Source organism: Colobus angolensis, unplaced genomic scaffold (assembly GCF_000951035.1).
Source record: "Colobus angolensis palliatus isolate OR3802 unplaced genomic scaffold, Cang.pa_1.0 Scaffold123, whole genome shotgun sequence".
Taxonomy (NCBI): domain Eukaryota; kingdom Metazoa; phylum Chordata; class Mammalia; order Primates; family Cercopithecidae; genus Colobus; species Colobus angolensis.
The window spans coordinates 8,101,240-8,173,328 of record NW_012113475.1 but is presented as its reverse complement, the minus strand read 5'-3'; positions in this window follow the sequence as shown (position 1 = coordinate 8,173,328).

Sequence of the window (72,089 nt, the reverse complement as noted above, 5' to 3'; positions counted from 1 at the left end):
CAAAGAAATCAGAATATAAATTCAAGATTCAGATGAGAAATGTACAAAGAGAGAGTTATTTTAAAGAAAAACCAAACAGGATTTCTGGAAATGAAGAAATTATGGAAGTAATTACAAAATACAGTTGAAAACTTCAAGAATTGGCTAGACCAAGGAGAAGAAAGAATCTCAGAATATGAAGATAGGTCTTTTGAATTAATCCTGTGAAATAAAAGCAAAGAAAAAAGAATTTTGAACATCAGAAAAGCCTGCTCATAGCAGGAGACTATGTGAAATATCTGAACCTATGAGTTTATAGGTACTCCTGAGGGAGAAAAAAAATGAAAAAGTCTGGAAAAACTATTTGAGAAAATAGATAAGGAAAATTCCCCTAGTCTAGTAAAAGAGCTAGACATACAGATACAAGAGGCTCAAAGACTTCTAAAAAATACATTGCAAGAAGGATCTCATCAAGACAGTCATCATACTGTCTGAGGTCAACAAAAAGGAAAAAAAAAAAATCTTAAAATCAGCAAGGTGAAAGCATCTCATTATCTATAAAATATTCCCATCAAATTAATGTGGGCTTCTCAGCAGCAATTTTACAAGCCTGAAGAGATTGGGAAATTGTTTTCAAAGTGCTTAATGAAAAAGAAAAAAAACAAAAACTGTCAAACCCAAATTTTGTATCCTGTCAGAATAAGCTTCATAAATGAAGGGAAAAGAAAACTTTACTCAGGTAAGCACATGCTGAGGGAATTTGTTAGCACTTGACTGACCCTACAAGAATTGTTCACGGGAATTCTAAACATGGAAATGAAAAGTCAATACTTACCAACACAAATACACACATACATGTAAAACTAGCAGGCATTATAAGACAAATAAATAAGACTACAAAGCAACTAGATAACAATTAATATTAAGACAGAAACGAAACCTCACATATATCAATATTAACCTTGAATGTAAATTGATTAAGTGCCCCACTTAAAATGGCAGAATGGATTGAAAAAAAAAACAAAAAAACGCAACATGATCCAACCAGATGATGCTTAGGAGAAATCTACCTAAATGGTAAAGACACTTATAGACTGCAGATAAAGGGGTTGAAAAAAATATTCCATGCCAATGAAAACCAAAAGTGAGCAAGGGTAGCTATATTTATGTCAGATAAAACAAATTTTAAATCAATAAACGTAAAAAAGATAAAGAAGGTCACTATATAATGATAAACGGATCAATTCAAAAAGAATACATACTTGTTTCAGATAAAACAGACTTCAGTAGCAGTAAAAAAGACAAAGGTCACTATATAATGATAAAAGAATCAGTTTAACAAGAAGTTATATTTATATCTGATAAAAATAGATTTCTAATCAATGAAAGTAAAAAGAGACAAAGAAGGTTACTGTATAATGATAAAAGGATCAATTCAACAAGGTATTAAAATCTTGAATTTCACACAAGAACTGGTACCAATCCTACTGAAACTGTTCTAACAAATAGAGGATAAAGGAATCCTACTTAACTTATTCTAGGAAGCCAGTATCACCCCAATACCAAGTCCAAGCAAGGACACAACAAAAAAAGAAAAGTACAGATCAATGTCCCTGATGAACATAGATTCAAATATCCTCAAGAAAATACTGGCAAAACTAATCTAACAGTACACTGAAAAGTTAATACATCACAATCAGGAAGATTTTATTCTAGGGATGCAAGGGTGTTTCAACATACACAAGTCAATAAACATGGTTCATTACATAAGCAGAATTAAAAACAAAAATCATATGATCATTGCAATAAATGTAGAAAAAGCATTTGACAAAATTCAGCATCTCTTCAAGATAAAACTTCCCAAAAAGTTAACTAGTTGTAGAAGAAACATATACGAATATAATAAAAGCCATATGAGACAAACTCATAGCCAACATCACACCGAGTAAAGTTAAAGCTTTTTTTTCTAATAAGTGGAACAAGACAAACATGCCCACTCTCACCACTCCTACTCAACAGAGTACTGTAAGTCCTGGCCAGAAGAATCAGGCAAAAAACAGAAAGACATAGCAACAAATTAGAAAGGAGAAAATTAAATTATGTCTGTTTGCTGATGATATAATTTTGTACCTAGAAGTTCCTAAAGAGTCCTCCAAAAGACTCCTAGATTTAATAAATGAATTCATTAAGTTTCAGGATAAAAAATCAACATACACCATTAAATGCATCATACACCAATCATAATGGTTATTATTAAAAAGTCTAAATATAACAAATGTTGGCATGAATGTGGAGAAAAGGGAACAGTAGTTCACTGTTGGTGGGAATGGAAGTTAGTACAACCTTTATGGTAAACAGTATGGCAATCTTTCTAAGAACTAAAAATGGAACTAACATTCGACCAAGCAACCCCACCACTGGGTATCTATCCAAAAGAAATAAAGTTATATCAAAATATATCTACACTCATATGTTTCATCGCAACACTATTCACAACAGCAAAGTCACAAAATCAACCTAAGTGTCCATCAATGGAAGACTCAATAAAAAAAAAGTGGTATTTATAATGAAATACAACTCAGTCATAAAAAAAAAGAGCATGAGATCATATCTTTTTGCAGCAATAATGATGGTAGTCATTATCTTAATTGGAATAACTCAGAAAGAGAGAGTCAAGTAATGCATCTTCTCACTTGTAAGTGGAAGCTAAATAATGTGTACATATGGACAGAGGGAGCAAAAAAGTAGACATTGGAGAATCAAAGGTGGGAAGGTGAGAGGAAGTTGAGAGATGAGAAATTACCTAATAGGCACAATGTACACTATCCAGGTAATGGTTACACAAAAAGCCCAGACTCCCATCACTACCCAAAATATGTATGTAACAAAGCAGCACTTATACCCCCAAATCTATTTTAAAAACAAACAAACAAACAAACAAATGATAAGAAAGCCAAGCACAGTGGCTCATGCCTGTAATCCCAACACTTTGGGAGGTCAAGGTAGGTGGATTGCTTGAGCCCAAGGGTTTGAGATGAGCCTCAGTAACAAAGTGAGACTCTCTGTCTAAAACCTTTTTTTCAAAGATTAAAAAAAGATAAGAAAAAAATGCAAAGATGTACCAAGTTAATAATCTTCATGTATTAAAAGGCGATCAAGGTATGCAAAGGTATTAAAAAGGTAATCATTATAAACAGTCATTTTTCATCAACATTCTTTATACCAAACACTTGCTTTGTGATTTAAAAATGCATCATAGATGTTCCTTTCAGTCAACAATTATACATTTAATTCAATATTTTAAAAATCAGCACAATATTCCAAATAATATTTATCTCACAATTTGTTCAACATTTTCCTCCCTTGAATTAATGGAAATCAATGATGAAATTTGAAGGAACTGAAATTGTATATTAAAAGCTGGTTTTCAAGAAAGCACAATAAAAGAACCTCTAAGCAGCCCTGATGAAGGTCAAAAGACAGAGTAATAATATAATTGGGAATGAGGCAAAAGATAGAGTTAAAGTTTAAAATGATTGTGAAAATATTATTGCAAAAATTTTCAGAATCACAAAGAAACTGATGATACTGCAAAGAGCTATTGAATCAAAATCTACCTCTGTGAAGTGAAACACATCAAGAACCATACAAGGATCAGAAAACAAATTTAATGACCTACCATTTAAATTTGCAAGGAATCCATGTGGCTTTAGAGTTAAGCTGACCCTAACTCTTAACAAAGTGATAATTCCATTGTCATTTAAATTAGTTCAGAATAATAAAACATATGAAAATTTACAATGCATTTTATGATGATAGCATAACCTAAATACAATCACCTGATTCAGCAGAAAAGACTATGACAATACATAGTAGATGTGTAAATAATCTAAGAAAATACTGGAATTTCATATTGTGTTTTTAGCATTTAGTTCCTCTTTGTCCTGAAGAAATTTGCATTGAATGGAATATACCGACATGAAAAAGTCTATTTTCAGCTCTTATGTCTTCACAGAATGCCACCGTTTTTGGAATCTAACATAAATTTTAAAAACAACTATATGTTTTGCAGCTACATAGAAAATACAGAAGCACTAATTACTTCTGCACAAAGGGATCATTTCAGGTAGCAAAAAAGTAAAAGTTTTATATTTTTTCTTACAATTTTCCCCCAGTTGATGAACCCTGTTAATATCTGATACAATTGCAAACTCAAGGACTTAGGATTTTATGTCAAATTTTATGTAAAAAATGTGATTAAATTTTCTTATATAAAAAAAAGCACCTGCTAAACTTGATGTATAATGAAACTCAGACAGAAATTAGTAAATGATAAAAAACTAAGGTGAGAAGATTTGAAACTGCAGAAAGACCAAGACAGATATTAAATTTTTACTCAATACTGTTGGAGTACTTTAATACTAAAGCCACTCGGCTTGTTAATTATTTTGTGGTAATTGTTTTACAGATGATTGTGATTTAGGTAACTTTAGTAAATTATAGCTTAATCCTAATTACTGATTATTTTTTAAATGGAAGCTTAAATAGATATGCAGTCTTACTTTGAAATTTTATTATAATATTCTATCAACTCTAACATCAGTTAAATATTTCTAAAGCATATATTTAATAAAGCTAATGACTTTTGCTTTCCCAGTCAGTTTACTTAAAGTATTACATTAGCAATTGTTTTAATTTTTCTTAGGACTCTCTTTTTTATGTTAGCATATATGTATGTATTTTATTTCATTTGATCTATTTAATTGATACTATTGTTGAAAACCCCAGGATCCTTGTGGCTTTGACACATTTTAATATTTAGAAGAGATAAAGATAAATTATTTTTATTATTCTCTGTTCATTATTTTTGTTTGTGGCTTATTGGGTTTTATATCAAAAATATATTTAAGTTATAAAATTCATATTTATTGTATTCTATATCCCAAAGCTATTTGCATAATATAAATTGCTAAATAAGTTGTGAAATCAACAAGTTAAGAATGATACCTTTAATATTGTTTAAATGACTAAAGTAAAATCAGCTTTTACCTTATGATAAAATGTATAATTCCCCAGTAAATATGATTTAAATGCAATTCATATTCTTAACTCTACCAGTGACATTGAATATTAAGACTCTAGAGCTTATAATAAAGGCACTTCAGTCATATTGATTACTTATAATGAGTCTCTTAAATTAATGGGTCACCTGCTGGTTCAGAAGCTAGTACAGATCTCTAAGTGGGTAAAAATGAGTGGTATTAAGTTGATTTATAGGTCGTGAAATCAATGATAAAAACAATTATGGTAACAAAGCTTTCAGCAAAATTATTTAACAAATACAAGCAAACATTAAAATTATGAATATTTCTATAATGACTAGGTTACTACATCATTTAGTGCTTGGTACCTGTGTTCATTAATAGCCATTTCATTCATAAAGATATGCTTTTTTTAATATATTTTCATTACTGCTTCATTTTGTAATAGGTGAAGTGTCAATAACCTGGCTTATTTAAATATAAGACAATGCACTGACTTAAAAGCATGTGCACAACTGATTCATTTGCAGGTTTTTACCTAGTAATAACTCCAAAACCAATAATAAAAATATAGCTTATAGAATTCCTTCATTTGATTCCTTCATTTGGATACCTACTCAGTTCAAGTCAGTGCTCAAAGTCATTGAATAGAGTGGTGAACAAGACAAGCAAGATGGAAAAAAAGTTTCAACAGTTATAGACCAGATGTTTTCAGGTAATCATAAGTCATATAAAATTCCATTTGGATGGCTATAAACAGTTTTCAAATCATTTTCATGTACATTAATGTCATTAATATTCACAATAATGTTGAGTGAACAATATTATTATAAAGTTATATCTGGAATTGTGGAATACAAAGGGGTAGAACCCTGACTTAAGACATGGAGAGGGGAGAAAATAAATTTGAACATTTAACCTTAACTATAGAATGGAAAAAACAACTGAAACATATAAAAATAAACCCACTTTATAAAAGCCTTACTTCTCATCCTCCAAATAAGCTGAGTAGAAGTATTTTTAACAGAAAAATATTTTAATATCAGCTATATAATTTAAGCAATTTTCTTCTATGCCTTACACTTTGTACACTAAATGTGATAAACCATTATTTGTGTTAGTTTCAATCAAAATACTTGTAGGAACTTCAATAACAAAATATATTGTCATCTTTATTTTTAACACATGTACTTAGAGTTTTATCTCAAGAACTTGATTTTCTACTAGAAAGCATGATATCTTGTAATTTTCCTGCCCTCAGAGTTTGAGTTTAAGGATCCCTGAAAAATCTACTCCACATGAATTACCCAAATGTGTATATATATAAATTGCCCCAAAATATTCAGTTGTTATTTAACATATATATAGTTGCTCCAAAATATTAAGTTGTTATTTACACACATGTTAATTGCCCCAAACTACTCAGTTGTTATCTAACATATATATGTTTTTAAATACATGTGTTATGTTTTTTAAATATATGTGTTTTTATATATGTTAATAACATATATTTAATTAATACATATATAAATTATGTTATTTAATATATGTTTAATAACATATACATGTTAAATAACAACTGAGTAGTTTGATGCAATTAATCATCTCTCAAGAAAGTAGTTTTTAATACATATGATGAAAAGGTCAGTTACGTTCTACAAATACCAGTAAATATTTATTTATTTAATTTATTTATTTTATTTTATAAGCTCCAATTATTGAGAGCATTGACAACCCTTCACTGAAACATGTGTCTATGTGAGGTCTCCCAACATGTTCTCTTTTGTAGGAGTACTCTGTATAAAGGTAAAGTCATCAGGAATGTATATAGTATATGACAAATGTTTCATTATTTAGGATGTAATTTCCTGAAATGTCTAAATCTTGCTTTAAAAAAATAAAACAGTATGATATAGCATACCACAGTCTCACACTCACACACACACACACACACACAGAGTTTCCTTTTGAATGTCAAAAAATATCAGGAATTTTTAATATCATGATTGATGAGCTCTTATACACTTAGTCTGCAAACCTTAAATGATGGAATATAGATTCAAAAATGCTGTAATAATTCAAAGTGTATGGCTTTCTTTCTTTACCCATCCAGGATCCAGAGCCGAGAACACTGGTATGATGCGAAGATTTGTGACCAGCCAATTCAAGCTTGAAAACGTATCTCTATCACTAACAGGATATTACATTCCTGATATTTTTACTTCTCTTAGCCTCTGTTTACTCGTCTGTAAAACTGGAGTGTGATTCAAGAAGGGTGTAAGAAAATTTACTGGGGATGATAGTCTTTTCAATAAATTGTTATAGAACCACTGGATATCCATTGCAAAAGAATTAAATCAGACCCCTGCTTCATACCATATGCAAAAATTAATTCAAAGTATTCATAGATTTAAACGTAAGAACTAACACTATAAAACTCTTAGAAGAAAACATAGGGGTGAATCATAGTGACCTTAGATAGGTCATTATTTCTTAGATACAATAGCAAGTTCACAAGCAACAAATAAAGACATAAACTGAACTTCATTACAATGAAAAAAATGTGTGTTACAAAGGATGTCATCAGTGAAGTGAAAAGATGACCTACAAATAGGGAGGAAATTTTTGCAAATTATATAACTGATGAGGAACTTGTATCCAGAATATATAATGAACATTTACAACTCAATAATAAAGAGATTATTTAATTTTTTTAATGGCCAAAAAAATAGATTTTCCTCCAACGAAGGTACATAAATAGCCAGTAAGCACATAAGGTGTTCATTTGTGAAATGCAAATCAAAACAACAATGAGCTATTGCTTCATACCTAGTAGGATGGATATACTAGAAAAGACAGAAAATAACAAATGTTGATGAGGTTGTGGATAAATTGAAACTCTTATGCACTACTGATGAGAATATGAATTCATGCTGCCCCTATGAAAAACACTTCAAAAGGTGCTCAATATCTAAACAGAGTTACCATATCACTGAGCAATTCTACTCCTAGGTATATACCAAGAAAATTGAAGATTTATGTTCATGTAAAAACTTGTGCACAAATACTTATATCAGCATCATAAATAATAGTCAAAAAGTGGAAACGGCCCAGATCTCCATCACTGATAAATGGATAACAAATTATTTTATATTTATACAATGAAATATTATTTAGCCATAAATGTATCAGAAATTAAGTACTGATACATTCTACAACATGGATAAACCTTGTAAATATCATGCTAAGTAAAAGAAGCCAAACACAGAAGAATAAATATTGTATAACTCCATTTATATGAAATGTCCAAAAAGTAGATTAATGGTTGCCAGTACCTGGGGCAAGGCAGATGTGGGAAATGAATGTTAAGTGTGGATGATGATAACTTTCTAAAATTAGGTGGGGGACATGGCTGCACAATCCTGTGACTATACTAAAAATGCTGAATCATATACTTTAAGGAATGAAATTCATGGTTTGTGAATTATATCTCAATAAGGTGTTCTTAAACACGGGACTGTAGATACTTAACCCTTGAGATGTTCCATATACTTTTAAGTACATATATATGTGAAATAACTATGATGTCATGCCTGGTAGTCAGAAACTATTCAGTAATGGGTTTTTAAAAAATATATTATTACATTAATAATATTTGAGATTATGGGGGATTTTTATTTCTATCATTATGTTAATACTACTTGAGACGTGACACTGACAAATGTATTTGACTTTTAGAAATGTATACACATTATCTGAAAGAAAAGGATGGTGTCTGTTTCTACTTTTTCTCATTTTCTTTATGGCCTAAATAAAAACACTTAAGCAAATGCATATTATTGATATGCTGTACCACATTATGTAAAGAATCCCTTTTGGCTAATCATTCTAATTTCAGAGATTCATGAAAGCATGGTGACAAAAATTTCAAGAAAATGTTTTCAGAGGGTACTACATAAAAATGTTTGTTTACATTCATTTTCAAATTAAGCCTTTTAGAAAATATATTTCTCTTTGCAATCTCTAAGAAATATTAAAATATCGTATATGCTTATCCATTATACAGAACATAGAAATGGCTTATCTGATTGATCAGTAACTTAAGACTGAAATCTGTATTAAGAAAAGAAAAGTTTTGGGAAGAGACACAAGTTCCACTCTTTTTCATAATTCTAACAATTAAATTTATATAAAGGCAAGGTGACATTATATTTAATATTAATTCAAATCTTTGTTATTGAGTACACATACCAAATGTGTTAATGTTAGTACAGTGATAATAGTTTTGTTTCAATTGGGTTTTCTTTTTTCCTTTTGCCTATCAATCTCTTTACTTCTCATTGCAACGGAAAACTAATATACTACGATGGTAGATATTAGCATACTCAACCTGTAATTCCAGTTTTCTTCCTGGTATATAGAAATTAACAGTGTCCACATTACTTCTCTTGGCAAATTAAATATGACTACAAATAAATGTAAATATGACTAGAAAGAAATATAAATATGGCTACATTAAGAGACCTTGAATAGCATGTTCCCTTCTCTCTGCCACAGTGACCAGGCATATTTCAGACAGAGGAAGCTTCATCAACCTGTGTCCCATTTTGTGGAAAGCCTGAGATAAATGTATAGTCAAAATGAGAAATGTATATCTGTATATTTATTTGTTTTGATTCATTGATATTCATGATTGGTTTTTATCACAAGATAACTTAGTCTTTCCTGCTTAATACCATAGCTTAAGGTCTTTAGAAAAGCCTCAGATACTAGTATTTTACTTAACATTTAAACACTGTGTTAAATAAATATTCAACACCAACATATGCACTCTTATACATATTCTTACAATATATTCACATAAATTATGCATGATTTGGAAAGTTTAGAGGTACTTTTAAGTTAAACCCTTAGTTTGGAGGAGCATATTAATAAGTTGTGTGATATGAAATGATGTTCTTTATACAATGTGTTTATGAGGAAATGTGTTATTCAGTATAAAAATGTATATTCATTATTTGGAATACAGATTTCTTCACACATTTGTTTCATCACACCTAGATATAGTTTACAAAACTGGAAAAAAGTTGACTAGTTTAAAATAAATAAAACTCACTATTAATAAATGCTATTTTCTCTACTAGATAAAGCAAATTACACCAGTGATTTTTTTCAGTCAGATAACAACCACAGTCGCTTGATTTTTTTTCTTTACACATATCATATTCATATCCCAGAACATGCAGACACAATTTCTATCACAATTTAACTAAATTAACATCTCAGTTATCTTCCTCCTCTTCTTGAGTCTTGTCTCCAACTTTTTTTTTTTTTTTTCAAAAATTGGACTTTCACTATTCCAGGCTCCATTAAATTTAAACATAAATCTCTGTTGACTCTAAGATCATTTTAAACTCTTTACCCCAGTGCCACTCTGTGTGGCTCCATACTGAGTCTTCAAAGTTCTATTCCAGGGATATCTACTAAAAGTTTCCTCCAATCCTGTCAGCCTGGGGCACTCACCATCTTCAAATATGCCTGGTTCATTTGAACTTCTCATTCATACTCTGTTTCCTCCTTCTTACTCATTTTCCTGAATGTTATCCATTGAAGTACTTACTATTTATACAGTAAATTATTATGTGTATGTGTGTATTAGTCAGGGTTCTCTAGAAGGACAGAATAAATAGGATATATATATCCTATTAGTATTACATATATGTATGTATATATATATATAAATATATATATGTAAATGGGAATATATTAACTATTAACTTACACAATCACAAGGCCCTACAGTAGTCCATCTGCAGGTTGAGGAGCAAGGGGAGCCAGTCCAAGTCCCAAAACTGAAGAACTTAGAGTCCAATATTTGAGAGTAGGGAACATCCAGCACATGAAAAAGATGTAGGCTGGGAAGCTAGGCCAGTCTCGTCTTTTCAAATTTTTCTGCCTGCTTTATATTCACTGGAAGCTGATTAGATGGTACCCACCAACCAGATTAAGGATGGGTCTGCCTTTCCCAGCCCACCGACTCAAACGTTAGTCTCCTTTGGCAACACCCTCACAGACACATCCAGGATCAATACTTTGCATCCTTTAATCCAATCAAGTTGACATTCAATATTAACCATCACAAGTCCACCCCTTGTCAACTTGAACTCATACACATCTCCAGAGATCATAAATAATCTTCAAATAAACACAACAATAAGGTCATAATTATGCCTAACATAATACAACTATCCTTCATACAACCAGAAACACACCAATCCCCAGCCCAAATATGATTACATAAAGTTAACAATACTTAAATGTTGATATGAAGTCAATAAATCTTACGTCACATGATAAAGGAAAAGGAAATAAAATCAAGATATTTTCTTAGTACAAATGTATACATACACAGACATGTTTTTAACAAAAGAAGGAGGAAACACTCATGATAGTTACAGTCCTCGTTTCTGCAGTTGATCACATGGTCATAACTGGTATTGATGATTACCTTCTTCTACTACCCACTCTCTATTCCCTTTCCCTTCAGAAAGCACCTCAGCAGGTTGTGGTTTTTTCCTGGTGAGGCGACCCAAACCTTCATTCCTGAGGGGTCTGGACAATTTGCAGTCCTGCCTGGATTGTTGTAGTTTCCCATTGACCTTAACCACAGGGTATGGTAATACTAAGAGATGCCCTAATGGACCTCCTGTATTCCATGCGTACTCTTCCTTACCTACATTATGGAGTAGTAGACTGATTTCATCTTGATAGTCCAGGTCAATCACCCCAGCCAACACTGTAATTCCCTTTTTAACCTGTTGACTTAAAGGTAAGAGGAGCCCAAAGTGTCCAGGTGGCAATCTTAACTTTCAGTTGAATGGAATCATTGTTGTGTCTCCTGGTGGCAGCATTCCTCCCTCTGGAATTAAGAACTCTAGGCCAGCAGAACATACTGTAATGGGAACAGGAAGCAAAAATTTTTTTCTTGGATCACTACGGGTGATGGTGAGTGGTGCCACTTCCACTTCCACCCTTTGATTCCTGGACCCATGAATCCTGGCTATGGAAGAAACAGGACCATACATTGGACACTGATTCAGAGCATACGCAGCCTTCTGTAGAAGTTTACCCCAGCCCTGAAAAGTATTGTCACCTAGTTGGCATTGTAATTGTGACTTCAAAAGGCCATTCCATCATTTTATCATTACAGTTGTTTCAGGATGATGGGGAACATAGTAAGAGCAGTGAATTCCATGAGCATGAGCTCACTGCTGCACTCCTTTAGCCATAAAGTGAGTGCTTTGGTCAGAAGCAATGCTGGGTGGAATAGCAAGACGGTGGATAGGGCATTCCGTAAGTCCATGGATGGTAGTCTTGGCAGGAGCATTGCATGCAGGAGAGGCAAACTCATATCTGGAGTAAGAGTCTATTCCAGTGAGGACAAGCCTCTGCCCTTTCCATGATGGAAGAGATCCAATATAATAAAACTGCCACAAGGTATCTGGCTGATCACCTCAAGAAATGGTGCCATACTGAGCATTCAGTGTTGGTCTCTGCTGCTGGCAAATTAGATACTCAGCAGTGGCCAGAGTCAGGTCAGCCTTGGTGAGTGGAAGTCCATGTTGCTGAGCCCATGCGTAACCTCCACCCCTGCCACCATGACCACTTTGTTCGTGGGCCCACTGGACGATGATAGAGGTGGCTGGGGAAAGAGACTGAGTGGTGTCCATAAAACGGATCATCCTATCCACTTGTTTATTAAATTCCCCCTCTGCGAGGTCACCCATTGGTGAGCACTCACATGAAATACAAATATCTTCACAGTTTTTGACCACTCAGAGAGGTCCATCCACATACCTCTTTCCCAAATTACTTTGTCACCAATTTTCCAATCATGCTTCTTCCAAGTCCCTGACCATCCAGCCAAACCACTGGCTACAGCCCATGAATCAGTATATAATCACACATCTTGCCATTTCTCCTTCCATGCAAAGTGCATAACCAGGTGCAGTGCTCAAAGTTCTGCCCACTGGGAAGATTTCCCTTCACTGCTGTCCTTTATGGATGTCCTAGAAAAGGGCTGTAGTGCTACAGCTGCCCACTTTTGGGTGGTGACTGCAGAACCATCTGTGAACCAGGCCATAGTCTTCTCTTCCTCTGTTAACTGATCATAGGGAACTCCCCATGAGGCCATTGGTGCAGGCTGGGGGAGAGAAGGCAGGGTGGCAGGAGTAGAGATCATGGGCATTTGAGCCACTTCCTCATGTAACTTATTTGAGCCTTCAGGACCTGCTCAAGCCCAATCACGTATATACCACTTCCATTTGATGATGGAATGCTGTTGTGCACAACCTACTCTATGGCTAGATGGGTCAGAAAGCACCCAGTTCATGATAGGCAGTTGAGGCTGCATGGTGACTTGATGACGGATAGTCAAATACTGTTTCCATCAAAGCCCAGAAACAGGCCAAGAGCTGTCTCAAAAGGAGAGTAGTTATCTGCAGAAGATGGCAGGGTCTTGCTCCAAAATTCTAAAGGCCTCTGCTGTGTTTCACCTATGGGGGCCTCCCAGAGGCTCCAAACAGCATCCCTATCTGCCACTGTCACCTCAAGCACCATTCGATCTGCTGGGTCATGTGGCCCAAGTGGCAGAGAGGCTTGCACGGCAGCCTGGGCCTCTTGCAGAGCCTTCTCCTGTTCTGGACCCCACCCAAAACTGGCAGCTTTTGGGGACACTCGATAAATGGGCCACAGTAACAAACCCAAATGAGGAATGTGACGCCTCCAAAATCTAATCAGGCCCACTAGGGCTTGTGCCTCTTTCTTGGTTGTAGGAGGGGCCAAATGCAGCAACTTATACTTCACCTTACAAGGAATATCTCGACAAGCTTCACACCACTAGACCCCTAGAAATTTGACTGAGGTAGAAGGTCCCTGAATTTTAGTAAGGTTTATTTCCTATCCTCTGGCATGCAAAAGCCTCACTAATAAGTCCAGTGTGGTTGCTACATCTTTCTCATTGTATGCAATCAGCATAATGTCATCAATATATGAAATGTCTGATCGTTTTCCTTTCCCCAATGCACAGCTACCCTGGTAAAAGGCCGGAGGTCTCCTTGGAGAAGAATGGGAGAAAGATTAACTGCATAAATTGTCAGTAACGTAGCGGGGTTTGGCTTCCCCTTCATTCAAGTGGTTCTAGGTCTGTAAACTGGCTCAAGTCTGGAAATTGATTGAGGGGCTGTGATTCACTGGTTTTTTTTTTAAGGTATATGAGTCTTTTGTCCATTTGACTTAGAAGATTTCTGCTTATATAAATTAAGTAAAAATGCAGTAGGCTTCCTATCAATTTCACTTCTAGGAACACCATGATTAATTAGCCAATGCCAGAACTCTATAAGAGTCAGACTATTCTGATTGTCGCTTTGCCTCTGCTGTCCATGATGGTAGCTATGCCCACTTTGCCTTTGATGGCTGAGTGCTGCCACTTGGCCCCTGCCACCTCAGGATCCAATTATTCCCATTGTGTTTAAATTTGTAGTTGAGTGACTGTGAGTCCCACTGTTATATCTGACACACAGAGAAGAGCAATTACAGGACTCTGCAGTGATGCAGGTGCTGCCCTCACAAATCTGTTTCACAAAGCATTGGTCAAGGGTATATCTTCTGGACCCTCCCAGCTGGAATGAGTAGGTCTAAAGTAACTAATCTACTCCACCATCCCAATCTCCCTAAGCCTTTGGATCCCTTCCTCTACGTTAAACCAAGGGAGATCCAGCATTTCCTGCTTGCTCACAGTGGATCATCTTTTAATCCATATTTCAGCTAACCAAACATACAAACTATTAAAACATTTTTAACTCCCCAAGCTGTAACATTAAAAGCAGAATCCCTACTTAGCAGGCCCAAATAAACAAATTCAGCCTGATTCAACTTTATGTTCCTCCCATGATTATCCCACACTCTTAATAACCATTCCCATGCATGTTCTCCAGATTTCTGTTTATATAAATTATGAAACTCAAACAGTTATTTTTTAGTGTAGCACACCTCCTCATGGGTCACTCTCTCAACCTCACCTCTACGGGCCCACCGGGACTTTGGTCTAATTATAGGTCTAAAAGTAAACAGGGGTGTTGGGGGTGGCTCCTGAGGAGAATCAAAATTACTTTGCTTCGCAATTGCCTCGGGGAGGCCATCACTGTTGCCTCAGGCAGCTCAGGATTTATCTCCTCAGACAAAGGTGGAAAGATTGATGGTAGCATGGGTCACTGAGGAGATGTTACCTTGGGGATCGGGAAGCTGTTCCTTCTGGCAAAAAAGTTCATCAGAGTTTACAAGTTCAGTGTCCCCAGCTTCATCAGGGTCCTACCACATATCCCCATTCCAAGTTGCAGAGTCCCATTCTTTTCTAATCAATACTCTCACTTTAACAGTAGACATCTGTCTGGCGAGGCTGTGCATGTACCTTTCGTTGCAGGTCAGTCACTTGCATCATAAGAGCTTATGTTTGTTTTTCCACCATCTCAGCTCTTTTTCTACAGGAAATAAGACTCTCACTCAGGACAATCTTAGCAGGTTTGAGGCTCAGTATCTGCTTCTGAATCTGGGAGACAGAATCCCTGAGTTCATCATTTCTTTCATCACTTTGTCCACTGAACTTAGGAACAACTAGCCAGCTTCATTATGTGCCTTGGTTCTCCACATATCGTCAAAGGTATTGTATATAGAGTCACTAAACTCCTTGCCCCTCAGGAGCAGTGAATCAGGGGTGTCAAATGCATTTATTTTGTATAACTCTTTAAACAGTTTACTCCAAGGACCATCAGTGTTCTCCATACTACTAAAAGTAGAGTCCTTAGCATTCTGGGCTCTAACCATATTAAGCACCCAACTACAGAAACCCCAAAATTAACAAAAGAACTTCATCCTTAATATTCTGTTTCTCTAGAACCACTCCTGGTACCAAAACCTGTATTCGTCAGATTTCTCTAGAGGGACAGAATTAATAGGATATACATATATATGCATATATATACATACATATACATACACACACACACACATATATATATAAAAGGATGTTTATTAAGTATCAACTTCCACAATTACAAGGTCCCACAATAGGCTGTGTGAATGCTGAGGAGCAAGGAGAGCCAGTCCAAGTCCCAAAACTGAAGAACGTGGAGTCTGACGTTTGAGGGCAGGAAGTATCGAGCACAGGAGAAAGCTGTAGGCTGGGAAGCTAGGCCATTCTCACCTTTTCCCATTTTTCTGCCTGCTTTATATCCACTGGAAGCTGACTAGATGGTGTCCACCAGATTAAGGGTGGGTCTGCCTTTCCCAGCCCACTGACTCAAATGTTAATCTCCTTTGGCAACATCCTCACAGACACACCCAGGATCAAAACTTTGCATCCTTCAATCCAATCAAGTTGACCCTCAGTATTAACCCTCACAATGTGGTTAATAAGGTACATGGAAGTATATACAATTTTTTATCTTTTTCTTTTGCTCCCATTCCCCAAGGACTACCACTGTTTACTGAATGTTTTTTAATCTGTTGATTATGACCAGTATAACATTTTAAATAAAATATTAACTTATTAGATTCATTCTACTGTAATATTTAATACAAATTAACTTGAATTTTTCATTGTTTTTGTTTCTATTTTGTGACATGTTTGCATCTAACTTCTTATTCTTTCATTCGTTTCTATTTAGTTTGTTTAAAATAAAAAGTGCATGTGTTCTTATGATAACTGAAACACTACAAAAATGATGTAAGATGTTAATAATCTCTTCTAACCTTCATTCCCACCCCTGTGGTGTAATCAGTCTAAGCAGATTGCTGTATTTCTTTGTCCATTTATCTCCAGTCATATGACACTATGAAACATATGTGCACATCCACAGGAGTGGCAGACATTGTTAGTCACTCAGCCAATATTCATTTTTCTCTTCTACCTTACAAATAGAGCCCCTTACTTTTAGTTTTTTTTTTTTTTTTTTTTTCTTTTAGGGAGAAGGTTTGCCAAAGTGCCCTGTTAAAATATTTACCATCATAGTTTTCCTTTCAGATAGGGATACAATGAGACACAACTCTTGGCAATGAGAAGAATGGAGATGTCACTCACTGGGTGGGCATTTGGGAAAGTTTTGAAAGAGAAATAGGCTCAGCTGTCCCTTCTTAAGCTTGGTGAGCCTTGTCCTTTCTATCAGTTTGAAATGTGACTATGAGAAGTGGCATGTGACAAGCCATATGCCTCTAGGACTAGTGGAACAAAACATAGAACACAGTTTAGGCACTGAACGTCTCAGGAAGCCACTGCACCAGTCATCATATACTGCTTAATCTGAAAACTATTATTTTTTTAGGAAAATAATATCCTTACCTTTGTTGTTTAGTAGTAAATAATGGGCATTCTCCAAAGTCAGTAACTCTGTATCTGTTGTGTTACTTCGAGGAGTTTCACGTCATCAGTAATAATGATATAGTACCATTTGTCCATTACCTAACCCAGTTATTTAAAAGGTTGCTTCCAGCTCCTCATCTACAAACAATATTGCAGTAATCACCCACATAGGTAAGTTCTTAAGTATTGGTGCCTTGTGATCATTATGACATAATCTCCCATGTGAGTTTGCTCAAATTTTAATAAACATTTTCTGATTACTTTCCAAAGACATGTAGAAATTCACACTGCCACAGTGTGAACTCATGAGGAAATGTATGAGTTTCAGTTCTCCAAATGCATATTGCCATTGAGTATTATTTAATATCACAAAAATTGCAATGTTATGTTGACATAGTCCATACAGTTGAGCTTGAAGGAATCTATTAAAGAGCTATTTAGTTGCTACCACAACATAAATTGCAAGCTTTTCTCTTAAAGGCTACCACTATTTAACACACACACAAAAAAAACCACTAGGAATAGAAAGCTAAGGAAACTAAATATGAATGGCTATCGTGCAGGATAATTTTATTAATCTTAGACCATGTTTTATTTAGGAAGGTCAACATTTATTATTATTATTTTAATTTTGCTTTAAAAGTATGAAATAACAGTTTACACATTTCTTTAGAATCATTATAGGGTGTTACTTTTTTGTTAGAAGTAGAGAAGTGTTTGCTAATTTTCTTTATCAAATTAATGGAAACGTTTTCACATCAAAATACTCTGATCAGAATACTGTAGATTGAATACGTTCATAGCTTGCTTATATAATTATAAGAATTGTCTTCAGAAAATACCTGAGTAATACATATATATGAAGTGGCATAAATAAAACAAATCAAGCCCTTTATGAGTAGTTATTCTACAACTGGGAATCTGTCCTAAGGAGAGATCTCAAATTTGCAGAGGTTTATTGCAAATACCGATTATTGCTCTGTTTTAGCAAAAATACTTTGATCAATCTAAATCTCTAAATGTAAAGAAATTATTAACTCTACCAGACATTAAGGGGATTTAGCAAATAGTTTACAACTAGTGAGTTTCTGACACCTTTAAATTTAACTCCTCAGAGGAAGCTCTGGGAAAGAAATTAAGCCCACAACCCACTTTCTTTCCATTCAGCACCTCTTCTTTTTTCCATGCTCTGCTTTACTCTTGTCTACAGAGCTGTCTCCTCCTATAAGAAAAGCTAGATTTAATGATTGTGAACATTTCTAAAGAATATAGTTGATTTTCAAATCGCATATGTGTAAGATTAGACTCTGCAAGTGAGAATATATTGCATGTGAAAACTTCAAAAAGAGCTGTGTGCTTTGGGAGGAGATTTTGTTCAAAGTTAAAGATTTCATTCTCTTCCCCAGAAGGCCAGAGAAAAGAAATCACAGTTACAGCTGCACATGGTAGCAGATGAAAAATCCCTGGCATCAGAAAGTGAAAGTAAATGTTGTTACTTGCGTGTTAGCCTGGGAACTGCAAAGCATCTCAGGTGGTTATCTCTGAAGAAGTGTCTGAGGGAACCTCCTTTCTTTCTTCATTCCAAAGTTACTATCTCTACTCCATAGCTCCAGTGAATTTCCATGTGTTGGAGTCTCTGACAACAAGCCCATACTCCCAGCTCCAAGCCATGAAAAGCATAAGCAGTGGATCAAAAATGAGGGAATCCATGCTCCCTGGATGAGGAGAAAAAGGATGAGAATTGTTCTCCTACAGTTTCACGTGTATTTCACCTATTAGGTTGATTAAGCAGTTGAGTACTCCAAGAAGACAGAAAGAACTAAATAATTACATCTGGTAGACTTACACTTACTGATGGTTGATCAAGTAATGATGCACCTTCTTTCCAACACATGGAAATAGACTCCAACTGATCAAATGCATCTGAAACACCATAAAAAATACCTGTGAAACTTATTATTTTCCTTGAAAGTAAAATCACTCATTTTTATATGAATGGCATAGCTCTTTAAATTTTTCTGTCACGAATAGTAAGCTTAATTCATAACATTTCATGCTTTCTAGCACTCTTGATGATTTTTCAAAATAAAAAATTAAGCCTTATAAATTATTTATGGGGAATTTAAGTATATAAAAAATACTGGGAGAATGTCATTTGTGTTTACAAATAATATTTATATATCAGATATGGATTTTTATATAATTTGAATCAAATGCATGTAAGTTTTTTGCAAATTCAAAGCTAAACAATGCTTTTCTGAGGATAATTTTCGATATGTTAAAAAAAAGTATATGCATTCATTGGTTTTTACACTTGAGGAAAATTGGTCAGAAATAACTTAATGCACTCTATATAAGTGTGTCCCTCAAGTAAAAATAATTCTAGCTTTATTTAATCTAAATGTAAATCATAAATACTTTGATCTCAAAGTGTTCTAATACTATTCATTTTGCATTTGCCATTGAGATGGTAAATACTACACATATCCAACTGTTTCAGGAAAACATGTGACTTATTCAAGTATTTACTATAGGGATAAAAACTCTCTTTGCCATTTAAAATTTAGACAATAGGTCTAACTTGAACTGGTTGATTTACTCTTTCAAAGATGAGAATTAACATATCTATTATATGTTTTCTAAAATGAATTCCTTTGTTTATTTCTTCATTAATGTATATATTTAGTCTGGCCTTATATGAAAGGGACAGCTTCAGAAACATCTTGGTATCTGAAGAGGAATAATATCTCTAGGCATACATATGTGACTTAAAAATTTAAAGAACATTTACATCTCTTTAGCATTTGAATGTTCCCACCACTAAGAAATGATAAATGTTTGAAGCCACGTGTATCCTAATTACCCTGATTTGATTATTACACATTTTATACATGCATCAAAATATTCTGTACCCAATACATATGTGCAATTATTACATGTCAACTAAAAATAATGTAAAAAATATAGCTTAACTGCATGTTTTCCATTCCTACATAGCTTTTTTTAGGAAATAGTAATATCAATCAATGTACCATGTGATATTCAAGTCCCTTTAAAAAAGAATAAAAGAGAGAGACTTATTTTTCTAGAATGCGATCTTGGAAGATTCCATATTGGAAACCCCATCAAAAGGTCTAAGCGCTTAACATAATTTGCATTCATCCTTTTACTTGTTTATTATCTGTCTTCCCACTAGAGGGCAGGGTGTTCTCAGTTTTGTTAACTGCCATACACCCTCATGGCAGTTAGTAGGTGCTCAAAAAAAAAAAAAAAAGAATTAATTATGCAATCCAACTTTTTTGGATTCTATATTAAATGATACGATTTAACTGTGCTCACATCCACACAGAACTTTACTGTTTATGACATGTATAACAGGAAATTCCTGTCTGCCTTGTGAGTTTGTGACATTTGATATGAACAGTTATCAAGCTGCTGTGAAGTTGAAACACCAAACAACTGCAAACATCTCAACGGATTCAGCAAAAATAAAACCTTTGCGAAAGCATTCTGACTGCAACTCCTGGGTTTACAATCAACTAGGTTTTATCCACACTGTGATGTGTGAGCAGTAGGTATCTGAAAGCATCAATTGTCCAATCAGGCCCCTGTTTGGATGGCAGGAAGCTGTGTGATTTCACAGAAACTTATAGTGAAGATGGTGCTAAAAGAACAGGGAGTCTGTTCAAAGGATGTCTTCTGTTTCTAATATAATCTATAAAAAAAAACTGCCATTTTAAAAATTGCTAGAATTTTATTGCAAACTACTGTTTCCATTAAAATATCCTGCAAGGACACTGAAATAATTTTAAGAAATTTTAAATGCAGTAGTTAACCACTTCTGAATTCCTAGCCCTCAGAAACTGAATCTTACTGAGAACTTACTAATAACTCATAGTCTTTTACGAGATTGTACTTACCAGAAAATAGCTGAGACAAGCAACAGATGCATTTCACAATTTTAGCATTTCCTATGCATGTAGCTATGTAACTCTGTGTATTTTTCTTTGTATTTTGTCTATATGATAAGCATTGGATCTGAGACACTAAAAAATAATCATTGCTAAATGGGAAAATGTCAAACACTCGCAACCAAAATTAATGAAAATTCTATTCTTGAAATATATGAAAAAATATAAATCATAATGAAACTATCAGATAGTTATATTGCTGTATAAACTTATAAATATTTGCTATTAAAATAGTGCTTGCACTTATTACATTCTCACATGTTCAAGTTGTTTGTCTTGAAATTAATATGTATATGTCTTAAAATTACATATGTGTGTTAATTACATATGGAAGCTTTATATATATGTGTGTGTATAGATAGGTGGGTGTTCAAACTATATAACATCCTTTCAGGGAAAAAACGATATCATCCATTTCACGATGTAATCATGGCCATAATTTTGTCAGGTTTTTGTTTTAGTGGATTAGTTTATTTCTATATATCAAGATCATTGGAAAATCAGACATGTCAATTTTATATGCTAACATCAAATATGTGGCTAATAATGCTTGAAAAGACACATTTGGGAAAATATAAGAAAATAGTATCCAAAATTAATTAGGCAGCCACATCAATTGCCCTAAAATAGTCTAAACTCTCCCTTAAAGCTCTCCCAAACACTAAGCTAAAATCAGGTTTTTAAATTTTTTATTTGTTTATTTATTTATATCATTATGTGTTGCTGAGAGGGCAGTAATTACATATAAGAGTTTTTCCATTAGCACACTCAGTGAGATTGTAAAACCCCTGAAGGTGAGGGAATAAGCTGAATTCAGTTTTGAAAGAAGATGGTATTTCATGTAGTGAGAACAAGGAGCACAAGGACCTGAAATCAAACCTGCTGTGTTTGAAGTACAACCAGGGGACCAGGGAGCAGGAGCTGCTCAGCAAGATGGAAAGGGTAATGCACAGAAGAAAGAGGGACCAAATTACAGAGTTCTGCAGGCGATATACTCCGGGTGAGGTAGGGCAACAATAGGGTTTTGAGCAGAGAAGTGATTATCTGCCTCTTTGTTAAGAATAATCCAAAAGCCAGTAAAATGGAAGTAAGATAATGTTAGGAGGTGTTGTTATAATCCAGGTAAGATATTTATTTTCCAAAAGTCTAGCTAGTTACTCAATAGCATTAGCTGAGAAAAAAAAAAAAATCCGTATTTTCTCTATTGATATTTAATGCTTTCTTCCCTTCTAACTGGGTAGGATTAATATAATAATAAAAATAGGTAGATACAGACATGTATACATAATCAGAAATACATCTAAGTTTTATCACATATAAAGACAGTCTGTTAAGATATTTATTGCATTTATTTTGAATTAAGTGATCAGTTTAGTGAAAATAGGCAGCTTTATAATATTGCGACTTGTCACCCAAGAATGAATCATAATCAATGCTCTCTTTTGTGATGAGCCACCACAAGAATGGCTAACATTTACAATAAATAACAAACTTGTTTTTGAAAGCTTACTGTGTGACAGCCATCATTCTTTTTTTTTTTTTTTTCTTGAGACAGAGTCTCAGTCTGTCGCAAAGGCTGAAGTACAGTGGTGTGATCTTGGCTCACTGCAACCTCTGTCTCCTGAGTTCAAGCAATTCTCCTGCCTCATCCTACCAAGCTGCTGGGATTACAGGCACCTGCCACCATGCCCAGCTACGTGTGTGTAGTTTTTTTTTTTCTTTTTTTTTTTTTTTTAATCTGAAACAGGTTAAACCATGTTGGCCAGGCTGGTTTTGAACTCCTGACCTCAAATGATCCTCCCATCTTTTCCTCCTAAAGTGCTAGGATTCTAGGCATGAGCCACTTGGCCCTGCCACAGCCATCATTCTAATCATTATATGCTTTAATTCGTTTAATGCTCACTCCAACCTTATAAGACAGCTACTATTACTATTGTTTCCATTTTATTGATGAAACACGGAGAATCAGAGAGATTAAGTGATTTGTCCAAGACCAGACAAAATGCAGACAGACCAGAGCCTTCTGCCTCTCGTAGAACATCTGTTTGGTCTTCTTTCTCACATCTTATCTGACATTTTGTTAATATGTCTTCATTTTCTCTTTTTGTTCTGTCTTTTGTTATATAGTCTGTAGCCTCAGGAGAGTTATAATCTGTTATTATTCTCTTAGAAATAATCTTTTTTTTTTTACTTTATATCATAACTTAAACTTTTTTTTCTTTGCTTTAATAACTTTAGATAAAAGCATATGGTATTTTTCTTCTGTGGAAGGTGAGAAAATTGATGAATTAATGAACACTTTCTTCAACCTCTCTTCCCTCACTTTTAATGTGACTGGTGTGTTCTATGGTTTTTTTTTTCTTATCACAGCCAGTAAAGATAGCTAATACTAGTTATTTTTACATAACATAATATGCCTTTTCAGAGAAATATGTTGTATTATTCCTTTCTCAATAAAATCATCAGTTATTTCGTTAGGCCTATATTTTAGTGGACGTACGTACCTTATCTCTTAATCCCTTCAGATCATAAGATATCAGGTAATATGTTTTAGAAAAAAAAATTTATAATCCCCAATTCAAGCTGCCTTAAATTTTTAGAAAACTCATCTTTCATAATTAGAAGCCCACAGATTGTATAGGACCCAAAATCAATGTAATGCACATGAGTCTCAATATCACTGAGGAGCGGATGTGAGGGTGATCTGGCTGTGACATCTGTCATCCCATTGATTGCCAGGGTTGATTCAGCTGGTCTGGCTGGCTCTGCGGGTGTCCCCTCCCTCTCTCACCGCTCCATGTACGTCCCTCCCAAAGTTGCATGCTTGATTGAAGAGGATGACCATCCTTGATAGACGAGGACTGGTCTTCAGTCAAGTGTATACGAGTAGCTGCGCTCCCCTGCTAGAACCTCCAAACAAGCTCTCAATATCACTGGGGACCAATGTAAACTTTAACCTCAGACTGACAGCAAATAGCTGGAGAGATTCCAGATACCACAGCAACATCCAAAGACAGGGAGACAAAGTGGAAAATAGCTAAGTGAAAAAGACAGTTTCTCTTTCTTCATTCTCTCTTAGGTATAATGAAATTTTCTCAGAAACCATTAGCACACTTTCCCTCCTGTAGAATTAGAAGCCCAATTTCCACTTTTGAAATCTTACTGAGAGGAGAGCTGAAATGAACATGTAGATTAGCTTAGATTATCTGGGTCTGGAATGTCTGAACTTCTATCAAAAAGCCCGCTAAATACTGTCCTCTCCACAAGTAAGCTATTTATTTGGAGTCATCTTTTGAATATCTAGAATGTTAATGAAGAACTATATTTCTTGTATTCTTCCACAAGAATACAAGATATTCTTGCAAAATAAATGTATCTAAATATATCTATAAATATGTCTTCCTGATGCTTTTATGTATGAAACACAACTACTTCCTGCATATGTAATTCAGAATTCAAAATATTTTCCTTCATGTCTAATGTCATGAAGTACATGAAAGCACAGTATGCAGCTTTCTCTGATTGGCTTCTTTCACTTAGTAATATGCATTTAAGGTTCCTCCATGTCTTTTAATGATTGGATATCTCATTTCCTTTTGTTCCCCAAAAATATTTAATTGTTTGGATATACTACCATTTATTTACCAGGCACTGAAAGACATCTTGGATTTTTCCAAGTTTTGGTAATTATCAATAAAGCAGTTATAAATATCCCTTGAGATAGAGAAGAAATGCCTCTACGGGGTCTGCTGGGCCACTGCTCAAAAATGGAAATTAAGACAAATCTTGAGGTCCCTCAAGGGAAATTCCAGGCACCTAGCTAGCCTTGAGAAGTACATGAGCCACCTAATAAGCAAGAAGGTAATAATAGCTTAAAACAATAGCCAAGGAAGTAAGAGCCACAAGATGTTTGGTTTTCTATGGAAACTAAAGATAACATCTTATCATATGTCCCGAAGTTGTTTTACAGAAACCAAATAATGCAGATAGGGCAGCACTGAAGACTGAACTCTGACCACCATTATCTATTCTAAATTTCTTCCGGAGGAACAGGGAAGAGTCACGCCCACAGGCAAGACTTTAACTTTCTGTTGACCTCAAGTTTTCAGACAAAGCTTTGCTTCCTTAACCAATTGCACATCAGACACAAAGTCTTCTGAGTTATAATCATCATCACCATCATTGTCATTATTATTTTAATTCCAACTCTTATTAAGCATATGTGATTTATCTTCATAAATTTCTACTACTTTTCTGTGAAGAAAATCCAGCATATCTGTTTGTGTTGGTGGGGAGAACAAGGAGGACAGTAGACAAAAATGGGCAAGAATACAAAAAGCATCATTTCGTCTACTTTAACACAGAAACATGGTACCTAACTTGATTTTTTAAATATCTGGAGAGCACTGTCAAGAACTGTGAATGATTTGAGATTTTCTCCTATATACAAGCTAGCATGTTAGCCTCTTACAGTTTTGTACATGTCAGAAGACACTAGAGGTAATGGACTGTATTATGCATAGCACAGCAGGCAGCATGAGCTTTATGTTCTCAGTGGTCCCCTGTTCTTTTCCAAGTCCCACAGGGATGATGCAGAGACAGGCATTTGTGGACAAATGCCATTGAGAGTGGTCTCCCAAAAGGACAACAACTGAAGTAGCATTTAGTTTATCTCTTTCCCTTAAGACATATGATGATTTTAACATGGCAGGTAATTTATTAAGACATATTTAGATTTATTTTGCTTTTATTTTACATTACCTTCATTAAAATATGATGATAAACCTTCAAAACTAACATGGTAGTTACAAAAAGTATATCTATTGGTGTGACATATGAAGTCCAAAATGATAGTTCCAATTACTAGGTAATTCTTCTTCAAGTCATAGTACAATAAGTCGAGCTTATTCCATAGTGTTATTCTGCCATCCTCAACACAAAGCTTCCAAGTTTGCTGTGCGGGTGATCTCCATTCTAACCAGCTGAAAATGAAAAAGATCTCAGTGGATCATATATGGGGGAGGTTTATGTTGCATGGGAGGGAAAATTTTTCTGTCTTTACACTTTTTGAGTTCTGAGTTCTCCAGTAACAAACAACAGATTAACAAGAAAGAAAATAAGCAGAAGTTTATTGACATGTATACCTAATGCATGTTTGAGAGATACCCAGAGAAGTGAGTAAATTTTAAAGAGGTGTCTTAGAGTTCAGACTTCAACCGAAACAAAGAAAGAAAGGCCTTGGGGTGATAGTGCAATTATGGGAGGTGAACAGGAAAAGCACAATAAACAAGAGTAAGATTTGTTGTGCAGATTTAAGTCTGTGCCTTCTACATTGATAAGCTTTTCTAATAATTTAGAGTCATTCATCTCTCCCTGGAACAGAGTAGGAAAGTTCCCTTACAAATGGAAATTTCCTTTATAGTTGTAAATTTTTCTTACAGAAGGGTAACTTCTACTCTAATTTCAAAGCTTCTCCTTGTCTGTAGTTTCTCAAAAAAAAAAAAAAAAAGAGCTCAAAATTATCCATAAGTCAAAGATGCAAATTTTGGGGTGGTATATTTTGGTATCCTATAGTGGGCTTGAAAGCGACAAACAACATTTTATCTGCAATCCATTGATTACCCTGTAGTCATATGATCACATCTAACTGCAAGGAAAACTGGGAAATGTAGTTTAGTTTTGTGTTTAAGATGAGGACTTGATTTTAGTAGTTCGAGTCATAAATTTAGGCTTTTAAAAATCCATCTCTAGAAGAAAATATCTAAAATATACATGGAATTTCATTTTGAATATTTCTGTGTGCTTTTAGTAGATCCACTATGGTACAGAATTTATTCCAAATTACTTTCTCACAAACTGAATGTAATTTTGATGTGACACAAATGCATTATTGGTTAATCCTTTATGTCACATAGAGATTACAAACAGAATGATTTAAATCCAACTGAAAAGCATGTTTATGAATGCAATGCCATAAAGTAGCAAAAATAAAAAAAAATAGGGGTATTGAAATGCTTATATCCAAAGAAATCAAAACAATTTCAGGGAACAGGGATCTTCCTTAAATATTTTATTACATTTAGAAGAAGTAAGAAATCTGGTTTATATAATGGTCCTTGGCTCAACTTATTTATCCCCGCTGCATGCAGAGAAAAAAGGAAACAGTAAAATAGTGCTTAGCAAGGTCATAAGCCCCGGCCACATGGAGAGAAATAAAAACGGTGAATCAGCTTCTTGTGAGTAAAATGTAACTTACTGAATGGCTTAGATCTTTGAACAATTTTATCAGAAATCCCTCCTTCCTTTTGTGGAACTAGAAAGCATAACAATATTGGGAATGAAGAATAGAATTTTTTTTTTCTCTACTTACATCTATCTTAGTCTAAATTGAATTTAACTTTTTTAACCACTTCATTTTAGTTTCTCATGTTTATAATCTCCCTGTGATATTAGCATTGTTCAAATGTGCTTTGTGCATGATCTCTGCTTTTATCTCTCTGTATATTCTCAGCATTATTCAGAAACAATTTTTCCTTGTTGCTATGTGCAGTTTCTAGGCTATTTTTTGCCATTAATTTTGTTTCTCAAAATAACCTCCACACTTTCTCTTTGAGAAGAAGCCTCACAGAATGAATAAACATTCTAAATCAAGCTAATATCAGAAGATTTTAGTCTTAAAAAGTGAACAGGTGTCATCATTCCTCTCAGTTATGTTTAATGATAATGTTGGAGATACCTTCTTTAAATATTTAGTTTAATATGCTACACAGAAATTTGGAGAAAGATAAGAATTATATGTTTAATCTTTTTACTCTCTCTGCTCAAAACCTTTCAGAGCATACTGTTCCAACAACAACAAAAACAGATACCATTTATTTAACACTTACTGTTAGGTGTTCAAGGCCAAGCACTCCTTTCTCTTCCACATCAGGGTTTTGGCTGAAGAAATATACACACGAGGATCTCTAGCCAAATGGAAATCAAGAAGCAATTTTTCTAATTTGTGCAAGCAACTTAAAATGCCAAATGCAGGCAACCTTTTACATGTTGGAGTGAAGAAAGACCAAGAGCTTACATAAAGGTCTAAAATGGCATCAACTCTATCACAAACCAACCCTCAATCTTCAATCTTCTTTACTGTGATGTGCTACAGGAAGAGCTGGATCTGAAGGGACCCAGGTAGCCACAAAGAAGAAAACTGCAATATTGTCTAATGTGCAAACTATTTAAATTTACTTGTGAGGAAGCAAAATTCCAGGATACTTTCTACGTATATTTTACATAAGTTAATAAAAAAAGAAAGAAGATGTTAGAGACGAAAACAAGCTGGGGAGGGTTGTTGTCTTCTCTATTTTGTGGAGTTGCGTTTTATAAAATGGTGATTTTTTTTAATGTAATGCATGATGGAATCTTTTAGGCATGGGATTTTCTTTGCAGAGTTATTTTAATAAGAAAAAACATTGTCTTAAAGGTCATAGGCATATTCAGACTTTCTGTTTCATCTTCTATCTGTTCCAGTAAATTGTATAACTTCATTTAACATTTTGGTGGACAGTTCTCCATGTGACAGACCCAGTTCTCCCCCATTTCCTCATCCGTAGTCCTCAAGAATAACTGTAGAATGTGATGGGAATGCAATATTATGAGACAAAGAGGGACTAGCTAGACCAGCCCAGGCTTTGTTCCAATCCCCACCTAGAAACAGGATGTCCCTCAATATGTTGATCCAGCACGTCACATTGTCACTAGGGTACAAAATCTGGGGAAGCTGCTCTTTGGGTTTCTTCAGCGGTGGTGCAAATAGGGCACATCTAGAGGAGACTCTATCCACCCTCCATAGCTTTCATAAGTCTTGTGGGCTGGCTCACAATGAATCCCAGGCCTCTCTTGTCCCTTGCTGCCTATTTATAACTAATAAACCTGCTTCATGTAATTTACCACATATAAGCGCTTTCAGTCTCACCAGAATCCCGATGACAACTTGGTAACCAGCACACAGTGCATTTATTTCACACTTGGTAGTACGGGTATGCTACCAAATAATAATTTGTCTAAAAAAAATCTTTAGCTAACTGATAAATGATTGTTTCAATTAAGGATTATGGAATATCTCTCCATTTTTTGTGTGTCCTCATTAATTTCTTGTTTTTTTGTTCTTATTCTCTGTCATCTTCAGATTAGATAATTTCTTTTTCTTAAACTTTTAAGTTCAAGGGTACATGTGCAGGTTTGTTATATAGATAACTTGCAGGTGACAGGGATTTGATGTACAAATTTTCTCATTGCTCAGGTGATAAGCATAGTACCTGGTAGTTTTTTGATTCTCACCCTACTCACACACTCCATTCTGAAGTAAACTGTGGTGTCTATTGTTGCCTTCTTTGTGCACCTATGTACTCAGTGTTTAGCTTCCACTTATAAGTGATAAAACATGGTTTTTGGTATTCTGTTCCTGAATTGGTTCACTTAGGATAATGAACCGCAGCTCTACCCATATCCTTGCAAAGGACATGAGTTTTTTCCTTTTTTTTATGGTGGCATAGTGTTCCATAGTGTATATGTACTACATTTTCTTTATCCAGTCTGCCACTGATGGTCATTTAGGTTGACTCAGTGACTTTGCTATTGTGAATAGTGCTGCCATGGACATATGCATGCATGAGTCTTTAGGGTGTAACAATTTATAGTCCTTTGGGTAAATACTCAATCATGACATTGCTGGGATGAATGTTAGTTCTGCTTTAAATTCTTTGAGAAATCTCCAAACTGCTTTCTACAGTAGCTCAACTAATTGGCGCTCACACCAGAAGTGTATTTTCTAAGTCACCACAACCAATATCCAGTTTCTGTGGTTGTCTTATAAACTGTGCAATGGCTACTGAAGTCCAAAAGTTCATGAATTTTTCATTGTAGTTTTAACTTCCCTGAGCAATGTGTCCTAATTAAAGTCTAACAGTCATAAATGTTGGAAACTCATCCAACATTGTTTTCTTCCATATTAAAATTTCCTCCACGGATTATCTCTTTTCTTTGATGGTTGTTGCTTTTGCTTTGCAGAAGCTTTGAAGCTTGCAGTCTTACACAAAAAAAGTTTGCCCAAACAAATGTCCTTAAGTATTTCCCCAATGTTTTCTTCTGGTAGTTTCACAGTTTCAGGCTTTATATTTAAGTCTTTAATGCACTTTGATTTGACTTTTGTTTATGGAAGAGATAGGGGTCTAGTTCCTTTCTTCTAAATACGGTTTTCCAGTTTTCCTAGCACCATTTATTGAAGAATGTGTCCTTTCCCCAGTGTTCTTATCATCCTTGTTAAAAATGACTTGGGATGTAAATGTGTGGATTTATATCTGGATTTTCTATTCTCTTTCACTGGTCTATGTGCCTCTTTTTATGCCAGTGCCATCCTGATTTGCTAATTACAGCTTTGTAGTATATTTTGAAGTCTGCTTCTATGATGCTTCCAGCTTTGTTCTTTTTGCACAGGATTGCTTTGGCTATTTGGGGTCTTTTGTGGTTTCATATAAATATCAGAGTTGTTATTCTTATTTCTGTAGAGAATGTTGTTGGTGTTTTGATAGGGATTGCATTGAATCAGTAAGTTGTTTTGGGTTATATTGTCATTTTTACAATATTAATTCTTCCAATCCAGGAGCATGGAATAACTTTTTATTTTTTGTGTCCTCTTCAATTACTTTTATCAGTGTTTTATAGTTTCCCTTGTATATATCTTTAATTTCTTTGACTAAATTTGTCCCTAGGTGCTTTATATTCTTTGTAGCTATGTAAATGGGATTGCTTTCTTGATTTCCTTTTCAGATTGTTCACTGTTGGCATATATAAATCCTACTGATTTTTGCATGCTGATTTTGTATCCTGAGAGCTTGATTAGTTTGTTTATCAGTTCTAACATGATTTGGTAGAGTTTTTAGATTTTGCTAAGTATAAGATTATGTAGTCTGCAAACAAGACTAATTCAACCTCTTCCTTTCCAATCTAAATGCCTTTTATCTCCTTCTCTTGCCTAATAGCAAACTATCCATGTGACAAGGGATTAATAACTAGGATATCTAAAGAACTTAAGCAACCCAATAACAAAAGAACAAATAATCCAAGTTAAAAATGGGCAAATGCCCCAGAAATGTGTAAAAATATTATGCATGAATTGCTTAAAACAAAAAAGATGTGAATAGATACTTCTCAAAAGAAGACATACAAATGGCCAAAAGGTATATGAAAAAATGCTTAACATAACTAATCATTAGAGAAATGCAAATCAAAATCACAATACCATATCATCTCACCCCAGTTAAAATGGCTTTTTATCAGAAAGACAGGGAATAATAGATGTTGGCAAAGAGATGGAGAAAGCAGAACCCTTGTACACTCTTGGTAGGAATATAAATTAGTACAGCCACTATGGAAAACTGTATGGAGTTTCCTCAAATAAAATAAAAATAGAAATACTACATGATCCAGCACTTCCACTACTGGGTATATATCCAAAAGAAAGGAAATCAGTATATCAAAGAGATATTTGCACCCTCACGTCTATTGCAGCACTATTCACAATAGCCAAAATATGGAATCAACCTAGGTGTCCATCAGTGGATGAATAAATAAAGAAATTATGTATACAAAATGAAATTGTATTCAGCCATAAAAAGAATTAAATTCTTTAATTTTCAGTAATGTGAATGAAACTGGAGATCATTATGTTAAGTGAAATAAGCCAAGCACAGAAAAACAAATATTGAATGTTCTCACTCATATATAGGAGCCAAATAATTGAGTATCATGACAACAGAGAATAGACTGGTTGTTACCAGAGGCCAGGAAGGATAGTGGAGAGTTGGGGTTGATTAATGGGTACAAAGATACAGTTTGATGGAATAAATAAGACCTAGTGATTTGTAGCTCAGTAAGGGGACTATTGTCTACAACAATCTATTGGATACTACAAAATAGCATTCAAATATTTCTAGCATAAAGAAAAGACAAATATTTGTGGTGATCCAAAACCCAGTTACACAGACATGATAATTATAGATTATATGGAAGTATTAAATTAGCACCTATTATAGATCAATATAAATAAAATAATAAAAGAAAATTCCTTCTAAGATATGCCTAATTTATTTTTGATCTTACAGAGGTTGTTGTTCAGAGTTAATAGTATTTATCTCTGGGGTGATTACTCTGTTATCACCTACTTGGCCCTCACAGAGGCAGAACTTCAACTGTAGAAATTTTCCTTTATTTGGAGTTATGTTTTATTCTTTGTCATGTATTGTCTGGTAATTATGATTATCTACTTTGTGCAAAGCTGTGCCCTAGACACCAAGCTGTCAGCACTATATAACACACATAATGCTTTTCCATATCTTTGAAGCATATGAGAAATAAAATCTATAATTACAAACCATAAAAAATTCTGTGCTATATAGAAATACATATGATGTTGAGACAAGGAATAGGCAAAATGAGGGAGCTAAGCTACGAGGACACAAAGACATAAGAATGGTATTATGAACTTCGGAGACTCAGGGGAAAGGATGGGAAGGGAGTGAGTGATAAAAGACTACACAGTCGATACAATGTACACTGCTTGGATGATGGGTGCACCAAATCTCAGAAATTGCCACTAAAGAACTTACTCATGGAACCAAACACCACCTGTTCCCCAAAAACCTATTGAAATAAAAATAAAATAAAAAGAGGCAAAATGACAGAGTAGCAACTTCTGATTCCAGAATTTTGTTGAATATACTAACATGGAACTCCTCCCACTGATAAGCCTGGTGTTTACCAAATCAGTTAGAACTGATAAACAAACTAATCAAGCTCTCAGGATACAAAATCAGCATGCAAAAATCAGTAGGATTTATATATGCCAACAGTGGACAATCTGAAAAGGAAATCAAATGGGAATTATAACTAGGGTGCTAAATCCATGAGCTCATATCATAGCTATATAGTGAAGTAAAGCTGAATATAAAATTTAACAGCAAAAGGTTATTGGTAATGTGATGCCCAAGGAATAACAAGTAAAGTGTTCATGGGCCTGTATGAGTCAGTGAGTTGTGACAAAGACCACAGTATAAAACGGAAGCTCTACTATGGTTGTCCCTTCCATAGAAAGGGTACTGGAAAAAAATCTACCCATTAACTCAAGAAAGTAGCAAGGGCACTTTTTCTCCTTTAACATTTATTTTAAGTTCATGGGTACATGTGCAGGATGTGCAGGTTTGTTGCACAGGTAAATGTATGCCATGGTGGTTTGCTGCATAGATCATTCCATCACCTCAGTATTAAGCCCAGCATCCATTAGCTATTCTTTCTGATGTTCTCCCTCCCCACTCCAAAGAGGCCCCAGTATGTGTTGTTTCCCCCGCAGCCACGTGTTCTCATCATTCAGCTTCCACTTATAAGTGAGAACATGTGGTGTTTTGTTTTCTGTTCCTGAATTAGTTTGCTGAGGGTAATGGCTTCCAACTCCATTCATGTCCCTGCAAAGGACACGATCTCATTCCTTTTTATGGCTATACAGTATTTCATGGTGAATATATACTGTATTTTCTTTATCCAGTCTATCATTGATGGGCATTTAGGTTGATTCCATGCATTTGCTATTGTGAAAAGTAATGTAATGAACATATATGTGCATGTATCATTATCATAGAAGAATTTCTTTTTCTTTGGGTATATACCGAGTAGTGGCATTGCTGGGTCAATCAAGAAAGTACTCCCATTCACAATAGCCACAAAAAAAAGCATAAAATAGAGGCAGAGGTATTTCTGCCTCGAGGTCTTTGAGGAATCACCACACTGTCTTTCACAATGGTTGAATTAGTTTATACTTCCACTAACAGATTAAAAGCAGTCCTTTTTCTCTGCAACTTCACCAGCATCTGTTGTTTTTTGACTTTTCAATAATAGCTATTCTGACTGGCATGAGACAGTATCTCATTGTGGTTTTGACGTGCATTTTTCTAATGTTCAGTGCTGTTGAGCTTTTTTGTTTACTTTTATTTTATTATTATTATTATTTTTTGAGATGAAGTCTCGCTTTATCACCCACACTAGAGTGCAGTGGTGCAATCTTGGCTCAGTGCAACCTCCAGCTCCCAGGTTCAAGCGATTCTTCTGCCTCAGCCTCCTGAGTAACTGGGACTAAAGGTGTGTGTCACCACACCTGGCTAATTTTTGTATTTTTAGTAGAGATGGGGTTTTACCATATTGGCCAGGCTGGTCTTGAACTCCTGACCTTGTGATCTGCCCACCTCGGCCTCCCAAAAGAACTTTTTAAAAATGTTTTTTTGGTTGCATGTGTGTCTTCTTTTGAGAAGTGTCTGTTCATGTCCTTTGTCCACTTTTTAATAACGTTTGCTTTTCACTTGTAAATTTTTTTGAACTCCTTGTAGACTCTGGATATTAGACCTTTGTCAGATGGATAGATTGCAAAAATTTTCTGCCATTCTATAGGTTGTCTATTCACTCTGATAATAGTTTATTTTGCTGTGAAGAAACTCCTTAGTTTAATTATATCTGAGTTGTCAGTATTTGCCTTTTTTTGCAATTGCTTTCGGCATTTTCATCATAAAATCTTTGCCTGTGCCTATGTTCTGAATGAATTGCCTAGATTTTCTTCTAGTTTTCATAGTTTTGGGTTTTATGTTTAAGTCATTAAACTCTCTTTAATTTTTGTGTATAGTGTAAAGAAGGGCCCAGTTTCAATTTTCTAGTCCCATTTTATAAAATAGGGAATCTTTTCCCCATTGCTTGTTTTTGTTAGGTGTGTTGAAGATCATATGGTTGCAGGTGTACGGTCTTACTTCTGAGTTCTCTATTGTGTTCCATTGGTCTATGTGTCTGTTCTCCTACCAGGACCATGCTGTTTTTGTAGTTTGATAGAAACAGCATTGAATCTCTAACTTGCCTTGAGCAGAGTAGCCATTTAAATAATGTTGATTCTTCCTATCCATGATTATGAAATGTTTGTCCATTTGTTTGTGTTGTATCTGATTTTGTTGAGCAGTATTTTTGCTTGTAGAGATCTTTTACCGCCCTAATTAGCTGAATTCCTGGATATTTTATCCTTTTTGTGGCTGGGAGTATTGTAAATGGGAGTATTTTCTTGAGTTGGTTTCCAGCTTGACCATTATTGGGGTACAGAAATGCTACTGAATTTTGTACATTGATTTTGTATGCTGAAAAACTGATACAGGTGTTTATCAGATCTAGGTGTCTTTGGGCAGGGACTATGGGGTTTTCTAGGAATAAAATCATATTGTCTGCAAAGAGACATAGTTTGATTTCCTCTCTTCCTATTTGAATGCCTTTTATTTATTTCTTTTGCCTGATTGGTTTGCTTAGGACTTTCAGCACAATGTTGAATAAAAGTGCTAAGAGTGGATATCTTTGTCTTGTTTTGGGTCTCAAGGGGAATGCTTCCAGCTTTTGTCCACACAGTATGATGCCCATACAGTGGATTTGTTATAGATGGCTCTTATTGTTTTACGTCCCTTCAGTGCCTAGTTTATTGAATGTTTTTAACATGAAGAGACGTTGAGTTTTACCAAAAGACTTTTCTGCATCTATCAAGATGATCATTTTTTTGCTTTAATTCTCTTAATATTATGAATCACATTTATTGTTTTGTACATGCTGATGCAAACTCTTATCCCAAAAGTTGACTTGATCATTGTGGATTAGATTTTTCATATGCTGCTGAATTCCATTTGCTAGTATTTTGTTGAGAATTTTTGCATCTATATTCATCAGAGATATTGGCCTGAAGTTTTCTTTTTCAGTCAAGTGTCAAATATAGGTCCAGAATACATTTCTTTACTTCCTCTATGATATATCTAATACTGTCAATAAGGTGTTGTAGTCGGCCCCTATGATTGTATGGTTATCTAAGTCTCTTCAAAGATCTCTAGGAGCTTGTTTTATGAATCTACGTGCTCCAATGTTGGGTGCACATGTATTTAGGATAGTTATGTCTTCTTGCTATATTGAACACTTTATCAATATGTATTGCCCTTCTTTGTCCTGTTTGATTATTGTCAGTTTAAAGTCTGTTTTGACTGAAATAAGAACAACAACCCCTGATCTTTTTTGTTTTCCATTTGCTCGATTGATTTTTCTCCATCCCTTTACTTTGAGCCTATGTGTTATTGCATGTGAGATGAATGTCTTGAAGACAGCAGAAGGATATGTCTTGCTTCTTTATTCAGCTTACTACTCTACAACTTTTAAGTGTATACGGCATTTAGCCATATACATTCATTGGTAGTATTGATATGTGTGGATTTGATCTTGGCATTGTGTCACTAGTTGGTTATTATGTTCACTTGACTATGTAGTTGCTTTATAGTGTCAATGGTCTATGTACTTAAGTATGTTTATGTGGTGACAGCAACAGTCTCAGTCTTTTGCTTCTATGTTTAGCACTACATTAAGGGATTCTTTTAATGCCAATCTCATGGTAATAAATTCCCTTAGTATTTGCTTTTTGGAAAATAATTTTATTTCTCCTTCACTTATTAAGCTTAGTTTGGTTGGTTATGAAATTCTTAGTTGGAATTTCTTTTCTTTATGAATGTTGGATATAGGCCTCCAATCTTACATGGCTTGTAAGGTTTCTGCTGAAGGGTCTACTGTTAGCCCGATGAGGTTGCTTTTCTAGGTGACCTACCCCTTCTGTCTAGCTGCCTTTAATATTTTTTTTCACTTTGACCTTGAAGAATCTTATGACTATGTGTCTTGAGGATTGTCATCTTTTGTAGCACCTCACCAGGATTCTTTGCATTTTCTGAGTTTGAATATTGACCTCTCTGACAAGATTGGGGAAATTTTGGTGGACCATATTCTCAAGTATGTTTTCCAAGTGGCTTGCTCTCTCTTCTTCTCTTTCAAGGATGCCAATAAGTCATAGGTCTGGTCTCTTTACATAGTACCATATTTCTTGGAGGTTTTGTTCATTCTTTTTTATTCTTTTATCTTTATTTGTGTCTGACTGAGTTGATTTGAACAACTTGTCTTCAAGCTTGGAGATTCCTTCCTCATCTTAATCTATTCTCCCATTAATTCTTCTCGTTGATTTATGAAATACTTGAAGTGAGTTTTTCAGCTCTATCAGAACAGCTTGGTACTTTCTTAAAACGACTGTTTTGCAATTCAACTCTTGTTTCATCTTATGGATTCTTTAGATTTCTTGGATTGGGTTTTACCTTTTTCCTGAATCTCAATGACCTTTGTTGTCACCAAGATTCTGAATTCTATGTCTGTCATTTCAGTCATTCCAGTCTGGTTAAGAACCACTGATGAGGAGCGAGTGTAGTCATTTGGAGGCAAGAAGAAATGAACTTTTTGAATTGCCAGAATTCTTGTGTTAGCAGTATATAGTTTCTATTGTGTCTATTAAAACATTATTGATTATTATACATATATATCTGATTCATGTTATTTACCTCCTAGAAAATTCTTCACCATATACCACCCCTAATTGTAGGGAAGATATATCTAATGTTCATTTTTCATTTTTCTAAAGGCTTCTCAGTTGTAAACTGCCAAAACTTATATAATGTCTCAATTTTTTAGGCAATACTTTATAGTGGTTTAAGACTTAGTAAGGTAATGATTTCAGATTACAGTGATTTTGTCATTTACACATAGAAACATACATCGGAATATTAAGTATTTTCTATGACTATTTATTATATCACTGTTTTTAAGGAATATTAAGAGGCCGTTTGATTCAGGTGCCTCCTTAAAGACTGTTCATTATATTTTCATCCATTCATCCAACACTTACCAAGAACCAACAGTGTAGTGCCATAAATGCTATGACACATATGAATCAGTATCTACCTTAAAAAGGTTACAATTCAGTATGAGAAACATGAATTGTGACAAATGTTTGGGTAGTTATATGCAGAATACTAAAATACTTAATATTAAATAAATATATTTTATTTGGATTGGGAGAGGTAAAGGACAGTCAGAGACTCAGGTATCATTTAAACATTAGTGGTAAGGCATATAGATGAAAAAATAGATTTAAGGCACTGATATGTTTTTAATTATATCCTCCTTACTGGGAGTTATTAAAAAATTAAACACTTTCCAATCTTCTTCAATTGTTCTAACCAAATTTTGCATACACTGGGATGCTGATAGGTACAAAAGTCACAAAGTAAGGAGTGGGGATTATCTTCTGATTTCATTATGTATCAAAATATTGATTATAGTCACTCATAAGAGAAATGTCTGAAAAAGGAGAAGAGAATTACTCAAGTACATGTGAGACTACTTATCAACAAAAAGTACTAGCAATGGAAATATTCAGATTATCATATTGTTGATCTTTATTCTTTTGGATTACTTCAATAGAAAAAAATACTGTGAGATCACAAGAACTATTTATATAAGGTAACTTCAATACACCATGATATGCTGAATCTTCAAGAGACCATTCCAATGTTCTATCAGGCCTTCTGCTTCAGGTGTCTGGAGAATACAGGAAGATCAGTTAATTCTTTGAACATGGGTCCATTACTACATTTTCTTTGTTCTAAAGGGAGTTCTTGGATCAGAAGTAATGCTGTGTGGAATGGTATGATGGTATATAAGATATTCTGTAAATACATGAATGGGAGTTTGGCAAAAACACTGGGAAAGCAAATCCATATCCAGTGTGCCTATACAAGTCAGTGCAAAGCACTGACTGCCATGATGAAAATGGTTAATATATAATCAACCAATCAACCTGCCACCAGGTAACAGGTAGATTACCCCAGGGAGTAGTGCCATACTGAGGATTCAGCATTCATCTCCACTGCTCCCAGATTGGGCATTCAACAGTGGCTGTATCAAGGTCATCCTTGGTGAAAGTCCATGTTGCTAAGCCTATGTATAAAGTCCACATCTTCTATCAGACCATTTTTAATGAGTCAATAAGGTAATAACAGGATTAGCTAGGGAAATAGAGTCATTCTACTCACTTGACTTTAACATTATTATTAAGTTACATTATTAACATTTTCCTCTGCTGGGGTCACTCTCTGGTGAATATTTACATAATATACAAATATATCACATTCTTTTCCCATTCAGAGAGATTGATCCATATATTCACTTTCCCAACTTCTGCATTACCTATTTTCCACTCATGTTCCTTTCCATGTCCCTGAACACACAGCAAAACCATTGGCTAACTAGTGTCTACAGACCATGAATCAATAGACACTCAGAACTCTGGAGTTTCTGCTTCAAGGGAAAATAAAACACAAAGTGCATGGCTCTAATTTCTTTCCCCCGGGAGAATTTTTATTCACCATTATACTTTTAGGATGTCTCATAAAGGGGATATAATGCTGTCGTTTTTGGATGGTGACTACCTGTTGTGCTGAGCTGTCTGAAAACCAGGTCAGATTTTTCCCAACATCGGTCGACTGATGAACAGTCAACTGTTCAAAGAGAGCTTCTCATCAAGCCATAGGTATGGGTAGAGAGAGAGAAAGTAATGTAGCAAGAGTAAGGGCATTTGCCAACTTCTTCACATAACTTGTGTCTTTGGGGCCTGCTTAAACTGAGATATCTATATATCTTTCTATCTATCTAGATTAGATTAGAGAAAGAGAAAGAGAGAGAGAGAGAATCTAACCCACCAAGCCATATATCTATATATGATGGATTGCTCGTGTCACTTTTCCACTTGGTGGCCTATGGATAACTGTTTAGTCTCTACAAATGCTCAGTAGCAAGTCAAAAGCTGTTTCTCAAAAGGAAAGTAGTTATCCATAGAGTATAGAATGGCTCTGCTCCAAAATACTAAGAGTCTGCACTGTGATTCATAAACACTCCAAACAACATCCCTATCTGCCATTGACACTCTAAACACCACTGGATCTGATCATTGTATGGCATAAGTGGCCAGTCAGCTGGTATGGCAGCCTGTGTCTTTTGTAGAGCCTTCTCTTGTTCTGGACTTCACTCAAAACTAGCAGCTCTTTTTGGTCACTCACTGAAGGGGCCAGAATATTATACCAAAAGGAGGAACATGTCGCCTATAAAATCCAAAGAAAACCACTAAGCTTTGTGAATCTGTTTTGGTTGCCAGACGGGCCAGGTGTAACAACTTATCCTTCATCTCAAAAGGAATATATCAACATATTCTACCTCACCGGGCCCCTAGAAAGTTAACAGAAGTTGAAAGGTCATGACTTTTGTAGATTTATTTCCCATCCTTTAATACACAAGCGTTTTGTCAATATGTCTTGAATATTTGCTACATTTTGTTTGCTAGGTCTAATTAGCATATCATCAATATAATGGACCAAGATAATATTTGATGGCAAGGAAAGGTGATCAAGGTCCCTGTGGACTAAATAATGACATAGGGATAGAAAGCTGAAATACACCTGAGGTAGGACAGTGAAATTGTATTGCTGACTTTACTAGCTGAAAGCAAGCTGCTTCTGGTGGTCTTCACTTACAGGTATAAAGCAAAAAAAAATTTGTCCGCACAGAGATACCAGGGGATGTGTTACTTTGCTCAACTGATGAAAGCACAACTTGGAATAGCAACTTCAGTTGGAATTGCCACATAATTAAGTTAAAGATAATACACTGTCATTCTCTAAGAACCCTCTGTTTTCTGCAGATACCAAATTGGTAAGTTGAATAGAAATATGGTGGGAATCACTACGCATTCATTCATCAGGTTTATTACAGTGGCACTAATGTTTGCAATTCCTCCATGAATGTGCTATTGCTTTGAGTTTACTATTTTTACAGGAAAAGTTAGTTCAAGTAACTTCTGCTTGGGGTTCCCACCATAATAACCCTCATTCCACAGTTCAGAACAACAATGTGGGTATTCTACAGTTGCTGAACATGTCTTTTCCAATTATGCATTCTGAAAATGGGGAAATTACCACAGTAAGAGGTCAGGGACACACTGAGTCCACTGTGAGATGAACTTTAGCTAAAACTCCGTTGATCATCTGACCTCTGTTAAGTCCCTACTCCAACTGATAGACCATAGTGACATTTTGTGTCTTCTGGAACTAGTGTCAGTTTAAAGTCAATGTCAAGTAATTCCTGAAATGTATGATTATTTCCTTTCTCTCAATGTACAGTAGCCCTGCTAAATGGCCATAACTCACTTTGGGGGCAGGCTAAGGTAAAGATTAACAGTACAATTTTGGCTGTGTAGTAGGATCTTTCCTCAAGGAAACCATGAAGAATTCTTGAATGAAGAATCCTTCATTCAAGGAGTTCTTAGTCTATAAACTGGCCTAAGTCCAGGAATTGATTGAGAGGCAGAGACTCTCTCTTCTGGTGATTCAAGTTAGACTTCTGTTCACTCAACTAAAGTCTCTTCTGCTTTCATGAATTAAGTAAGGATTTAGTTGACCGTCAAACTATTTATTACTTTTCTAAGGACTCCATGATCAACTACCCAAGGCTATATAGGTTTCTGGATTGCTTTGGCTCTGCTCTCCGCTAGGATAACTACAACTACCTTGTCTTGGGCAATCAAGTATCAACACTTAGTCCCTTCCACTCCAGTATCCCATTTTCCCCTCTGCATTTAAGGTTGCCAGTTTAATGGTAGCATTTTACACTTGAATTTATTATTGGCATAGAAGAATAACACAGGATTCTGGGCCTTCACTCAAAAATTTATTTCTCACATTTGTAGTGAAAGGTATGTTCTATTAACCCTCCTAGTGTAGATGAACATTTCTTGACACTATTAATCTACACTATCATGCCAATCTCTCTAAGCCCTCTGGATATCCTACTCTATAATATACCAAATCATTTCTGACATTTCAGCTTCTTTTAGTAGAGCTACCTTTGGGTTCATATTTTAGCCAATAAGCCAAAAAACTGTTATGGCCATTTCTAATACTTTGAGTAAAAACACTATCCAGAATATCTGCTTAGTGGGCCTTTATTAATCAATTAGGCCTAATCTAACTTTATGTTCTTTCCACCACTATCCACACCCTTATGATCTATACCCATACATGTTCTTCGGATTTCTGCCTGTATAATTGAGAATAATCATGCAGTTCTTTTAGTGTGTAGAACACCTATTCATGGGTTACACTTTGTACCATACTCTTTGGAGCCTGCTAAAACTTAGTCTAATTATGAGTCTAGAACAAAGAGGAGAGACTGAAGTAGCACTTGTCTAGAATCAACAGTGGCTTGCAAGGAAGGTGATATGATTTGGCTGTGTCTCCACCCAAATCTCAACTTGAATTGTATCTCCCGGGATTCCCATGTGTTGTGGGAGGGACCCAGGGGGAGGTAATTGAATCATGGGGGCAAGTCTTTCCCATACTATTCTCATGATAGTGAATGAGTCTCATAAGGTCTGATGGGTTTATCAGGGGTTTCCGCTTTTGCTTCTTCTTCATTTTCTCTTGCCACTGCCATGTAAGAAGTGCCTTTCTGTCACCCAGGCTGGAGTGCAGTGGCACGATCTTGGCTCATTGCAACCTCCGCCTCTCGGGTTCAAGTGATTCTCCTGCCTCAGCCTCCTGAGTAGCTGGGATTACAGGGGCACTCCATCACACCCAGTTCATTTTTGTATTTTTAGTAGAGACGGGGTTTCACCATGTTAGTCAGGTTGGTCTCAAGCTTCTGACCTCGTGATCCACCCAACTTGACCTCCCAAAGTGTTGGGAACACAGGCATGAGCCACCATCCCCGAGAATACCCTCACTTTAACAGAAGACACCCTGGGAGGTAAGGAATTCGATTTGCTTTGTAATCCCACCATTCAAGAGACAGTCTGAGTTTGGTTTTCTAAAATCTCAGTCCTACGATTACAAAACATAAAGGTTTCTTTCAAGGAAAATATAGAAGCTTCAGGTCATTCAAACTCAGCTTGAGATGGGAATTTGACATCATGAGCTCATCTTTATCTCCCCCTACTTTTTCCAGTGCTATGAGGATCAGCCATCTCATATCATTATACTCTTCAATTTGACTACTATAAAGTATCAACTATTAATACATTGTCACCTAGTGACTTCCCTTCTATATGTATTTGATTAGGGGTATGCAAAGGTAGTATTTTGCATATTTCTATTGCCACATCATGTCATGGATGAACAGTGCCCTCTTTACCATTGAAAATAGAGGCATTAGTACCTTTAGATCTAATCAGATTAGAGTAGCAATTCAACAAAACCCAGATCCTATTCAGAAAACATAATCCTTAATATTCCTTAATCCTTAATTCCTTAATATTCAACAGATACCTGACTGATATAAATGTTGGTACCAGAAGTAGGAAAGAGCATATATATATATATATATGTGTGTGTATATATACATATATATATATTTAACAGAACCAGTTATATGTATTCAATATAATATATTGAATATATTATATATTATAATGTATATTAATAGTGTAATATATTCAATATATTATTATATTTGAATATATGATGTATATTCAACAAAAATATATTATTTTGAATATATATGATATAATATTATGTTGAATATTCTGATATATATATAACATGACCAGTTATATATATATATATATACACCTATATTTATTATTTATAATAAATAATTATACATAAACAGAAACTGGTTCTGTTTCTGTGTTGAGTATATATTATACTCTTGATCATGAGTGGAAACTGATCTCCATAGGCAGACTTTTTTCTTCCTTAGGGAAACCTACATCTGGTCCCAAAGTCTTTCAACTGATTGACTTGGGTAAAGTTCCTTAGTTACTCATTGATTATGAACTATAGTCACATTTACAAAATACCTTCACAGAAAGGTTTAGAAAAGTGTTTATTGAGAAACTGTTTACCCTAACATAACACATAAACTGATCATCATAATAGGGATCAAGTTTATTATTTCAAATACTGGTAAATGGAGAAAAATAATAAAGTATAAATCTTGCTATTTCCTTAATAACTGTATCACTGGGTATCCAAATAATAAATGAGGCAAATGTATAACAGAATCTAGAAATTTGGTGTTTCCAGCTCCATAGTGTCAGTCCATATATTGCCGTATGAATTTTTCAGATCCAATTTGAAAAAGTATATCATCTAACAAATGAACAAGAAATGACAGAAGATAATATCATCATGTGGTCACCCCAGTGAGTTAATGGATCTAGGCATTGAGCATAAATAAAAATGAGAGAAAACTAGACATTATCTGTAGTTGACAAAAAACATACCACCATTTATAACCTTTCCAGAGGTTTGGACATGAGTCTCATCAGGCCTCTATACCCAGCTGCCAATTTGCTTAAAATACAGAGAGAGGAAAAAGGAACATTTTAAACCGTACTATGCATATAGAATCCAGACTGTATAAAATTTTTCATATCAAATAGTCCAGGTTTATCAACAGATGAATTATAAAAAAACTAAAAATTGGATGGGAGTCTGTATGCTAAAAATAATCACGAAAGCTATATCAATCTTTTAAAGAACAAAACATACTGTTTAAATGTGCACACTTGGGTGATACTCTGAAAAAACAGCTGTTTACATGGTAGATTATTTTTTATAATTAAATGCTTTAGAATATCAACTACAACATTCTACATTTTCATGACTCTCTTAAGGGACCAGATTTTCTCATGTTTGGTCATAAGATCCATGTAAATTAGAATTTTTGCTACATGGATTCTTGATACTAGGAGGAAACACCAGCATGTAAGTTGTTATCAGGAAATCTTATAATTTTTATATCTATTTCTTAGTATGTTTAACATCATTTTTTTTCTTTTATCTTCTAATTAGCAGAAACATTAATCTTTGTGGAACTTGCTCTTTGTCTTCAAATATAACTGAAACTAGTACTCCCCATTCACAGTTTTGTGCCCATTTTGCAGGCTTGGCAAGTCTAGGTGTAGAAACCCATGGCTACAGTAACTGATACAGAAAAGAGAAAGAGATTCACTTACTCAACAAATATTTGTGACAAAATTAGACCAATCAGAGTCATTCCAAGGGCATTTTTCCACTAAAATAGAATGTCATTTTCCCACTGGCATTGATAGGCTATTAGGATGTGAGTCGGGTTCTGCCAGTAACCTTTTCACCAAGCAAGTGGACAGAGAGCTTAAGCACAAGAGAAACATAGCCTTGACATTATTAATTTCATGAATTCAGCAGTACCTAAAGCCATGGATGACAGACTTCCCAGTTATAGAAGCCAGCGGTATTATTACTTGTATCTAAAAGATTTTCAGTAACATATTTAAGTATATTTGAAGATTTCTAGGACATAAAACAATATGGAAACTATGGTTATCATAAGCTAAGGCTACATCTTTGCTAAAGACTCTAAGGCATGAATTTTATGCAATGTGAGAGAATAGAATTGGAAGAAGATTTGAGAACATATCTTCATATGAAAGCCCAGATGCATTTTAAAAATGTGCTTTATTTGGTCAGAAATGTGTCCAGTAAGATGTTTATAGTCAATAAAATTTCTTCAAATTCTACAAATTGAATTAAACTTTGTATAATCCCCGTTACTCTGTGGCCCTGAAGGTTCTAGCCATAGATAGTTTGATTTCTGTTTGCCTGATGGACAACTAGATAGAAGCATCTTACTGGCAGTTGGAAATGTAGAATTCAGGCCAAGGAATAACTTTAAAGAAAGTTTGAGGAGAAAATTACATTTTATTATTTATCAAAAGATTATATTACAGTGCCTGGAACAAAGTGAGAACTACACTAATAATACAAGGGTGATTATGAGCCAATCAGAAGGAAGTCATTTCTAATTAGGAATTGAGAATCTTTAAATTTATATCTTAAAATTACTTTAAATTTTATTTGTTATATGGGTCTGTACTTTTGTTTACATAGTAATTATTTTAAAGTTAATATGTATAAGGCCATAATCACTAGGATATATGAACATATGTGTGCATGCATATTTACAGTTTTTTACAAAAATTAGCATGCTGGTAGTTTCTTTGAAGGTAGTTATTATTTCCTAAGCAAGTTGTAATTTCTCTGAGATTTAATATCCTTTTACATAACATTACTAAGTTGAATCATATCATTCCAGTTAGACATATCTAAGCATGCAAATGAATGCCCAAAACTTGTATTTTAACTATGGAACGACATGTGCATGCTTGGTGAAATACTCTAAGCAAAAATCATCATTGCCTCTTGTGAACACTGTTTGAGTGAAGAAAATAATTCACTGAACAATAAAAGCAATTGTATTTTGAAAAATATATATAAATAATAAAAATATACTACATGATTTCTTTCACCACAAAGGACAGAAGATGCAAATACAAAGTCTGGAAAATATAGTTTTTATATAGTATAATTATACATTAAAAAACTGGCCAGGCTCTGTGTCTCACTCCTGTAATCCCAGCACTTTGGAAGGCTGAGGTGGGTGGATTGCTGGAGACTAGAAGTTCGAGACCAGCTTGGGCAACCTGGAGAAACATTGTCTCATTAAAAAATACAAAAATTTGTCTAGAATGGTGGTGTGTGCCTGTAGTCCCAGCTACTTGGGAGCCTGAGACAGGAGGATCAATGGAGCCAGGGGAGATTGAGGCTTCCGTGAGCTGTGATTGTGCCACTCTACTGGGTAGAGAATGGGTGATAGAGAGGGACCCTGTCTCCAAACAAAACAAAACAAAAGAAAAAAACCAATAAAGTCCCTGAGCCATTTCCTCTAACTAAAAGACATCATTTATCAAGAACTTGCCATGGGTCAGGATTTTTTTTTTTTTTTTTAAGATGGAGTCTGGCTTGTGTTGCCCAGGCTGGATTGCAATCGCAAAATTGGCTCACTGCAACCTCCACCTCCCAGGTTCAAGCGATTCTCCTGCCTCAGTCTCCCGAGTAGCTGGGATTATAGGCACCTGCCACCACATCCAGGGAAGTTTTGTACTTTTTAGTAGAGATAGGGTTTCACCATGTTGGCCATGCTGGTCTCGAACTCCTGACCTCAGCTAATCCACCTGCCTTGGCCTCTCAAAGTGCTGGGATTACGGGCGAGGCACGAGGACCGTGCCCAGCCAGCACAGGATTTTTAAACACCATGATTTTAACAACAACCTGACTTGTTGGGTAGGAGTCCCCCCACCTTGCAGAGTAAAAAAATGGGGCTCTAAAAGACCAATATATTTCTCCGGGATCAAACAACTTCGAGGGGATTGAATCAATATTCAGAACCAGATATGTTTGTTTCAGAGTCCTACAAACTTCCATTATGTCAAATTTTCTCATTATGGTAATAACAATCTTAATAATATAATGCTGATAGTAACAACAGTACTAACAATTTAAGTAGTACCAGATACTGTCCAAAATGCTTTTATACATTGTGCCATTTATTATTTATAGCATTCCTATGAGGAATGCAGTACTAACTGTGCCATTTAGCAGATGAGCACACTGAAGGAACTTACCCCAAATCATACAGCAGCAGGACCACTGCCTGTCTAAACAAATCATATTAGCTCTCAGATAGCAAAGAAAATAAAATCAACCATTTCAGTGTTTAGTGGAATCCATCAGAAAACATTCGTTGAAGCTTCAAATGTGTCTTGTCTTATTTAGCTTAAAATTACTTACCAAATGTAGTTTTTGTTATGAATATTGTATTGCGATGCTATATATGTAAATATGTCTAAAATTTTATTTTAAAAGCCTTTATAAAGAAGACATCTCAAATTTGCTAAGTAGTTAAAAGAAAGGTAAAATATTTTTAAAGTTTATGCTAAAACTAACCCCATTAGCTTATTTTATTTATGAGAGTTTATTCTCCAGCATTATCTCACCAAAGCAATGCGTTCAGAATTTTAAATTTTGCATTGTAAATTACAGGATTTGATTTTAAAAGGACAACAAAAATATTTACACATTTTAAAAAATATTACTTTGTTAAATCTATAGTACCCTTTTTAGAATATCGGAATAGCTGTAATTCATAAGAAAGGTGAAAAATAAATATTGATAAGGCACTTAGTAATATATAAAACTATGATAGTTCCAGAAGGCCTGCTTTGCAAGCACTCTAATGCATGGAAAATTTCCAAGAAGTGTTCTGAAGTCTAATAATTATCATCCCAGATGCTGGATTGTGTCTGCGTGGGATGAGCTGAATGTGCTGTCACATCCGACAGAGTTGCCAATCTTAAACCAACTGTGACTACTCTGTACATTTCTCTCTCTGGGGCATTAAAAAAATCTTAATTAGCTTTTGTTTCCAAGCAGGGCATCATTTTTCATGATGTTACTTTCATTTTTCTAGGATTATTACAATCAAATTGACCTTGACGTTTCATCTACTACAATAAGTGCATATATTTATGCAGTATCTAAATTCAAGTTATTAAGATAAAATCAGAGGTTTATTAAAAACACAAATGTCCCTTTAATATTGACGCATGAGTTTGTTATATGCAATTTGGAATCATGTATATATATTTTATACATGTATCAAAAAACTAACCTACTGTTGGAGACTTGTTGATGACCTAAAAATGTTAATAATACAAATAGAAGAAAAGGTGTATATGATGTTATGAACCTATATTGATGATATGATCCATGCATAAATGCATATTTCCAGAATGGCAAAAAATGCTTAAAGTATATGTTCTAATTAGCTTAGGGAATATTTAGAAAAGCTATAGTATAATATATTCTAAAGTTCTTTGAGTTCCCAAGAGGGAAAACATTATACTAGTATAACATATTCAGATATTGTTCAGAGCCTGGTATTTTTGAATAATTTAACCTAAACGCATTTTCATTATAAAGTGCAACTTATTTGAAATTTGTCACACAACTAACTTCAATTTGAGTATGTATCTTCACTGAGAGTTCAATATCGGGTAAAACACCTCACAGCAAATGAAAGGGAAGGACCAATTGTCATTTACCTTTATAGATATTAATAGTGCATTTAACAAGTAACAATATGCATCCTACATTTAGCAAAGATGCTACTTACTAATGACATCTCATTGCTTCACACAGCAGGGGCACTCATTCTATTTGGGCATAACGACTGAGCTAACATCCGTTTTTAAGAATGTATGTTATCATCATTCATTACAGTACTACACTGAAGCTTCTCTGGGAGGCAATAAAGAACAAAATGTATATTTTTAAAAATCCTCATTTTCCCGCTAAATGCTTGAATTAAGTTGCAGTCTTTGGTGTTCAGAGAGTTGAGTTATGTCCTACAGCAATGCTTCTTTTAGAGTACATCATGCCTGCAGATTGGGCTCTGATTAGCCTCTGAGTTTTCTAATACAGTCTATTGATTTTCTGCTACTGTAGCCGCCATTGGATTTTGTGTGCTGGCACAGGGGTTCTGACTTTTGCATACGAGAATGATGAATGGTTGTCTGTGAGGCTCCAAGCACATACTTATTTCCTGTTCAATAAGGACACCCGTCAATATCATTTAAGCAAAGAAAAACACTGAGATAACCCCGCATGCCTACGAAACAATTTGGATTTTCTTCATATTTATTGTGAATTCTAACTAAGCTATGGACATTCCATTCTCCAGAAAACTGGAAAGTGCATTCAGTGCTCTTAAATTCCTTTACCTTTAAGGTGGGGAAAAAATAAACTTTGTTTTTAAAGGTAAAAAAAATGCATTTTAATGAAATTATACTAGGAAAGCAATTTCATTTGTTATTAGCCACAACACTGATTTAAAATGCAGACTAGCACTAAGTAATAAACCAATATGCTGAACTCATTTAAAAAATTCTCATTTTAAATGAATGCACAAAATTATAATCATGGGGAACTTCCTTACTTTTACACTACAAAAAGTTAATTTCTATGCTGACACTGCTTCCCCCCCGCTCCTCCCCCCCCACCCCGGTAAAAAGACACCAGATTGTCTTAGATCAGGTTCACTACAAGCAGAGTTTCAGAAATGCATTTTTGTGCAAGTGATGTATTGAAGTGGTTTGGGATGACACCTGTAAAAACTGAGGGAAAAAAAAAATAGGTCAGGGGAAAGTTAAGCACAGGTGGAGGTGCAGGTAAAGTGTGGTCCCAGTCTCATATTCCAGAGAATCCAGGAGTGGAAATGGTACCACTCAACTGTCCCATGTGGAAGGAAGGGACTAGTCTTTTTCTCACGGTTGGCAGTAAGTCATTAAGGCTGCCTGCAAAGTGGAAGAGAAGCACTGTTTCCCCAATATTTCTGTGCTGGACAGTTCCCATCAGCCAAGGGCAATACTCAGGGGAAGGGACAGCTGTGGGCTGCAAGCAGCCGGCACTTAGCAGCTGAGGAATGGGTAGATCCATTCTCAGGAGAATCTGGGAAAGGCAGCAACAGTGCTTGCTCTGCAGATCAAATTCAGAGCCAACATTCTGGTCTGGCTTTTTCCCACATAGAGGCAAAAGACTGAACACAGCATCCATTCAGTTTAAAGTGGGGACCTGCAGAATTGACGTACAGTCTGCTTACCAAAGTAAGGAGCCATTTGAAGTTGTGGTTTAACATGTAAACTGACCAGCAAAAGCAAGAATTTGTTTTTCACAATTTATAGATAAAAAAATCACTGTGTATTTTGCAATAATTGAATCTACATTTTTATATCTGTTTCAATTGTTTTGGTAATTTGAATATTCAGTACACTGCAAATATGAAATAATATAATTGCTATATTCCTGTTATTAATTTTTACTTTTCTAAAGAACTTCCATAAAAATATTGCAGTGCTGTTTAATTGTTCTACAGGAAACGAGAATACAAAATAATCCACTTCTATTATTCTCAATTTCATTTAGAAGATGAAAAAGTGAATTCAAAAAAAGTAGTATGTATGACAGTAACTGAAAAGTAATTACATTTTTTTTTAGAAATTTACAAAATTCTTCACAAAACAATGAGTTTATAGCTTTGAAAGCTGGAACTATCATTCTATAATATCACAGTCCTGAAATGGGACATGAATCTGGGTTATCCCACACACAAAATCATCCTCAGAATAAAACTAAATTATATTCTAAGGAAGAGGTAGGGACCTACTTCTAAAACAATCCAGATATTGTGTTTAGAATGCATATGTATTTATTTGGAGGTATTATTTTGTTTCATGGATAGTTTGTTTTTTTCTGAAAACCTAACCCTATGTCATTATTTTCCTCTATAACTAGAATTTTTAGTTTGCTTTTATTTATGGCTATAACATATTTGGTGTTTCTCTTTGTTCAACCTCTCAAATTACTAGAGGAAGTCTTTTGCATATGGTATTTTAAAATGTTATTGATGTCAAATACCAGATTATTAAATTGCTGGTTATTTTATATGATAGATTCTGAAATGATTTCAAGTCAAGTCATAACAGGCTTGTGGATAATCCTATGCTTTTAACCTTTTCTTCAAGCAGATGACTGAAGTATATAAATTAACATCAATCTTGTTTTGGCTTCTTGGTATTAACGCTACACAGGAATCTCTAGTATTGATTATGAGTCGTATGAAGTTAGACTGATATGCTTCCTTCCATCTTCTTTCCAAAAATGAATTATGCCAGAAATTCAAGGTTAATGAAGCAAACTCATTATAATACACCTCTTCTGGGCATTCCTTTCACATTAGTTAAGTAATTGAAGAAATTAGACAGGTGGAAGTAGACAACGTGATACAGGCATACACATTCTTAGGTCGAATACATGTGAAATTACAAGTAGGTTAGGAGAAAAAGTTCCTATTATGGTTGTATCAGCCTACCCAATGCAACAGTCCTTACAACCTAAAACGAATCTTACAGTAACACCAAGAATTTGTTAATCCAAAATTCAATTTCAATTCCTATTGAAATAGAAATATCAATGTCTGCTGAATGGACTATGAAATCTTGCAAACTTAAATATGGTAGAGTATCAACTAGTCAAGCTTACTCCTTGTCAGTTAGTAGAATCATATTGTCAGAACAGTATACTGTGTTTTGTGAATTCTTAAAGGATCAATGCAAACTTCACAGAAAAGTAATGTTCATCCATTGCTAATTAAGATACACTGTCCTTGTGTAACTTGGAAGTAATTTAGCAATACTAATTAAGTTAACAAAGATTATACATACTCTGTTGTATATTGTAGAACATAGACTGAGATCACTTAATATAACAGCTGGGCAAGTTATTTAAACTCAATCTGCCTTAGATATCTCATATTTAATATAAAGATAACAGTACACTCCACTTGGAGTTAATAGGTGTTAAACTCCTAGTACATAAAGAAGCGTACCTGGCACATTGCTTTAATACCTAGCAACTCCATTTTTAGTAATAATCCTAAAAAATAATTAAGGGTGTATACAAATGTTTTGCCATGAAGATTTTTAATGTAATATTATTTGTGATAGTGGAAAATATATGAATAAACTTCAGGTAATAACATTGAGGTTTGAAAGATTAAGTTAATAGGATGGAACTTTATATTGACATGGAAAATACTGTCATGAAAATGCTTTAATGTATTAACATTATATCACTGAAATATATTAAAATAGCATATGAAGTATTACTTTAATTTTATTAAAATTAAAAATGTATGCATACAGTTACATTAAACAATTCTGCTAAGTGTAAACACAAAGTTAAGTTGGATTCTCAGAACGGAAATGTATAGATAATCTTTTCATTTTAGCATATTAATTTTCAGGATGTTTTAAAAGAAATTACAATTTCTTTTTAAGAAAATAGTAAATTATTTTAAATTTCGAAAAAACTCTCAAAAATTATACAAAAGTCTCTAACCTACTAAGTGATCTTATAGAGTTCCATGTCTACATAGTACTAGTACCTTTTAAAATATATAAATGATGTATACCCAGTAACATTTGTGCTGCTTCTACATGAGGAAAATGCTTTCCACAGAAAGTCTTCTGCTTTCTAATGTAATACTGTAAAACTGTACAGGAGATATTATCCCCATTATTAACTTAAGATAATAGTGATAAATTATTAACTGACTATACTTAGGTCTTGAGGCAATAAAAATACTACTCTCGCATTACATTCAGGAATCTAGAAAAACAGATACCTGGTAAAGGCTTTATCTGAGGCTAATAGAAATGGTTCCTATCATGCAGCCCACAATGTTCGTAACAATGGCCTTTTCTTAGCAGAATGAGCAATGATCTTCAAGAGTACTTCAACTATTTTTTAACTTATAGATACATATCTTCAATGATTAACTCATGAATTTTTCAAGCACTTTGTGCAATACCATAAAAGAATATTGTTTTACAAGAAATAGTTTTATTGTCCGTAGAAAAATTTTGTGATGTGTCCTAGAAGAATTCAAGCACACATTCATAATATTAGTAGAATAAATTGAAAAGGCAATTAATACTGCATGCAGTCAAAAGTGTACTGGCACTTGTTTATAGAGAAGAAAACTTGCAGCACGCCTACAAGTTAATGGCAGAGAATATTATTAAAAGAGATTATTTCATCCTGGAAAACAGGAATAAAAAAGAAATCCATCTATAAGAAATGTAATGAAGTTTACCAGAATGCTGTATCAGAAAGGGCACTGGTTGACACAATTAGCTCTTATATAATATAAAGCAAGGCTTATAAAAATCTTAGATTCATCCATTAGTTCATTCATTCATTTATTCCTTTACTTATTTATAGTAGACTATTTTCAGATTTAAAAAAATAGCTCAAAGTTAGCAAGAACCAAAGAACTTATAACATGTCACCAGGAGTTGCTACTAACTCTTCAGCATACAGATCTGGACAGCTAATAAAGAGCACCTATGGTGTAGTTTCCTTAAAAATGAAATTGGATAAAGTCCAAAAAAGGAGCAGGGGGAAGTGAAACCAAACTTCCAATGCCTACTGATTCATTTAAAGGGAAATTGTGTTCTGTTGAAGATGCAAATATCCGGTAATTTCTTGAAGTTTAAACTGTTTTACTGTTCCTCCATCCCAAATCCTGACTATGTTTGTCTAGCTGAAAAATGCACACAGTACATTCAGACGCCAAATACCTGGAAGCACATGTCAGATGTGATTATCACCAGCCTATGCTACATGCCAATTTATCCCACAGGGGCTCTGGGATTATGTGCGTATTGTTAGCCTGCAGTGCCAACAAATCATGTGTAGCACACAAATAAAAGTGAAGCACTCCCCAGAACACATTTCAATATAAGATTTTGTTTTTAGTTGATATACCTTGTATTTTAGAAATAGGTTTATATTTATCTAACAAAAAAATTAAAAAATAAGAAGGATGTATCTGATAATATAGCATTCTGGGACTAATTCCCAGAAATTACATTATAAAATTGAAAATCTGTTTAAAAACTGTATTTTCCAGACAGTCAAATGGGCAAAAGATCAACTTGTTATTCATTCACTCAATAAATTTCAGAACAGGAACATCACTAACCATCTTTTAATGATTATCATCTAATATTTTAGTACCTACTTACTGCACTTCTACTGAAACTTGTGCCTTCCTTCACACAGGTACACACAACTGGAATAACCCTTTTATGCATTAAGTGCTTCTTTTAATGAATAAATAATTCCTGAACTTTTTATTCTTCATGAAGTTTTTCTTCAATTGAATAATATTATGAATATTTTCCTATCACCACTTACCTTAGTTTTCAAAACTCATATTTCACATTTTGATAAACTTATAATTTATGTAAATATAATGGGTTTCACTTTATGGATTTACATTTTTGGTAGTTAAACCCCTAAGTTATCAACATATTTGTAAATAATCATTTATTAAAATTTATATTTTATTTTGTAGGGTATAAAATAAAGATGGTTGACATGGAAACAAAATAGTAGACTTTTCTGAAATATTTACAACAATCTTTACTCAATTTACTTGAACATCAAGAAATTTAACAAGGAAGTGCTTAACTTAAAAGTATCAGAGAAAGCAAAGCGAAAGGAATCAAACTATCAATTAGCAATCCCTCTGTCATCTTATTATTATTGATTTTTCATTCTATCAAGTTAAATTTCTAGCCTCACATTTCATGCAGTTCTAAGTTATTTATTTAACATATATTAGCATCACATTCTTTATCTGTTAAATGGATTATGTAATAGGGTTGCTAGAAGACTAAATTAGACAGGTTATGTGAAACAGCAAGCATATTGTATACTTTAATTAATGCTGGTCAGCATTTTTTTATATTTCCTCTTCTTTATATCAGCCCTATATCCCATATCCCCCTCCCTGAAACATATGACCCTACATGCAATTTTATAAAGTTTATTTGTTTAAAGTGTAGATTTGTAGACTCTTCTGCATATTCATTTTCCTGGGTATCAATCAGTGGTGCTACTGATGAATACACAGCCATACTACATGTAAAAATCGTATTTTAAAATATTTATTTTTTAATTTATGTAATTCCAATTTATTTTGAAATATATAATTCACGTGTGTGTGTGTCTGTGTGTGTGTGTGTGCGTGCATGCCCCTGCTTACCTTGTGACTAGCTGCAAACAACCAGATGGGCTTTGTCTGAATGTAAACAACTCCAAATGCATCTCTCTCCATGGCTTGAGAATTCTTAGCACCTGTGGGAAATGACACATTCAGCAGATAATAGACAAAGTTCTTACTCTATAGCTAGTGATGTTAAATGCATCTGTATGTGAAATTGAGCTATCAAAACTATGGTACAACTATAAAAGGCAGCCCATATTTTCAAAACTACAATAATGTCCTCTTTCTGTAGACAAAAGCCAATATGTAAATAATGTCATATCAGTCAATTAAAAGAAAAAACAATAATTATACAATTTCAACTCTTTTCCAATGTCACATTTTCTCCCAAGATAAGTACAACAGGCACATAAAAATAGGGTCAACATTATTACCTTTCTGACTCTGGAGAATTTATTTAAACTCCTCAGGGTCCTGGTTTCCTATTATGCAGTTTGTAATAACACAATAGTATGCTTGGTTTTATGATTATTAAATGAAATAATGTTTTATTACTTAGAAGACTGCTAATATGCAATAAATGTTAAATATTAGTAAGGGGAAAATATAAAAATAACATGAATAAAATAACCTAGTATCATGAAGTTAAATAACATAATGTAGCTATATGATTATTATAAAGTCACTAAAATGTGGTTTTGAAAATGGCTGCTAAAATTTCCATCTGTCTATTTTTTGCTTTCTTAAATATTGAAACTGTAGCCAGAAATTGTAAGAAGCAGTTTTGTTTGATTACAGGCTATGTCATATACATATGTACATATATATACACACATATATATATACATATATATATATATATATATGAAAGGTTGCTTGACTTCTCATTCAGAATGACAAAAATTTACTTGCTGAGATCCTAAGGAAAATGTTGAGCTCCTTGATCGTAAGATATATCCTGTTCTGAGAGCCCATGAAGCAGCCTGGTTTTCTCTTTTGTTGGAAACCCAGGCACTTGGTTTGGGGTTTGCAGCAAAACACCTTGGACAAAAGGGTGTGCTACATAGTAAAATAAAAGTTATAACGCTTACTCTTTACCAAGGCTTTCCTATGTGTCCATCTGCCTTCTTGAATATTTCACCCAATTTAATGTTTATGAGTTCTGTTATTATTTCCTATTTTACAAGTGAGAGAATTAAGCTAAATTAGCTTGGTAAAGGGTAAACTGTCATTAAGAGATTGTATTAGACTGCTCTCAGGCTGCTGACAAAGACATACTCGAGACTGGTCAATTTACAAAAGAAAGAGGTTAATACACTTAGGAGTTCCACATGGCTGGGAGGCCTCACTATCATGGCAGAAGGCAGGGAGGAACAAGTCACATCTTATATGGATGGTAGGAGGCAAAGAGAGAGAAAGCTCGTGCAGGGAAACTCCTCTTTATTAAACAATAAGATCTCATGAGACTTATTCACTATCAGGTGAACAGAAGGGGAAAGACTTCCCCCATGACTCAGCTATCTCCCACTGGATCCCTTGCACAACACATGAGAATTCAAGATCAGATTTGGGTGGAGACACGGCCAAGCCATATTATTCCACCTCTGGCCCCTCCCAAATCTCATGTCCTCACATTTCAAAACCAATCATGCCTTCCCAACAGTCTCCCAAAGTCTCATCTCATTTCAGCATTAACTCAAAAGTCCACAATCCAAAGTTTCATCGAAGACAAGCCAAGTCTCTTTCATCTATGAGCCTGTAAAATCAGAAGCAAGTTAGTTACTTCCTAGATACAATGGGGTACAGTGATTATATAAATACAGCTAATCAGAATGGGATAAATTGGCAAAACAAAGGGGCTAGAGGACACACGAAAGTCGGAAATCCAGCAGGGCAGTCAAATCTTAAAGATGCGAAATGATCTCATTTAACTCTGTGTCTCATATCCAGGTCATGCTGATGCAAGAGGTCAGTTCCCATGATCTTGGGCAGCTCTGCCCTTGTGGCTTTTTAGGGTACAGCTCCCTCCCGGCTGCTTTCATGGACTGGCATCCAGTGTCTGCAGCTTCTACAGGCGCACTGTGCAAGCTTTCAGTGGATCTACCATTCTGGGGTCTGGAGGACAGTGGCCTTCTCACAGATCCACTAGGTGGTGTTCCAGTGGGGACTCTATGCGGGGGCTCCCACCCAACATTTCCCTTCTGCACTGCCTTAGCAGAGGTTCTTCATGATAGCCCTGTCCCTGCAGCAAACTTCTGCTGGGAATCCAGTTGTTTCCACGCATTTTCTGCAATCTAGGCAGAGGTTCCCAAACTTCAGTTCTTGAGTTTGCTCTACCTGCAGGTTCAACACCACGTGGGAGGTGCCAAGGTTTGGGGTTTCCAACCTCTGAAGCAACAGCTTGAGCTGTACCTTGGCTCTTTTTAGTCATGGCTGGAGCTGCTGGGATGTAGGGCACCAAGTCTCCAGACTGTACACAGCAGAGGGACCCTGGGCCTGGCCCACAAAACCAATTTTTCCTCCTAAACCTCTGAGTCTTTGATGAGAGGGGCTACCATGTCTCTGACATGCCCTGGTGACATCTTCCCCACTGTCTTGTTGATTCGGCTTCTCATTACTTATGCAAATTTATGCAGATGGATTGAATTTCTCTTCAGAAAATTGGATTTTCTTTTCTATCTCATTGGCAGGCTGCAAATTTTCTAAACTTCTATGCTCTGTTCCCTTTTAAAACTGAATGTCTTTAACAGCACCCAAGTCACCTCTTTAATGCTTTGCTGCCTGGAACTTTCTTCCACCAGCTACCCTAAATAATCTCTCTCAAGTTCAAAGTTCAGTAAATCTCTAGGGCAGGGGTAAAATGCCACTAGCCTCTTTGCTAAAACATAGCAAGAGTCGCCTTTGCTACAGTTCCCAACAAGTTTCTTATCTCCCTCTGAGACCATCTCAGGCTGGATTTAATTGTTCATATCACTATCAGCATTTTTGGCAAAGCCATTCAACAAGCCTCTAAGAAGTTCCAAACTTTCCCACATTTTTCTATCTTCTTTTGGACTCTGCAAACCATTCCAACCTCTGCCTGTTATCCAGTTCAAAAGTTGCTTCCAAATTTTTGGGTATCTTTTCATCAGCACCCACTCCTGGTACCAGTTTACTGTATTAGTCTGTTCTCATGCTGCTGCTAAAGATATACCTGAGACTCTGCAATTTACAAAAGAAAGAGGTTTAACGGACTTAAATTCCACATGGCTTGGGAGGCCTCATAATCATGGTGGAAGGCAGGGAAGAGCAAGTCATGTCTTACATGGATGGCAGCAGGCAAAGAGAGAGAGAATCTCATGCAGGGGAACTCTTCTCTATAAAATGATCAGATCTTGTGAGATGTATTCACTATCAGGAGAACAGCACAGGAAAGACATCCTCCATGATTAAATTATCTCCCACCAGGTTCTTCCTACAACACACGGGAATTCAAGATAAGATTGGGGTAGGGACCTAGCAAAACCATATCAGAGATCAAGTCTAGAACGGGAACAAATCTAGTTAATTAAAAGTCTGTTTCATTCACTACTTCATAGATTACTTGCTCACTCTCTGCTAACTTTAATATCATACTAGTTTTCCATACATCAGATAATAGTCTTATTTATCAATCACAGTAGTTCAGTTATTTTCATATAAACATTATATTCTTCTTTATTCTCTATTTTCCTAATCAACTTTATTTACATATCTAATATATATTCTTAATTTGGTTTTTAATTTTGCTTTTTAGATGTGGATTCTTTATGAGGGTATTTATTACTACATAATACATAATCTCTATGAAACAGCTCATTCAAACACATTTGAACAACTACATGGTAATATTTCTCAGACTCAAAAACATTTATAGCATAATAGAGACCTGTTAATCCTTAACCTGAGAACACTATTTCATGTTGAACATGTAAGCACTTTCAGCAAGGTTGTTGCAGAGGAAGCGTTTTTTTTGTTATTTTTGGAGATAGAATCTCACTCTGTCGCCCAGGCTGGAGTGCAGTGGCACAATCCGGCTCACTACAAACTCTATCTCCCAGATTCAAGAGATTCTCCTGCCTCAACCTCCCCAGTAGCTGGGATTACAGGCATGCATCACCACACCCAGCTAGTTTTGTATTTGTAATTAGAAAGCTTCTATAGTAACATATAATAATTATTTTATGATAACATCCAAAAGCAAAATATTCTGAATGTATTATAGAAAATTATCTTTAATATTTTTTTTTCCATAGACACAAGGTCTCATTGTTTCCCCAGGTGGTCTCGAACTCTGGGCTCAAGTAATCCTCTTGCCTTGGCCTCCCAAAGTGTTGGGATTACAGGCATGAACCACTATGTCAGCTCAGAAAATTATCTTATCTTGGATATTAGTCAATTGTAGAATCAGAAATTAAATAAAATAATTTCAATTATTTCTTGAAGTTGCTTCTCTAGAATTAAAACTGCCTGACTCCAAGGAAACAAGACAAAATTTTTGTGCCCTTACTCTACTATCCTTCATTCACTAATGCAGTAATTACTGAGTGTCTACTTAGGTTTGGCACTGTTAACCCACATTTTCTCAGTATATTTAATAATCAGAAAAATATATTGGGCTCAATTAGAGACAGAAACAAACTAAAGCAAATTCAACATTGTTATAGGTTCAAGTTGTTAATGATTATTCTATGACAATTTTAAAATACATTAAAATGCCACTTGCTGAATTATTATGATTTGTGTGAGGATTACTCCAAATAGCCCTTTGTGTTCTATGTTTATAAGGTCAGTGATTGGAACCCAAAATTAAGAAGGACAATGTCTACATGATATTATAGTGCACCAAATATTAATACTGCATTTTACTAATAAAAAATCTTTATTTTTCTAAACAGCAGCTGTTTATGAGTAAATGTTGCATTCTGAAAAATAAAAATAGAAATAGTAATTGCCAGTAGCTAATTGCTGAATAAAACAGTTAAAACTCTGATTAGATGTTGAGAAAGAAAAATTTATCTTTCACCCTACCAGATGTTAATTTATCACCCTAGTATTAGATTCAATATTGGACACGGTAAAAGATAAAGAATTACAAAACAAATTTTAAATGAATTCAACAAATTAAATATTATCTTTGTAAGAACATGAAAGGTTATTTTATATAATTTGATTTGAATAGATAGTATTTATTTTGTCACACAACTGCAATATACAATTGCTAAAGAAACAAATTATATACCAATGATTATTCTACAACTCATTTTGGATGTTTGGAACATCAAGAGGATTAAAATGTTTTCACATGTGTGTATTCTACCTCTCAAAACATAGTGAAACTGTACGTTCATTGAAGCCACAAGTAATGTATAATGCTGTGCTATTTATACACTGGCTACTCCTACCCTCACACCACTTTCTGGCTTATCACTAAATCCTTGTTGACCTACATTTTTCCTACTTTAAACTATTAGATGTTACATCAGTTAACTGTAGTAATTATTTATCTGCTTATCTATGTTGACATGGAATTTGACCAGATTAAGTTATAAGAATGCCAGAGGCAAATCAAATGACCCTGGAGGCCCCATTTCTCCACTTTTGATAACTAACAAGAAGCCCTTTAGCAGATCTACAGCCACTCACTGAAGAGCTGGCTGATACCAGAGGGTGAGATCTGGAGATTCAGCATTTTTTTTTTTTTTTTAACAAGACTTTGATAAAGACTTTGACAAGTTCTAGTTATTTCACCTTTGTTGTGACATTTTCTGCCTGTCATTTCCTTTATTAGGATGTTTCTTCCCCAAAAGCTCTTTCTGTGGAACATCCAGTACAGCCATAGCTGGTTTAAGTCAATCTGGTCTAATGAGAGCCCATAGATAACACATGCCCTGATACTTTCTTACTTAGAAGTTTTCCCTCAATATGCCCTATTTTCCATTTACCCATATTGGAATAGTAGGAAGTTATGTGTGTACCTGTGCCTTATTTGCATGACAATGGATGAGGAGGCCTATTGCTATAAATATGATAGAACACCTCTCCTCACTTAAATGGTAAAGGCAAAGGGGACAAAGCCCTGAATAGCTAATATCTGCATGTATGTCTTTTTTGGAGAGTTTCAGGATAGGTAGGAATGGGAGGATAAAGTACACCTTGATGAATTTCTTCAAAATGCTGTAATAGCACTTTATTGAGAATACACTAAGAACCCTTTGGAATCACTGATTTAATGTCTTTAAACTAGAAAAGTAGCACTGAAAATTTAAACAACCGTAAATCCCAACAATTCAAGACAGAATGTTAATATGCTAGCACAGATCCTGTAAGATTCTTTTTACATTTGTTTTGTTTTGAGATGGATTTTCGCTCTTGTTGTTCAGACTGGAGTGCAATGGCGTCATCTCAGCTCACTGCAACCTCTATCTCCCAGGTTCAAGTGATTCACCTCAGCCTCCCAAATAGCTAGGATTACAGGTGCCCATCACCATGCCCAGATAAATTTTGTATTTTTAGTAGAAACAAGACTTCACCATGTTGGCCAGGCTGGTCTCGAACTCCTGACCTCCGGTGATCCACCTGCTTCGGCCTCCCAAAGTGCTGGGATTACAGGCACGAGCCACCGCGCCTGGCCTTAGTAAATATATTATAAACATGATTCTCCTCTTATCATAAACATTATCACAGAGAGTATACCTAGCATAGGGGTCATTCATTTCTCAAAAATGTTAGCACAGTCTAGCAAAGACATATATAATAATTGGCATTTTATGTTATGGAATAATCAACAAAGTATCTCACTTTGTCTCTTATTTCTCATATCACTTATTTAAATGAACCATATTTGAGAAAATGGATTGATTTTAAAGGTTCCTATAACTATCTCTTTGATGAGCATTTACACAAGAAGACACAGATTAATTTAGTTCCCCAAAGAAGAGAAGTATTTTTTTTTAATTGCTAGAGTCTCTTTTGAGATGAAAGACCACTGTACAACTAAACTGCTATAGAGATTTGACAAAGGAGTCCACATTGTTATGTAATCATCTCTTGAAGTGATTTTCAACATATCACATTTCCTTCTAGTATAGAAATTAAATAAATCTACCCATCAATTCCGGTGACTATTTCAGCTAGAAACTCAAGTGTATATATAAGCTATTTGCTGATTCTCTTTCAAAGGCAGTGATTAACTTCAAATACTATAATAGGACATTCAGAGGCCTCCAAGACCTGGTCCCACTGTCACTCCCATTTATGTTCTTCAGGACAATTACATATGAAATGTGTTCAATTATTTCAATACTGCTATGCTTTTGCTCAGATTTTGCTGCTTTTGGGAATGCCTTGTTTCTTTTTTCTATAACTTTCTCTGGCCAACAATGATCTACCCAGCATCCAAGACCCAGGGCAAAAGCTGTCTCTTCTCTGAAGCTTCCACTGAGCTCTTCTGACTCATCACTGCACTTCACATGTTGAAAGAGAGTTTCCCATATTCCACCTTTTATGATAGATGTTAAGGCTTATATCTCATTCCCTTTACTTGATTGGTAGTATTTGGGTGTCATATATCAGCACCTCACAGCATCAACTTCAACACTTTACATGTAGTGCTGCTAATCCTTGTTTACTCAATTGAATGTGTTTAATCATTAGATGGCAAGTTACTTGAGTGATTGCTATGATTCTAAAATTTTAAGTAAAATATATGTGATAATTGGATGACTATATTCAAAATATGAGACCAATTTTACTCCTTTTATTTCAATGGGGTTTTTTATTAATAAAATGAAACCATAAAAAACTGACAATTCTGTTGCTTTATTAAAACCAATGGCATTATGTTTCTATGGATAATTAGAATATCACAAACAAATAAAATCCAGATGTTATCCCCAAATCTTATTTTAATTTCTTCTCCTTTAAGAATGTCCTGGGATTAGGGTCTCTTCCACTGTCACTTCCTGGTATACTTAACAAAAAATCCCCATAAACATGAACATTTCCAGGAGAGTACCAGTTTCAAAGCCAATAAATTTGAATCCAGGGATAGTGTGAAAATGAGGTATAAAACACAGAGTGATCAGGTCTGGTCTTGTTTCCTCCTTCTGCTAATTCTATGATTTGGGCAGGTTACTTACCCTGGTTCAACTGCAGCTTGCTCATCAAAAATGAGGGGAGAAAATCCTACTGCATAGGGTTATTGTGAGAATGAAAACAGAATATAAATGATCAAAATATGTGAGCATAGTTATATTATTTATTCTTCATTTTTATAGGTCTTCCTAGCTATCTTCTAAAAGACAAACACTGGCAGAACCAAAGTCTGACATTCTCTAACTGATGACAATCTTTAGTCTAGTCATGCTTCAGGCAGATAAACATACTTTTAGCTTACAACCTTTTCTTCAGTTGAAAATTTATTTATTAAGTTAGAAAGTTTTCTTTTGGAAAATAATATGTTAAAAAAAGAAAAAAACATGAGCAACCGTGCTTGTCCTATACTTTATTCCAGCATCCGTTGGTTCACTTTTCCCACCTCCTAGGAAGTTAATGAGTTTCACACAGGGTCGGAAAGAGTGATAAAACACAAAGGAACATTTTCTCTAATTCTATTATTTGTGTAAGAATTCTTCTACAGTGCATGCCAGAAATAAAATAATTAGGCGTATGCTTGTCTGCAATCTAGGGGATAATGTAAATGTGTTATTTAGCATAGAGGTAATGGCAAACTGAAGCTTTCCAATTATATCAAAAATGCTGACATATCAATTCTGTTGCCTCATACATATCATTAGATTTGTGCTTGACTGAATAGCATGAAGGCATCTTCATATGTCTTGAGAAATACACCTTCAATTAATGGCACTATACACAATCTATTCAAGAGTTTTCTTGAGAATTAATAACGATTTTTTATGGGGTTTGTTTGGTAAATGATGCTATAAATGAACTCAGACCAGAGCAATTACTAAACAGAGGAAAACATGAATCTGTCCTTTCTTAGGATTATGACATAAAAAATTAAATGATGTTCTAATCATTTAATAGCATCAATTGAATTTCATATAATGTTAGTCTCCCTGACTAGGGCCTACAATTTAAAAAGTTTTCTATGCAGAAAATGTGCTTCCCAGTACTTTACTCTTTAAGTCTCCTTACTAATTTTTCATGAATTTCTGTCTTTTGTCCTGTGTTCTACAGATTTTTCTACTAATGCTAATTTTGCAGTCACATTTATAAAAATTTCAAATTCTCTATTTTTACTTTAATCAGTCAACACAAAAAGTTATTCCTGCACCTTTGAAACCAAGAGGGATACTCTGAAAGTAAAGAAAATCTTTCTCATGCATGTACTCTTAATCCCTCGAGCTTGCGCTTGCCAGCTCTTCTTCCTTTCTCTCCCTCTCTGTCCCCCCTCTCTTGCTCTCACTTTAGCTCTTACTCTCTGTATCTCTCATTAATGCTTCTAAATCATCAACAGAGCTGCTGAGACCAAGCGATTCTTCTATGTTAGGGATATGATTGGCAAGGAATGGGGAAAGGAGAATATAAGGGTGCAAATCTACAATCAGATTAAATCAAGGCTTTCCTGTTACTAGACTGATATAAGAAACTTCACTGTGGCCAAGTTACAGAAATCAGGCACAACATTTAAAACAAGTCAATATTTCTTTTTAAAGAATAAACCATTAATGCAGAGCCAAATTTCTTTAGCTTTTTTAAAAATTAAAGTATTTTTTGAATGGAAACTTCAATTGGTTGAAATGTAGAAGGATCAGACAATTGATATTTTATATTTTTTTCTTGCAGAATATGAACTTGTTTTACTTTGGCAAAATGAATACAAAGATTAATATTCCCTGTCAATATGGAACCAAAATCTGCTATGTTATCAGTATTAACCAAGAACAGTAAGTTAGACTTTAGTTCTAAACTCAGTAGAATAAATCGTGTTACATCTTTAAGAAGTAGAACTTGTGAGGTTAAGATTTCTTTATAATTTTTTTCATACTGTGTTGTTTAAAATAAGATCATCTCTTTCCCTTTTATTTTCTTTTTCCTTTTCAATAATGATGAATTCCTTTTTCTTTCCTTTTCCTTTTTTGTTTGTTTGTTTGTTTGTTTGAGACGGAGTCTCACTCTGTTGCCCAGGCTGGAGTGCAGTGGTGCCACCCGGGCTCACTGCAAGCTCCGCCTCCAGGGTTCAGGCCATTCTCCTGCCTCAGCCTCCCGAGTAGCTGGGACTACAGGTGCCGGCCACCACGCCTGGCTAATTGTTTGTATTTTTAGTACAGACGAGGTTTCACTGTGTTAGACAGGATGGTCTCCATCTCCTGACCTCGTGATCCGTCTGCCTTGGCCTCCCAAAGTGCTGGGATTACAGGCGTGAGCCACGCACCCGCCAAATTCCTTTCTCTAAATGACTTAGGTTAAAAGAATTTCCTAGATAGTCTATGAAGTAATGCTCAAACAACTTAAAATTTTACTAATTGCTAAACCATGACATAAACATCAGATAGAAAACATTTATATAATTATGCTTACATATATCTCTTCATTAAGAAGAATTTTATACAGTTGCCCAAATGTGTAAATCATCAATAAGTCCTTTATTAATATAGATTTCATTGTTTCTGCCACAAGGCAGTGGTGTAGATTAACATAAGCACGTGTGTGTGTGTGTGTATGTGTTATCTTCTGTCTCTCAGAAAAACAGTCTTAAACATAATGGAAACACTTGATAAAAGATGTATCTGTACAAGATATACAAGAAAAAATTATTTGATTCTGGATGATTCTTTAGGTGAAAAGGAATTTTTTAGTAAATATTTAGCTCATGTACTAAAAGGAGAGTGTAGTGAACAAAATAGTGTAAGCAGCTGCCTACTTTTGAGGAATTTTCCAAACCTTCTAAGGGTATTTTTTTTTCATAAGGATCAAAAGCTGGTTGAAATTATATGCTTTTAATCAGTAAGCCATTTTTATAAACACTGGTGAATTTTCATGAGTCTCTCTTCAGTCAATTAAAATAAAATAATTAAAGAAGTATTCTCCTTCTGTGACTCATATTCAGTCACTTACATAAGATAATCAAATGCTTTTCTATGGAGTGGAGGAAAAAGTCCTCAAAAGACATCATTCCCAATTGCCTTTTAGGATCATACCAACACTTGTAGCTGTTGCCATCCTTCTGTCTCAGAAATGGAATTCTTTTGTTAATGGATCTCCAATAACTTACCAAATTTCTCACAGCTTGGGAAATTTTCTTGTGCAATGATTATAATGTCTGGGTCTTTTTTTTCTCCCCAATGCTTATGAAACAAGAGTGTTTAAGGATTATTTTATGGGTTCGGAATAACTCTACACACACTCTGACCATCCAGGTCTCAGGAAGAGGTCCCATTCTGGAAGATCCTCAAAACAGAGCATGTTTGCTCATAGCAGAAGAAGAGTTTTCTCTAAGAAGCTCATTAATTTCTAAGACAAATAACAAAGGAGAGTAAATAGTATTTCTCAATCTATAATTCTAGAGTTTCACTTAAGTCAGTTTGGAAGTAAGCATGAACACTTGAGGAGATTTCAAAATTGTCAGTGTCATTCTCAAAGAGTTAAAAAGTGTAATGCTCACACACATACAAACATCTTTCAACTCTTTGTATTAGTTTTCTCTTGCTGCTGTAATAGATATCACAAATTTAGTGGTTTAAAACAAATCAAACTAATTATCTGACAGTTCTATAGGACAGAAGTCCAACGTGTGTCTCACATGGATAAAATCACAAAGTCAGCAAAGCTACATTGTTTTCTGGAGATTCTAGGGGAAGATCCATTTCCCATTCATGTGGGTTGTTAGCAGAACTCAGTTTCCCTTAGTGGTAGGACTAGGTCCTGGGGATTTTCCATTGCTGTTGCCTGTCAAGCAGAGGCCACCCTTTACACTATGAGGTCTCTCTTTGGTTATTGTTCTTAGCTCCCTATATCTCAGAACCAGCAAGGGAACATTGAGTCCTTCCCATGGCAGTATTTCTCTGGCACACTGTTTGCTGTGAAATCTTTCTCTCGGACCACAGCTAGGAATGGTTCTCTGCTTTTAAGGACTCATGTGGTAAGCCTGGACCCCCCTGTTAAATCCAGGATAATGTCACCATCTCAAATTCTATAACCTTAAACACATCTGCAAAGTCCCTTTTTCCATGTAATAATATATTCACAAATTACAAGGAATAGAATGTGAACATTTGTGGGAGGAGCATTATTCTACCTACCACACTTATTAATAAGCTAAATAGCCCAATAGTAGAAATAATTCAGAGGGAAATAGACACTTATATAAAATCAATGAGACAAAAATAATGCTGAAACAAATTTACATGAATAGATACGAAACAAGTTAATGCATTCCAAGGCAATAACACAGTATCATTTGGATTTATCTCTTCTAGTGGAGAAAATATACTTAATCTTTAATAAATGGAAATTATTTGCTACCTATCAATGAATTATAAATTAATATACAGATGTAGAATGTAGGTCCTAATCAATAGTAAACAGGTCAAATAAAACTATATTTCTTGGATTATGGGATTTATTTTCTACTTAGTTACAAGGTTTTTTTTTCTTTTGAAAAGTGAATGGATGATTTGCTTTTAAAATCAATGGATGATTTGGATTGGATCAATGGATGATTACCAATTCATTTGGAATAACTTTAAAAACTAATATTCCTGGTTAAGTAGCAGATGTCAAACAGGAAAATAAACTATTCATGTTAACTGTAATCTATTTGATAAGTTATCTCGAATAAGAATAGATTTGTATATATAAATAATATGTATATGCATATAATATGTGTATCCACAGTGTATTTTAACCTGTGTATATATATATACATATACATATAATGTAGGGATATTTGTGTCCCTGTACATCAATATTAAATATATTTATGTTTGTATTTGCTAAGGACTCTACAAACAAAAACAAAACAAGATTTCTACATGCAATTCACAGGGAATTTCTTTCTCAGTCTCCTTCCATAAGACATTTTGAAAGTAATCATTGTAAATTCTTAGAAATATCAATTTAATTCAATGTACATTTATTGAAGTCATACTATGAAATATGAATTATATCAGACACAATGAATATTAGAAAATGAGTAATATATCGCCTCAGGTCTCAAAGGACATCTAGTCTAATGGTTGAGATGAATACATAATCAAATAGCTCTAATATAATCTGAAAACTGCTCAATAGGAAGATACATGAAATATTCCTTAAAAGTGGAGAGCCATTCCTGCCTGTGGCCAGAGGGAAAGATTTGACAACACAGAGTTTATCAGAGAAATGTTGCAATGGGAAAAACTCAATGTCCCCTTGTTTGTTCTACAATGTAGGGGGCTAAGAGCAAGAATCAAATATTTTGAGAATGAAAATGCATAATTAAATAGTTTTTCTTGGCAGAGAGTTTCACAGGAAACTGAGGAAATGAAGATGTGCTTGATATCACTTTTAAAATATGAGAAGAGACGGGACAGGTTAACAAGATGTATGGGCCACATAGAGAGACAGTAAAATTCCAGTATGATACCAGTGGAAAGGGTATTATGTCTGGTAGTGACTGGGATGAGACAAAATGGTAGGCCAGAGGCTTGCTCTGAAGAGACACACTTTGCACAGTCGGGAAGATGGAGCTAAGCAAATACCAGCTCTTCTCTTATTTATTGTGTGTCCTTGACAAGGTAATTAACTTTTCTAATCTTGAATAAATTGTACTAAAATATCTCCTTCAGAGCATTGTCATAAGCTATCATTGTTTCTCATATACCATGATTTAATATGTAGACTTTTTTCCCATAAGTAATAGAAATTCACCTGAAATTGTTGAAAAAGCCATAGTGGCAGCAGAGTAGACAGAAGATGGACTGGGATGTCAAGAGGTCGAATGTTGTGAGGCCATATCAATCATTCATTTAACACTTGATATGGGGGCTGAAAATCAGATGGTGGGCTGGAGAGAGAAGGTAGTTGCTACAGGAATTTGGAAGTACAGGCCTGACTAGAATGGTAACATGGTTTTTTTTATTGACATGCGATGAAAGGATAAGACATTAACTATAATATTAAGGTCCTGATTTAGACAACTTATTATTGGTGATATTATTTGAGAGAATGGGAGGTATGAAAGAAATACTAGCAGATCAGTAGGAAAGATTGATGAGTTAAGTTTTTAAAGTCTTGCTTTTGTTAGAAATAAAACTGTCAAATAAATTACTTTTTTTGCAATTGTCTTCTTGAATTTTGTCTTCCCTTTTCTAATAAATAGAAACTGCTGTATAGTGAACTGGAATGTGACTTAATTGTATAATTCAATGTAACTCAAAGACATGTAATGTGTTTAGCTCTATGACATTGTAATGCTTTGTTGAATTTTCATCTTACTATTTTTGTATTGTAGATGCTTTGCCACATTATCTCAGGTCTTTACTTTTTACTTACTCCATTGAAAAGGCTGCTTGTAAAGCTATCAGACATGAACCAAAATACCTTGAGAGCAGAGACATTTTATTTTATTTGCCTTGAAATCTGCCCACTGTATTTTGTTGCTGTGATCACAGTAAATATTCACATATATTATGCCACAAAATTATCCTATATCTTTAAATGCAGACATTTCTTAAACTCTTATTGCTAAGTTAATTAACTTCCAATTTGGTTGACAATTGCTAATCCAACAGACTCTTGGTGTTCACAAGGGTCCTGAGAAATTGCATTCCAAGATTATAATCTATTGTGCTTCCAACATAAAACACGAAATTCAAAGCAGGAGGCCTGATCTAACCTTCTGGCTCATTTGAGTCATTCAACTATAACTAATTAAGAAGGTTTGCTTTCGGGAGGACTGGACCCATTTTGGATGTAGGGCCTTACCCAACAGCCACCTGGTCCCAAGCAGCAAAGCTAGGAAAGGGCGAAGTAACATTCCCTTCCCTGTGACCTGACTGACACACACTGTGCTAATCACATTTTGCTTCTGCCCATCGGCCCAGTCTTTTACCTATGTTATCATTCTGCCAGTTACCGCCTCCTGCTAAGTTTTCTGCTGTGTAGTTTGACTCCACACAGTTTGTTCTGAGTGTAGGGCAGGGAGAAATTAGGTGAACAGTTTTCATTATCAGCAGCAGCAGTTGTGTGTCATGCTGAAAATATCCACAGTAAATTATTAGGAGCACAAGGGAAAAGGAAAGAGAAAGACTGAATGTTAAAAGCCTCTGAGGTAATCTGTGCAAAAAAAAATAAAGAGAGAACAGCTCCCTACCCTAAGAGCAACTGCCTGAGGAGCTGGGACCCAGGTCCCCACACTGTATAGTATTACAAATGTTCTGAAACATCTTGTATTAATTCTTACTCATTAGGCTAATTTTCTTTTCAAGAGGATATAAGGCAATGGAAAAACTCATTTCAATTTTGCACATACTTGTTTTAAACAAGTCATTTAAACAGAAATCATGTAGTTATAAAAGATTAACTTTTAAGTCAGGGTTTAGAAACACATCACTGAAGGAAAAGGCAAGAATTTCTTGGTCAGTATACAAATAAACCTTTTATAAGGTTACCCAAGGTCATTTTAAAGGTAGGTGGATTTAACATGTATATTTAAAGAATAATATTGTTTTGCCTTTAAATTAAATTAGATCTTTCCCACCTAAATATATTTAAGAATAATATTTCATTTCGTAATCTTGAAAAACAATAGAACCACCAGAACCGATTATTCAAATGACAGAAACTTTAAATGCATATTTTATTAACTACATATTGTTATGAAATTAAATTATGTGGTTGCAGTAATATATATTTGTACCAAAAAGCCTGACATCTTGAATTGTGCACTCTGATACCTCATTCAATCTTCTTATGAAGGAAGATGGTTCCAGCATATAGGAGGCGGGCTAAAATTGTTATTACTATGAACATTACTTCCCGTTATGATTTCTTCATTTTGGTCCTAAATGTGAAAAACCAACATACGTAATGAAGTTCTAAGACAGTAATCCTAGTATTTTCAAACTTCATCAAATGAAACATTTGAAATAAAAAAACTGGTATAAATACCTTGAATAAAGAATTTAAGAAATTTTCATTTGTTTTAAACTTGCTTATATATTAAATGTTTCTGCAAAT